Genomic DNA, 72,089 nt, shown 5'->3' on the forward strand with positions numbered 1-72,089 from the left:
GGACAGTACCCAGAAGATGCACTCTGACCATAGAAGCGACTGCTAAGAACAAGTACCCTTTCCTCGGAATTAGGATATGGCTTACTAAATCCTCAAGGATAAAAAGGTCCATCAAGGTCAATCAACAAATGAGACGATTATTAAAAAAATAATAAAGAAAACTTATCAGGAGTGTTAAAGCTACAGAATTCCTAGGGATCAGAAAGCACTAAGATGTATCATGATCTCAAGGATTGTTATCGGTAGTATGGAAATAAGAGTGGTGTAGCAAAGTATATGGTCTTATGTGACACATGTCAAAAAAGTTAGAACAGTACATCAGAGACAACTACAACCGTTGAAGATACCAGGAATAGAATATTCGAGAAAATCCAACATACTTAGGGTAATCAATCAAGATTTATCGAGACAGTTGCAAAAGTCCTCAAAAGCAAAGTGAGCAAAGTATGTCACTGAGAAGAAAAGGCAATTTGGAAAGCAAGAAGAAATTTTTGAAGACCAAGTTCTTTGTCTCTTTTCCAATTTGCCCAAATCTCGAGGGCGAGATTCCTTTAAGGGGGGTAGATTTGTAACACCCTAATTTTTAGATTTCTCAAATTTCTACAATTTTCCAAGATTATTGAATAGCTTCACCAGTAGAATATGTTTAAAACCTATTTTCTTAATCAATCAATCAATATAGGGTATTATTTTGTATGCATTGCATGCTGAGTTTTGCTAGGAGCCACGTAAATGCATTAGAGTTCTTTTTTTTCACTTTGGTGTTTTGAGTGAAAAAGATTTTGAAATGGTTTTTACAAAATTCAGTAGTGAATAAGTTAAGGATCTTAATGGATGGAATTCAAAATCTTTGAATTCATCATCTATTCAATCCTTGATCATACCTGATCCTTTTCTAGCTCAATTCAAATCTTATGCAAATCCTTGTTTAAAGCCAATCTCTCCTCCTTCTCAAATTCTACCCAAATCCAATTTCAAATTCCTTATCTATTCCTATTCTTGTTCAACCTCATTTTTCGTTTCTCTTAAATTCACTCCAAACTCAATTCAAATTCAAGCCCTATTCAAATTTCTCTGCCAAAGTTTCTTTTCTAAACCCTGGATCTACCAAAAGTGTATTTGGGCTCAATCTTGCTCAAGTCCAAACCCTTAGCCAAGTCTTCTAGATGGCCCACAAAGGATCCACGAAATCTGTAAATTTTCGTGTAGATAGGAGTTGAACTCACGTAAAGCCTGGCGGTGAAACCTAGTGGGCAGACACATACTGGGTTAGTCACTGGTTAGTGGAAAGTGTCATACAGTGATTCTTCATGGCACACCATTAGCTTGTGTTAAGTGTTTGCGCAACACGGCAATATGGAATTCACTGACTCGTGGGGAAAGCTGGACAACCTCTGTAGAGTGTAAAACTGTTATAACAGTCGTGCTCACGGTTATGAGAGACTTGGATCCTCACATGATTAGTGGGTTGTGATTATTGGTTGTGGTTATGGTTCTGGTACAGGGAGTACTAAGTTGTTGTGGTTATGGTTCTGGTACAGGGAATACTAGATTGTTGTGATTATGATTCTGGTACAGGGAGTACTAGATGGTTGTGGTTTTGGTTATAGTACAGGGAGTACGAGACGGTTATGGTATGCAAGGTGGGGAGTCTTGTATGCTGCGTGTAGGAATATATGGGTCATATTCACTTAATAATTGTTTAATGCTTTTTGAGCCCAAATATGTTTTCATTACTCGTATTTACGCAAATATACCATGTGTTAGTCTATTCTTAATATAAGCATGCATATCATTATTTTTCCCCCACTTTCTAAGCGCATCATGTGCTCACACTTGCTATTTTCCCTATACCATGCGACATGTGTGCTGCTGCTCAGTGAGTGAAGATGTTGAAGACTATCGAGACGAGGTTGCGACGTTCTAGGTGCGTGTCTCCCAATCGGTTGCCTACGGTGTTGTTGGGCACCAGTGCTTCTGTTCCATTACAGATATCTTCATAGAAGACAATATATGTCAATTGATGTAAGAGTTTAACGTTATTTAATAAAAGTATTGCTTTTGTTACTTCACCTGTGACGTCCTTATGTGTGTTGAACATCCTGGGTATATATAAGCCGCATCTGGTTTTGTCCGTTAAAACCGGGTGTGACATTGGTCGACTGCCCTCCAGGATGCTTCCGAGCTGGTTAAAAAGTGTGAAGGCTGCCAAATTTTTGGAAGGTGGACCACTCGACCAGCTCAAGCTCTACAAACAATTCCTCTTTCTTGGCCTTTCTTCGTCTGGGGCTTGGATATCTTGGGACCATTCCTGAGAGCCCAAGGCGGTTACAAGTTCCTATTTATGGCTATCGACACATTCACCAAGTAGATAAAGGCCGAACCCGTAGGAAAAATAATCGCAGAAGCAGCCAAGAAGTTCATGAGGAGCATAATTACTTGATTTGGCATTCCACATCGGATAATTATGGATAACGGTAGGCAGTTCAGAAGTGGGACCTTTATTTTGTTCTGCAAAGAATTTGGTATCAAAACACATTTCGCCTTAGTAGTTCACCCGCAGAGTAACGATCAAGTTGAGCGTGCTAATGGAATAGTTTTACATGGCATCAAAACTCGGGTCTTCAACAGGCTAAAAGCCTACTCGAAACGCTAGGTAAAAGAACTTCCCTCAGTACTATGGGTCGTTCGTACTTCGACCAATAGAGCCACTGGTGAAACTTTGTTCTTCTTCATTTATGGAGTGGAAGCGATGCTCCCAACTGAGTTGAAGTTCAGATCACCTCGAGTGGAAGGTTACTCGAAAGAAAGGTAGGAGCAATTACGAGCAGGCAACATAAATTTACTCGAGGAGTTCCAAGATCGAGCATCTATTTGAGTGGCTAAGTATCAATAGGCATTGCGTAGATATCAAAGCCAAAGAATTCAGCCCAGGAAACTCGCTGCTAGGGACCTCATTGTAATACCGAATTTTTGAGAGAGAAAAAAAAAATAAAGAGTTTTGACAAAAAGTTGACTTTTGATCCGTTGCTCGTATGGCCGATCGGAGACCGTGGTTGCGTTCATCTCGTCGAGACGAACCCATTTTGCTATTCATATGTCCGTTCCGGGCACTTTCTGACCCGTAGCAAGCCCAATAAATTTAGACCGTTCGTTGTTTACAAAAATAAAATAAAAAAAAGGGATAAGTATCGGATGGATCGGTCCTCAACCCGATCCATCCAGATACATCGAGCTCTCGCGTTTCTCTCTCTCTCTCGCGTCTCTCTCTCTCTCCTGTTGCTTGCCGCCGGCCGCCGCTGCTTGCCTGTGCAGTACTGCGCCGCCGGCCGCCGTCTCCTCCACCGGACCAGCTGCACGCCGCCGCCGGCCACCGCGCCCCTGCTGCCGTCGTGCTGCTGCTGCGCTGCGCCGCGCCGCCGGTCGCCGCCGTCGGCCGCCGTGGTCGCTCTCCCTCTCTCTGTCCTATCCGAGCTAGCCAGCAGCAGCTGAACCGAGCAAGCCAAAGGAGCCAGCCGAAGCAACGCCGAGCAGGAAGAAGAAGCCAGGAAGAAAAGAAAAGAAAAGAGAAAAGGAAAAAAAAAGGGAAAAGTTGGAATTTTCGGATTTTCGTCGGATTCGTCGTCAATCTTTCAAAGGCAATTTCTCGGTAATTTCTGGACATTTGTGGTTGAATTAAATCAAATCAATCAATTCCTGTCGTATCATTTCATGTGATCAATAGTCTGATTCGTTTCGATAATCATTATTGATTCGAAGATACGACATCCGAGTTGAAATATTCATTTCGATCATCAGAGCGAAGTCTAATTAGTGAGATTTTAGTTCGGCTTTGAATTGGAAATAGTGTATCATTTCATGTGATACAGTTTCTGTTTAGTTTTCCGAAATATAGGCGTACTGATGGCGTGGACGTTATTCTTTTTCGGTAATTGGTTTAGGTGCCTTTGGCGTATTAACGTGCATCCTCTTTTATTTCGTCGTTGCGGCGTCGTTGTGCTAATGGTGTGTTTGTTCAGGTGGTGTGACCTCACGTCACGACTAGCGCCCAGCTTCATCGTCGGTAAAGGCAAGTGAATGTATTGTATGACTACGCTTTAATCTATTATTGGGTTGCCTACATTCTTTAATTACAATGCATTCATCTGATCTGAATAACTGATTATGAGTTGGTTACTATGTTGTTTACTTTTCCAGAAGTTTACTCGATGATTGATTTATGAAGCGCAGTAAGTACGATATGCCATTCTGCAGTTGTTCATTATTATTTTATGCAATGTTTTTTTTAAGTCTCAAGCATTTTCCGGGAGTTATGTTGGTTATGCTTGAAGCACGTCATACATATGCATCTCATGCATTGGAAGTTTGTCGTCGTCTTCTGGCCGCGACCGTACCGGTACAGTACCGTATGTCACCCGAGGAGGGGTACGGTGCACACCCTTACGTTACCCGAGGAGGGGTAAGGGTGAGGAGAGCATGTCATGTGCATGGTTATATCTTCTTATGAAATTCAATGAATCACTCGCATCAAATCTTATTTCCTTTAATTAGCTTGTATATAGATATATGTGCGGTTCTGAAGGCTTATACCAACCGAATGTTAAAATGTTTAATGTTATCGTTGGACTTGCTTAGTCATAATTGTTTCTCCTAGTGTTGGCGGTCTGTTTCATTACTAGTTTCTATTTAGAATTGTTAGCACATTCAGCGGTGGCTAAATAGCTTTTGTTAAAGTACCTTTCACTTGCTGAGATTTTCGAATCTCACCCGTGCTTTCTTTCCAGGTTCTTTTTGAGGTGTCAATCGCTTGCGGGATGGGTAGCTACACGTCGCCTGCACGTTCACCTTTTTTTTGGGCTAAACTGGATGCCCTGTCAGATATTGTATTTTGCCCTGTAATGTTTATATAGTAAGTTTGATGGTGGTTCAGTGGTTTGGTCGAGGCTTGTACCTCGTTTGCTAGGATCTGATTTTTGCTAGTGTGATATTCTATATCTGTTCTGTCTGGTTTTGTACCTCCACTTTCAGGGGAGGTGCTGCTGAAATTTTTTCTCAGCTTTCGGCAAATTTTGTAGGTTGGCCTAAGTGACCTTCCGGGCTTGTTTTGGTCCCCGGGGTGTTACACTCATCCTACGAAAGGTGTAGAAACAGGCCCAGTGTCACAAGTTATCGCCTAAGTAGGAAGGACCTTACATAGTAGTTGAAGTCACTCGACCTGGATCACTACGGCTATCTACTCCAAATGACGAGATACTCGAGCACTCGTGGAACATCGACAAACTCCAAAAGTTTTATTCATAGAAAAGGTAGGTTATAGGTAAGTCGATTACATTCGATTTGGTTATCTACTTGATTACATAATCTTTCACTTTTCCTCTAATTCGTGTGGCTAGTGCAAAATTAATAGAAAGGATTCGCCTAGATCTAGCAGATAGTGAAGATCCACCACCTCCGAAAGTTTGGAAGCATATGGACTCTCATTCACCCTTGAACGAGTCGAGGAACCTTTTATACTCCTCCCTCGAGTAGAAACTGATCACTCCAGGAATTGGCCACTGATCAGCATAAGGGCCAGGAAAAGTGACCGCGGTGAAGGCCCTACTGGAGCTGCTGACTGGCGCCGGTGATGCTGAGTGATCTTCTGCCTGGCACGAAGATGATCTGGAGATTGTCGCCAGAGAAGGCGACCACGCCTCCTTCGCCGGTGATGACTTGGGGGCCCCACCACCTAATACCTCGATGGTGGCTTGGTCGAGATCACCACCATCCTCATTCATCTCCGGTGCAGAGTGTTGTGCCGAGGCATAGGTCTTGATGTAACGACGAATGCGCTGAGTGAGGGAATGGCGACGATCTACGGTGGATGCTTCTTCCCTCTCCTTCTGAGGTCCGCTACTCGAGTCCTCATCATCGGAGGAAGTGATGATGATGACCTTAGGAAGTACCATGGCGAGAGGCCTAGAGGAGAGGACTTCTTGGATTGGCTCAAGAGGCGGAGATGCAATGGATACCATGGCTTCAAGCTCTAGGAGGCAATGGTAAAACAAAACAAAGGAGACAACGGACAAACAGCTTCAAGTTCCCTCTATTTATAGCGGAGGAAACGGGTCGTACTGTGTAAACGTAGCCATCAAGATCTGAAATGATGGCATTGCCTCGGGCTCGTAGCGCATTTGGTGGAAGTCGTGACGGTGTTATATCTTGTCTCATCTCTGCAAAGAGGGATGGACGGCCATTATGACGCGTCAGATCAATATTGCAGTGAAAACGAGTACAAATGGGAGTGGCATGTTTTAATTCCCACCTACCCAACGGTTCAAGTTTACTTGATAACCACATTGCAGTTATAACCATAACGCTAGGGGGCTTGCATTCTTGAGTACTCAGTCGAGAACGAGACTTATTCTTCGACCAACTCCATTATCGAGTATATGGTCGAGAACGAGTTTTACTCTTCGTCCAACTCCATTATCGAGTACATAGTTGAGAGCTATAATGCTGCTCTCCGATCAATGGTACAGGTATGTCCTCTTCTACTCTATGATCATGTAATTTCTTCCTCGACCATAGAGTCGAGGCTACATCGTAATACCATATTTTCTTTTATACATTTTTTACAAAATTTTATCTGGCTCTATGTCGATCACATTAAATAGAATCAACGGAGGCATGTGTTGGGTCGATGACGGACAACTACACCTCAGGAGGCATAACGGCACAGAGATTGTCAGACATCTCACGCCTAACGGCCAAAAGGGTTCTGAAGTCCTAGTTTGCATCGCGTGTGCTCTCTATTGAGTTCATGTTTGTATGCTGATTGAATGCACAAATTGATACAAGTTCACAAAAAAATCGATATGCTCTTTCTTTTTCTAGCTCTGTATTAGTCTTTTCCTCACTATTAAGGTCTTCTCGAGTACTCAAGGGCCACACATCTAATGGTTTATCTAGTTAAGATTTTAGGTGTCGACAAATGTGTAATCATATGGTCTTGAGAACGATGACAACATATCAGTTATTGCATCTATTTATGTTAATCCTATTTCATCGATAAGGAAATAGCTGACAAAAGTATAATAGACTGGCAAAGTGTAGTCTTGTTGCGTGCATTCTCATATCATAAAATGTGTTTTACAAGTGCCAAAACAGGATGGGCCATCAGTTTGAGGGACTCCCCTCACTATCGTCACTAGGCAGACTAAGCCTTAATGACTCGACAAAAGCTGGAACTACTAGCTGGATGCTCACTACAAGTTTTGCGGCCTCCTCGCTATTGCAATTATACCCGACTGTCACCAATGAGGTATCGAGCGCGGGTTATAACTCTTGAGGATACCTAGCAACGTGGCAGCGCTTGCAGAGGCTACTTGGGACATAAGGTTGAGGGTCTGCCCCTTCGGCTCTTAAAGAGCCAGAATAGCAGCATCCCTCTGAGCGATGTTAGCATCCCTTTCAGTCATCATTGCCTTCTTTTCAGCTCAAGCGGTGTTCACTTGATTCATGAGTCTCTCTCGATACTTGACGTCGTCGTCAATCTCCTTCATTGCGTCAGCAAGAAGTTTTTCCTTGTTTCTATAGGAGGACTCAAGGCCTGAAGAAGGTAAATCAGAAAGTAATTTTTGTTAGTCACCCAATAATCAAATCATGCACTTGTGATCAGGCATAGACTTACATTCAATTTTCTCCCTCTTGGCTTCGAGCTTCTTGTGGTGGTTGGCCTCGGCAACAGCTACCTGAGCGCTTGTAACCTGGAGAAGATTCTTTATCACCGCCCACGGATCATTGGTCGGTTTTGTTTCTCCTAAGCTGCAGATCTTCTTCAGGCGCGCTCGAGGCAGCATCTCTAATTGGAGCCGAGGCCGAGTCAACCGGGGAAGTCAGCCCCAAATGATTGGTCAAGACGCTGGCAGCCTTGGTTTGGACCTCAGTTGAGAGTCTGCAATCTACAGAATAAGGGAAGAGGAAAAGAAAAGACTGTCAGTAGACCAGTCGAGATCAAGATCCAGGACAAACCTTTTTGAAATCGGAAAGTGCGAAATGATGCTTGACTTTAGCCTTTTTGTGGTCACCTTCTTCGTTCTTAGTCCAGCAGGCGAAGCCGATGCAGAAGTTACACATAGACCAGGCAAAGCTAAGGCATCAGTAGCCTGCAAAGAACCAGATGATAAGAATTCATTATCGAGTGAAAATATGACCAACTAAACAGCGATAATTCGACTAAAATTATCTCTCTAGTCGAGTCATCAGGCATAAAGGTACCTCGAGTTGGCGATTGTGAGGACGCGCTAGATGTCCCTAAAAAAGCCACCCATGCAAATTCATCATTAGTAGAATGACTAAAAGAAAATCAATAACTCGAGAAGAGTTACCTTTTCAGTCGGGTCATCGAGAGTGGCGGTTGCTCAAGGAGGCGATTGGGCTGGTACACTCGCCGTTCCCTAACAAAAGGCCACTCATCCAAACCGAATGCATTCAAGTATCCACTTAATAGTTTGAAAGGAAATAAGAAGATAATAAGAACTTTGATCAGCATACCCGAGGGCTCCTTCGCTTGTGCTTGAGAGGGCTCGGATTAGGCAGCAGGTGAGAAGACGGGGTCACTCTCTTCGATCGAAGAGACCCCTCGGTCTCCTCATTGGTTGATCCTTTCCCCTTGTTGATGGCATCGGCAGAACAAGCATCATCGAGATCAAAGACCTCGCTCGACTGGATATGTTCTTGACGGAAGACTAGAGCCTGCAATCATACAGACAAGTTAGACCAAATAGACAATAATTGGTCCTACTTTTCCATCAAGAAATTCCTTACGTCTAGTCGAGGATTTGCTAAGAAGTAAGGCGGAATGCCACACTCCGGTGTGCTGGAAGAAAAAAGCTTGTTCAACCGGGTGGTGACATCCTGTGCAGGCAGGGCTAAAAAAGAGAAGAAAGGTTTACTCGACAAAGCTCAAAGATCATAGCAAAAAGAAATGGGTGAAGTGCTAACTAAGCCTTACATACGGCCGCATCCTTGGAAACATCCTCATTCCCACTGTATTCCCAAGCCAGGCGTGTTCGCGCCTTCAAGGGGCTCAATCTCTTACTAATAAAGTCTCTGGCCACGTGCCACCCAGTTAGACCAAATTGTCTCAGCATGCCAATCCTATTGGGGAAGTAGTTGGTGTGGTCGGACTCTCGATGCTCTTGTGTCCAAGAAAGATTTTGGACAGGAAAAAGACCTCTATACAATAAAGGAAAACCAATCGGATCGGGATTGGAGACGTAAAACCAAAGTTTCTTCTAATCCTTCGACCAAGAGGAGGTTAGGGGAACCAAGATATGGGAGTTTTTCATTCCAATCCTCAACTGGAAACCACACCCCCCGACACATTTATTTTCAATAATCCTCTTCAGTTTATAAAAATAAAAAAAGATTCAAACTTGGCTCGATGTCAAGGAAAGCCTTACAAAGATGAACAAAAACACTCAACATGGTGACGAAATTGGGGTTCACGTGGTGAAGTTCAATTTGGTATCGATCGAGCACATTGAGAAGAAACTTGAAAGGATGGATGTTAAAACCACAACAGAAGAAAGACTCGAAAACTATAAACTCATGCTCGATCTTGTAAGAGGGGAATCTCTCACCGGATGTCATCATCCATTCGACCAGGCTACGCAGTGGCACCACTCCTTCCGCTTCAAGTTCCGCCAGCCAAGATTCTTGCATAGCCGAGGGTATCCAGGCCTCGATCATGAACCTCGCCTCATCATACTGATCAGGCGAGGCGCCGGTGGCGCTGTGTCTGACCACTTCTCTGGCGAGGAGGAAGCCGAGATCTTCGAGGAAGAGCTGGGATCCATGGATCTAAAATTCTTTGTGGCGGTGGTGCGTGCTGGGGTGGAGAAAGCTGAGAGGCTTGTGTAGGAAGACTGGTGGTAATGATGAGGAATGGCCGTTGCAAGTTCGGGTCTTACGGGTAAATAACCAAAAAGTTACCACCTCTTCAACCACTCCCACCTTTACAACGCTTCGACTGGCGCGAAAGAGGAACGATGACAACGTGCGAATCTCTGCACGCCCTTCTGCCCGCATTAAATGTGCCTATACCCACTATTTCAAATTTTGAAAGGTTTTTTAACTCTACTTGAAGTCGGGTGTTGATCAGTTGAGTTCTTTAATCTTTTTCTTCAAGTCTCGAGTGCGGTTAGCCGCAGGGCGCTCGACCCGACTAAACTTCCACTTGATACTCGAGGAACGATCCGTCCATACTCAATTATTTTGACTATGAGCATGATCCACTTTACTCGACCAAGCTTAAACTTGGCAGCACTCGAGTTGGTGCTTATAGAAACCGCTCCTCCAGGGTAGAGTTAGGAGGCTACTGTCGAATATCTAACTATAGGGTATATACGCATAAGGAATACATCATACACAAACAGGGTATATACAACGCATATTCAGCAACTCTAGATATCACTGAACCGAATCAGCGGTACCTGATACACCCAGAATCAAGGAAGTATATACTAGAAAGGTTTAGATTGGTTACCCAACCCAATACGACTAGTATTCAAAACAGATCTAACTACTTGGACGTCAAGAAAGATAACTTCCTATGGACTACGGCTGTATAGAGGTCGGTACCTTACTCCTATATAAGGTGGAAAGGCTGAGGGGGAGGGTACAAGATGAAAGACACGACGAAACATATGAGAGAACAAGAGAGAGAGGAAAGCATCAACAAAGAATTTACTCGACAACTGTAGCTATAGGATAGATTAGAGCCAATCAACTCCTTGTAATGGTCTTAGTCATATTACTTGTACTCGAGATCATCAATATACAGAAGCAATACAATCGCAAGACATAGGGCATATAGTCGGAAACTAATATTCGACAAGTACAGAACACTTTCTTCTCGGAGTTCTCAATTAATTGTACAGTGTGATCTGGTTCTTTTTTTCGTCTTCTTTAATAAAGTTAACCGTTTGCAAACAATATTCCTGAAGGTATTAGGTCAAGTCTATACTAATGTAAACACACTTAGCTCCCAATATTAGAATGCAAGTTCAGTAGTGTATATAGGTATATACTGTATCTGTGTATGGCATCCAAATATCCAATCTTAAGTGTGCAGCACAGTAAGCAATGCCTTGGGGAAGATCTTGCGTCACTACGGTCCGTAACTGTCCAACAATAATTGCATTCATGACGTACTAATGTTTTTCTTTACTCCTCTCCAGTATTTTTTTTTTTTTGACTTAAGATTATTTTATTTTATTTTTTGCGCCGAGAGAACTCAGAATTGTTTGTGCGTACTAATGTGAACATATTCCGTCACTAATGACGGATAAAACTAATGTGGTATGGCCCTTTACTGCATCTGTGCCTATTGTCGTCCGCCGCTCCTTTTGTCCCTGCACTCTGTAGCTATATATCTTTAGAAAGCTATATTTACTATAACAAAAGTGAAGGATAATAATTGTTATTAGTAACGGTTACCGGATCATCACTCTTATTACATTACTAATGATGAATATAGCTTCTGAATATGTAAAGGACCATACCATTACAGTGTAAATTATTAATTCTTGAAATTGTACTGTAATTTGAAACAACTGTCTACTAGTTAGAGAAAATCAGCATGAAATACTAATCTAATTTGGTCAAGGGTGCAGAGTTTATCACAAATGGCTATAGTAACATAATAAAGAGAAAAAGGTTCTGTGTAGATATAAAGCATAGAATGATCCAGAAAAAAATTTCCCCCAAGATATTTAAAATTAATGGATGACTATTCCAACAAAATGTTAATCAGTTTCCATCACATTCAACTGCCACTCAGCTAAGAAATGCTCCCCGCTGAACTTGCATTTTGGACCTAGAAGGTTGAGATTTTGGTACTAAACTCAATAATTAGTGTTGCCAATGCCGTTTTTGAACAACAAGTAGTAAGTTGCGCTTCATTTTCTGCCAATCTAAACCATTGAGCCAGAACCTGAGCCTGCATGTTATGCCTCCTGTGAAATTGCATTATTGCAACATTGTCTGATGTCAATATGTAATAATCAATACTGACTACGGCTCTATTTAGCACAATTAAAATTTATAGGCTTATTCTAAAAGGCTGCACCAACTTTTCAGAAAAACGATTAGTTTTATAGGCTTAATTTTTAGGCTCTCAACACATCAATTTTTTACAAAAAAATTGATTTTAACTATCTTATCAGCTTTTAGTTTATTTTACTAGAAACTAACTTATTAGAAAAGTCAGAAGCCAGTAATAAGTTTGACTTTGTTTCAACTTATCAGTTTTTTTAAGAAGCAAAAGCTGTTGATAAGTAGAAACAAATATGACCTACTTTTTCATTCATTTCTAATTTCAATTGCATGATTAGAAGCTGTTGTTCAACATTTGTTTGAGCATCCATCTCATGTCCTATGAGCATTAGTTTCACTCTTGCCAATTAACACATCCAGTGCAACAGGACGAACTACGATAGTTGACTAAAACTATATGTCATTATATAAAGTTAACGATTCTCACCAGCAGCTCACCAGGCTTGAAGAAGACAGTCCGAAATTGATGGCCTTGAGCGAGAGCTCATCATCCTTGTTGGCGAGCAGGATGTTCTTGGGCTTAGGTTCCAGTGCAAGACCCAGAGCGAGTGACAGGCCTCGACCACCCCGACGATGATCCGTGTAAGCTGTGCGGCTTTGCGATCGCTGTAGTGGCTGCGCTGTATGATGCGGTCGAAGAGCTCGTTACCGGCGCAGAGCTCCATAACGATGTGCACGTAGAGCTGGTCCTCGTACGCGCCCTTGATTGGGGCAACGTTTTTGTGGCCGGAGAGGTAGTGCATGATGTGGATCTTACAGCGCACGTCCTTGATGTCCTCCCTGGCGATGAGCTTGCGCTTGGAGATGGACTTGCAGACGTATTCGATCCCCGTGGCTAGCTCGGTGCAGAGGTAGGTGGTGCCAAACTGCCCCTGCCTGAGCTTCCAGTCCAGCGCGTAGAGGTCGCATAGGTTGGAGGTGGGGTGGGCGAGCACTAAACCGAGGTCCGGGGACGTGCCCGCCTCGTCGTGCCTCATGGCGGCAGCGAGCGGTGCCGATATGTGGTTCCTGCAGGCGTTCGTGGTGGCAGGCAGCGTGGGCGGGAGGGAGGGCTTCTTTAGCGAGTCATCAGCGGCCCTATAGCCAGAGTCGTGGCGCTGCGACACGGTGTGCTTGAGGCTTGCAGGTACTTGGATCTAAGGGAACCACCGCATGCGTTGTCCATCAAGCAACGGGAGGCGCCCCTGACGCATCAAGCTCCGCGCGAGGGAATCTCTGATCTGGTCACACGAAAACGCCAGCGCCCCAAGCAGAATCTCTGATCTGGTTGGGGAAGTGACCGAGCGAGGAAAGAAAAGGTGGGTGGGATCCATGGGGGAGCAGGAATTTTAACGGGTTGGGCAAGCCGAAGGAAGCTACTACTGCTGCTACTTCATAGCTGCTTCTCTTCTCTCTGCAACCAAGGTGGCCAGTGCTACTAGGGTTGGAGAGAGATGGAGGGAGAGGGTGGGCTGGAGGATGCGGAGGCCGCCGTCACTAGTGGAGAAGGTGTCGATCGGGAGCCAACCGAGGAGAGGTGGAGGCGGCAATGTGGCGGTGGGAGGGGAACGGGGAGCGGAGTGCGAAGGGAAAGACTTTGGAACATGTAGAATCGTGACGTGCGAGAGAAACAGTGCATTCTAGACGTTTGATACGTATCAATGGCTCATGTTGTTTTTGCCCGTGCCGAGAATGCGACGGGATTCAGACTAGGAAGACATTACACAAAAGGGTAAAAACGTAAAATACGCTCCCGTGCTACAGCCTACATTCATTGCATCCAAGGGATGAAACGAAAACCCAAAGAAAAGAACGGTAACAATAGCATAATTACGGGGGGAAATAATAGATAACTCCGGCACCATTCCGACGTACTCACGCGCCGATCTTATCGAGGCTGTCGGACACGGCCTTCATCCGCGGCCGGCGCTCCGGATCCGCCTCCACGCACCCGAGCGCGACATGGAACGCTGCGACCACCTCCTTCCGCGCGCCGGTGTCCCGCAGCACGGCGGCGTCGGCTAGCTCCGACAGCGGCCGCGCGTCCTCGAACCCCTGCCTCACCCACCTCACGATCTCCGGCGCCTGCTGCTGCTTCTGCTCGTTGGGCCCCGGGAACGACGACGACGAGGAGGACGCGGACGGCGAACCGTGCTCCGGCGGCTTCCCCGTGAGCAGCTCGAGCAGCACGATGCCGAAGGAGTACACGTCGGACTTCTGGCTCGGCGGCCGCGCCCCCGGCGCGCGGGCCTCGGGGGCGCGGTACGCGCTGGGGCGGTCCAGCGCCGCGGCTGGCGGCCTCGCGTAAGGGAGCGCGCCGCCCATGACCCCGCCGGCTCCGGCAACGCAGTAGACGTCGGTGCAGCCGGCGATGGTGAGGAGGCGAGCGAGGCCGAAGTCGGCGACGAGCGCGTTGTAGTCGGCGTCGAGCAGGATGTTGGAGGGCTTGACCTCGCCGTGCACGAACCGGCGCGGGCTGCACTCATGGAGGTGTGCGAGCCCGCGCGCCGCGCCCTTGGCGATCCGCAGGCGCAGCGACCACGACAGGCTCGGCTGCCCGGACCGACCTGCACATACATCACGTAGATTTGCTGGTTCAAGTGCTTGTGGGAAACCAAAGATCGATCATGCTCAGAAAAAGAAATTATCCATTTTCTTTTTGAAAAAGGAAATGATCCCATGCCATTTTCTTCCGAGCTAAGCAGCTATGCCATTTCTCAGGCCCTATAAAATATAATTAAAAAGGATCATTTTGGAATAAAGAGTCTACAATTCCACTTCTCGGTGGTAATTGATCGGTCAATTCTAGTACGAAGAAGATGACCCTCAGTAATTATGCTCGTTTGAGGATTTTTATTGTGCTGGATTCTATGTGCAATTGTTATAAGATGTTAGAAACTGAAAGTGACGAATATTTAGGAGGAACAACAAGAAAGAAAACGAAATGCGACCCAAATTGGACCACTACTGTCCTGTTCGCAAAAAAAGAAAGTTGGTTATTTTTTTAATTTTAAAAAGAAAGTTGGTTTTTTGAAACCCTGGTCGCAACCCTGCATTAACTAGCATACTAACTATTGCTATCGTTTTATAGCACCGGTGCACATGATTGGGGAGGCTCGAAAGTTAGTAAACGTGCCGACGAAGCTGTGGTGGCCAGCGTGTTTTTACAGTTCATATTCATGCAAGGGTACTTTTACATGGACATGATCACTCTGACCCCAAAGGGGAGCACATAACTGATGACTCCGATCTACCATGACTAATGTTTTCCTATCAAAAATCGGCATATACTGACTGAACAGTGTAAAAAGTAGGGACGACTTTGTTTTCTTTTCTTTTCTCTGCTTTGCTTTTTGTTAAGCAGGCGATTTGGAGCGTACATTGCTCGACCGGACGAACAGCGTGCAGTTTGGTTGAACAGTCTTGTATAGTTCTTAAACTTTTGTGGTCTGTCTACCACAACCACAAATTCTAAGCTCCTTTTTCTTCCCTGGCTAATCTGCTCTGCCTTTTCTCGGAACCTTTCCCTACCCATCAACAACTTTTTCCGCCTCTAGACGCCGCAAGATGGTAGCTGCCAGGCCATGACCCTACACATGCATGGTTTTATGCCAAAAAGAATAAGGCGAGAGAGCCTTTTGGCTTCCCCTGTTTCTGGGTCAGTCAGAGAATGGACCGAACCACCTTTACCCCTGTTTATTTGCCCGTGGAGCCCTTGTTTTCGGCGTTTTGTCAAGAAAGTAACTGCAGTTAACCATAGCTTGCTAATGGCCATTTTCACTTCACCTCATCGACCGACCAAAGCCAGTACGCACGACACAGACAAGAACGGAAAGGCGATGCTGACATTAACTGATAAGGCAGGGCAGAGCGCCAGAGAGGGGAGCAATGGAATGGACCATCGACCGTCGAGTAGAGTAGACAGCGCCCAAACTTTTGCAGCGGCAGGCTCATCGGGCGTGGTCCACGCATGGATCGATGGCACGCGATATGCACCGACAACCACGCATTGCGCGTACCCTCCCCGGCTGGCCATTTTGGAAGCTTTGAACATTTCTTCCGTGTGCCAGCAGGCTGAATCGAGCCCGCATCACGGCAAAAACTCTTCCCTGACTCACTCATGCTCATCTCTAGTTTCCTACTTGGCTGGCACCAACGCAATATTTGGTACCTGTTCTAGCTTACCACAGCTCTCAATTTCTGCTGCCATGTACCCAACGGATGCTACATATAGAGCCGGTGCCATGTGTTTTCTCTCTCCTCATGGCAACCAGTCGCTCTTCAAAGTTCAAACAACATCCTATGGAAAATTTCTAATTCAATCCCTTGTTCGAATGCCTATATGCCCTAAAACTTCTATACAAATGGAACACTACGAAATTCCTTCGGTCCGAAGAGGCTCCATTGTAGAGACAACACATGATTGCATCATATAAATTACCGAATATCACTCCACACATTGCAACTTTGGTATGGTTTTTATGCCAAGGTTACTCGATGACAAAGCAAGAGGGTTCTCTCTACGTGACGAACTCAAAACAAAAATAACTAGATATTTGATTTGTTAGATTAAAATTCTGAATAGCCTATTTGTTAGATTAGAATATGTTATACAGATAACTACATATGATAGATAATTAGAAAATAAAAAATTAATAGGTGTTATATACACTAATATGGTAATGTTGGTCCGTCCCTTTTCTCTCCTAAATTCTCGCTCCAACTAAAAGTCCAACGTGGCAAAGCTACGGCTAACGTCGAAAAATTGGTAGTCCCAGTGTCGTGTGTTCTTCCTGTTCGTACCATCCTCATTTGTTACGGAGGTGGGATGTTACTTCTCAATGATCTATTTGGTCCCTACAGGAGATGATCACTATCCCAATCCAACAGAATACAGCCTTGCGCCGACCTGTTCATTTGTGCTCGAGCAAGAGACATAATCACCATTCCTTCAAAAAATTAAATATTGCCGTGATAGATCAACTCACTGGCAAGTGGACCCAAGGTGTCACTGACAAGTGGACCCGACGCTATAACTAGCTGATGCATATTCCAACCGAATAATTGACAGGTGGACCTGACAATATGAAATGCGCACGAAAAACAGAGTAACCGCGAGGACAGGGCAGGGGCACTCACCGCGCAGCGCCGTGGCGAGGTTGCCGTTGTTGACGAAGTCCGTGACGACCAGCTTCTCGTCGGCGGACCAGTAGTAGGCGCGCAGCCTCACCACGTTGGTGTGCCGCACCCGCCCGATGGCGCCGGCCTCCGCCGCGAACTCCCTGTACCGCTCTGGCGCTGCAGCGCCACCGCCGAGCCGCCGCACCGCCACGGGCGTCGTGCCGTTGCCCACCACCACCTTGTAAACTATCCCCTTCCCGCCCTTGCCCAGCACGTACGCCGACGACCGCAGCAGCTCGTCCAGCTCCATCCGGAACCCTTTGTCGATCGCCACCAGCTCGCCTTCTGCCCCTCCTCCGCCGCCGCTGGTGCCGCCGTTGCACTTGCCGTCGTCCGAGCATTCCGACGACGAGTCCGCGCACGCGTCGGCGCGCATGCAGGGGCACGGGAACAGCCCGCGCCCTTCCTCCTCCTCGTCGCTGATGCTGTTGATGGCCCCGCACCTGTTGCGGACCTTCCAGTAGACGTACACCACGATGACGCCGATGAGCGCGACGCCGGCCGCGTCGGCGACCGAGATGAGCACGATGAGGGTGGCCTTTATCGGCGGCCGGGGGTCCTGCGTGGCGCCGCGTGCAGCGGCTGAGGACGACGGAGGCGGTGGGGACGAGGAGGATGGAGACGCGGCGCGGCAGGGGACCTGGAGCGGGAAGCCGCAGAGTCCCGGGTTGTTGAGGAACGCGGTGGGGCCCTGGCTGGCGAGGGACCCCGATTGCGGGATCTCGCCGGAGAGATTGTTGAAGCGGAGGTCGAGCGTGACGGTGACCGGGAGGCGGCCGAGCTCCGGCGGCACCTCGCCGGAGAGGTGGTTGCGGGAGAGGTTCAGAGTGCCGGCGATCGCCGGGAGCCTGCCGAGGTCTGGCGGGATAGCGCCGCCGAGGTTGTTTGACGACAGGTCGAGCATTTGCAGGTTCGCCATCTCCAGCCACACGCCCCGCGGCACCTCACCGGAGAACGCGTTCTCCGCGAGGAGCAGCCGTTGCAGCTGCCTGCACCGCCCAAGCTCCGCCGGCAGGGCGCCGGACAGCGCGTTCCGTGACAGGTCGAGGTTCTGGAGCCGCGGGAGCGCGCACAGTGCCGCCGGGAAGCTTCCCGTGAGGTTGTTGTCGTAGAGGAACAGCGAGTGGAGAGAGGTGGCGTTGGCGAGCGCGGGAGGGACGGTACCCGAGAGGCGGTTCCCGTGGAGGTTGAGCCGGCGGAGGAAAGTCAGCGAGCCGAGCTCGGAGGGGACGTACCCGGACAGGTTCTTGCCCGCGACGGTGACCCCGACGACGCGGGGGCCGGCCGAGGAGGAGGTGTTGACGCAGGTGACCCCCTGCCAGCGGCACGGGTCCGCGTCGGCGTCCGACCACGCCGACAGCGCCGAAGACGGGTCGTCCGTCACCGCTGACTTGAAGGCCAGCAGCGCGAGCCCGTCCGCCGACAGCGCCGCCGACGGCGACGGAAGCACAAGAAGCAGCAGGAGTAGAGTTCCGAGTGAGTACAGTAGACTCCTCATTTAATGTCACCAATGTTGGCTCGCCTTGGCCCTCTGCAACTGTCGTTTGAGCTGCGAGGTAGCAGCTGAAGTGTGTCTAGAGAGAGGAGAGAGGAGGAAGATGGAGATGTGCAATAGTAAGCGTGTCACGATGTATGTAGTGAGAGGCGAGGCAGGGGAAGAAGCGTATTTAAGGGGCTGATGACATTGACAAGCATGTGGGGTGATTAATTAACGTACTGTTTGGTAAAATAGAATGATTATAACATGATTTTATTTATATATAGATATTTGTTTGGTGAGTAGTATGAAACGAGTCCATTTTAGTACCTTAGGTTGCCGTCAGTGTCACGTTTAAAATGGGATGGCTACGTTCTACTGTTTGTCTACTATTTTTTTAAATAGCTTCATCCTAAATCTTTGAAGAATATTTCCTCATTTTGAACTATTCAATCACACTGCTCTCTATACAAACAGCTCAAAAACAGTATACATCAACTCCGTCTCATCCCGTCCCACGAACCAAACACTATCTAAGCAATCGCTCTATCACTCCGTGCCATGCATCAGTACGAGCAACACCATGGTCGACAAGTGTCTTGTTTCCTTTTCCTCACATCAGCTAGCGATCTGACAAAGCGGGTCCCACCACACAATGCCTAGAGAGGTTGGTGACTGGCCAAACCGGTGTGGCCGATGCATAGTGCTCGTCACCGATCCAGTCCAAAATATGAGCATGGGCATAATTGTTGGGAAATGGATAGGCTGTGCTAGTCTTATACAAATTTTTTATTGTATTCACCTAGAAAATCATGCTAGTAGGAGATTATAGATCGTTATCGCTCGACGTATAGTAGAGCAGAAGGAGAGTAGGAGTAGACCGATCCAATGTCGTGCGTGCCAAACTTCTCGAGCAGCTTCTTGATCAAATCCGCGACCAGCCCCACGTAGGTGGTCATGCCCCTCAACCCACTCCGAGCAGGTGACCATGCTCCTCGACCAACTCCGAGCAGGTGCATCGACCAGTTCGTCACGGTTGGCGACCAGTTCTAAACACGTCACGTTTAACTCGCCAAGAATATGAGCGCCACAATAGCAACAACGCCTCTATGGTATCCACACGTACTGGGTAGAAACGTCGAGCGCCGATGTGCTAGCACCGCACGCGCGGCTAGGGTTTTGGAAGATCGTATGGAAAGCTGTGGCTAAGGTTTCGGAGTGGTTCAACCTCTGCACGCCCTACCTACGGCTCTCCTTATATAGAGCTCGCTAATGAGTTCTCACATTGAAAACCCTTTAAGACTCTAACTTCTCATTAATTATAACCCAATCAAAACCAATATACGAATCCAATTCGTATGTTTTGTTCCAACCCATTAAATGTGTGACCTGTTAGGTTCATATACAAATAGCTACAACTCAGAATCCTTTTCAAACCGAAATCAATAGCGGTGCCTAGCAAGATATATTGACTCCCGAGTATACGGAATAACGTTTGAGAGTATCAAAGTATGCCATTACATATTCTGGGACCCAATGACGATCTTAGGTCTAAGGGTTATTTAGATACACCATTTAAGATAATAACTAATGGCATATCATAAATAACAATTCTAACAATATCTCAAGGTGAGTCTGTCTAACATCATGTTCTCTAACATAAATATTCACATTATTGATTTTGTATTTTTATACATATGATTTATGAAATGTGATCATCAACCATCACAATAATATGCGACCATGGATCGACTAAGAATAACATCATGATATAAACAAAGAGTTTTATAAATAAGTCACATACTGGTCAATCAATGTAAACGATAATCATTCTTGAAATAACACATTATTCGATAGTATATGAACATAGACGTGTAATACAATCATCTCTATGATTATAATTTTTTACAATTTCATGAAAAAAATATCTACTAAAATTTATTGAAAAACAAGAATTTGAACAGTCAGGTCTAGCTTTATGCTGGGTCCCCTGCGCACACCTGCATTGCAAGCGTTTCGTTTTCGAGCGCGCGGTAGTGAGGAGGTGGTTATGATTGGCGGGACCGGAGGTGGTTAACGGCCGGGTAGCATGGGTGGAGGAAAGAAAGGCCGAAAGGGGGAGAGCAGCGGTGGAGGGGAGTAGAAGGGAAGCAAAGCCGAGGTGGTGCGTGAGCTGTGCCGCTTGTGCGTCTGCGCGCGGGGAAAGGGAGCCGGTGTGTGTGCTCGAGAGGGTGGCGGAATGATGAGGGAGAGGCGTTGCGGGGAGGCGAAGGAGAGGTGGACTAATCCTGCGCGCGCTTGAGTGGCCTGTTTGGTGGGTAGTGATCTGATGATCAGGATGTTGCGTGCTGAGATCAATTAGAATCGTCGTTGATTGGCTTCCTTCGACCAGATCGCAGGGCTGCAAAGGATCCTGCTTTGGCGACACACCACAAAACGATGCCCTTTTAGCCCGCCTTCGAGTGTCACTCCTTTGTCATGTATCAAATTCATGCAGAGTTTCAGGTTACTGCAGCGATCTTGTATTTCACCGGTAGTTCTGCCCATTGGTATCAGATTTTCAAGGATACAAACTGGGTCATCAGTTGGGAACAACTTAAGGCCGCACTTATTCAACAATGACAAAGCATTAACTATGACCATGTTGATTTATCAGTTCATATTAGGGCTGAAGGAAGAATTGCATCATGCTGTAGAGTAGAATTGCAGTTAGTACAGGAAAGGTGTGGGAGGGGGGAAGGGAATTGGGCACCAGGAGAACTATGGAAGGCAAAACAGTTAAATGAGTATAGGAAAGCTCATGGTCTTTGTTTCAAATGTGGAGAGAAATACTCACCAACTCATAAGTGTGCTATTACTGCACGTGCTCAGCTAAACTCCATTGCTATTGAATCTGGTGATGGTGGTGACATTCTGTCTGATGAAATTCTTGATGCATTGGAAAATTATGATTTCAGCATAATGGAGGACTACTATATCTGAGATCATGCTGTGGCTGGTACTGAACAGCCAAGATCTATTTGGCTGAGTCCTTGGTTAACAATCAAGTGATGGTCAGACTCATGGATTCAGGCAGTAGCAACACTTCCATCAGTTCTCAGTTTGTGGAGAGAACCAAATGTTCTGTCCAAAAGATCTCCCCACTCGGAGTTAAAGTTGATAATGGTGACTCATTCTGACGCGCCAAGGAAGTGAAGGACTTGAACTGGTAGATACAAGAGCACACTTTCATCAATGACGCCTAGGTGTTGGATCTGGGAGGTTATGACATGGTGCTTGGGATGTATTGGTTGGAGCAATTCAGGCCCATGAACTATGATTGGTTAGAATTTCAATGTCAGGGCAAGTTGATTCGGTTACAGGGTGTCAATTTGAGTGTGTTGCCAAATGGCATCACTGTAATTGTGGCGAAATAAGGGTCACGTGGGCCCGAGCTGTAATTGAGAGATGAGAGGGGATAAAAGGAGAGGCTGACTGTAACAGAAGACTATCGAAAGATAAGTGGAATTTTCCCTCCTCAATCTATCTCTGTCACCTGCCTAACTCTGTTCTTCTCCTACCCTGGATTCTGCTTGTCCCCCACCCCCAACTTATCTACCTATTTGTTCGTGATTCCGACGCAGACGAACCTCTCGACGGCGATTGTCATCACACGATCCTACTTAATAGGTGTGGAGGATACAGAGTAACGGTTTCGCGTGCCATATTGTTTAGGCAGGAGAGTGTACGTCATAACATCCACGTCAAGAGTAGGCTATGGTAACAAACAAAGGATGGAGGCTAGAATGAGAGAGCTGGAAATTCTGAGCAAGCGTTGATTGCATCTCAAGCCAATAACCATTCAGGAAAGGCATGAAAAGAGGGGGAAATATCCACAAAAGTCTCCGAACAGCAGCTGCATGCTCGGTGGCGGCCACCCATCTTTAAGATTTTGGTGAAGGAGTCTTAATTTTGGGGTTTTTGTTGATCTAAGGCAAGTAGGCTAGTTCTAGCTAGCTATGATTTCATATATTGACCTAGATTTGTTAATTAATTGGGCTTTAGGTGTACTAGGAGATGCTTATGGGTCTATCCTTTTGGAGCTCTAATGTTAGATCAAAATCTTGGTTCATGGTGGGGATGAATATAATTAATTTCAGGTTTAGATCTAATTTAATCTTTGTTTCATGGTGAATGTGTTCATGAAGGGAGAATTTTGTATTTAGCTAGGTAAATATGGCTAGCTAGCTATTACATGAGGAATTTTCATCTTCTTTGGATGAAATTAGCTACACTGTTGTTTTAGGTATATTTTTATCTAGCTTATTAATTTTCAATTGTATAATTAATTAATATTTTTTGTTAAATTTGTAGATGGATCAAAGATAGATGTATGATGATCCTAGTTTTGGCAAACTGTACATCGATAGCGTGCATACTTTTCTCAGAGTCGCTTAGGACAAGTTGAAGAAGAAGTGACGGCATATACATTGCCCATGCATTGATTGTGATAATAAAAGCACATTTGATTCTAATGGGTTTTACCGAGGGTATAAATGTTAGATCAAGCACGGTAAAGAGGGGGATAACACCACCCGACAGATGTTTAATGCTGTTAGATCGCAGGCTGGACGATGGTGCTTTGGTGACACGACAGAGTGATGCCTTTTTAACCGAAGCTGGTTAGGTGCCGCAACAATTTTCTAACGAGACGTGACTTGGTCCAAGGAGTGAGACTGGCCAAGCAAGTGTTTTTCTAGCATTGATGTGAGTACGACACTCCGTCGTCATTCCCTGATGAAGAGTGACTAGCAAGCACGTCGCCTGATGATTTTGGGTCGTGTCGACGCTATCCTACTTACTAGGTGTGGACGAACGGTTTTGCGCGTGATGCTGTTTGGGCAGGAGAGTGTTATAGCATCCACGGGAAGAGTAGGCGATCATAGCAAACAGAGGATGGAGGCTTGAGAGAGAGGTGAAAATTCTGAGCGCGTCAGTGGTATCGAGACATTTTGAATACCTTCAGATGCAATTTCTTTACAAACTTGTCAAAGCCATCATTTCTTTCATCTACCGAAATTCTCGAGAAGATCTGCCTGGCTACCCATGCACACCTAGCTACCTAGGACTCAACTATATGAGAACTGACACATGCGTCATTTGAACTCCAACCACCGTAAAGAGTAAACTGACAGCAACTCAAGTGTAAACAAACAGCAATCCGTCTCATCAAGACGCACAGAACAAAAGTAATGTTCTACAGCAATAGACTTACATAAAGAATGTCCATGGAGAGGAAGGGAAAGTGGACGAAATAAGGGCAAAATTTAGCTGTATTTGTGCCTCCAACTAATCTTAGCTTTGTCGAGCCGACAAAGACTATGCTTAACCCAGCTTGTCATATCAATACATTTGTCTGGATTTGAATCCTCACAAAATTTACAAAAACTGGATATGCGCATTCATATAGTGCAGGATTTGAGCATATTCTCGTAAACCCATGTTTGTTTAAGGGTCCCTTTGTTTAATCAGCTTATCTGCTCTGAGCTTCTAAAGCTCTGAATTTAAATTTAAAAAATTCCTTTGCCATCGCTGAGGTGAGGGTAAAGTTTCTTCTGATTAGTTTCGTATTAAAATAGACAACTAATCATACTTCATAATAAACACAGCTCAAAATCGATGTCGTTTCATCTTGAATCGAGTGTTAGCAAAAGTTTTTTTGATTGAGATTTGACACCCTATCTTTGCAATGAACATTTTTTCCATCTCTGCTCAATAGCAACAAGAAAGCTATTCATCGCTGAGAGAATACGCACTATTAACAGAATGTGAAAATTACAAACGTGACATGCAGAGCCTATTAATTTATTGACAGCTCACGAAGAAAAAGGTTCATATATATATGCACATTTGAATTGTATTTGTTTTTAGCATAAGACTAGGTAGGACGCAACCTTATTCTGCTTGCGCTTCACCTTCATGAACAAGGAGATAATTCAACTCCTAGAGAGCTCAAGTCCTTCCTTAGAACCTCAGCATTTTTAAAATGCAACCCAACCATTCCTACACTAAGAGCTGCTTCAATGTTGGACATCCTGTAGCGGTAAAAATTCAGAACAAGTGACGAAAGCCATTCTCTGGACAACCAATACTAGAGTTACATCAATAACCACTAACCTGTCATCAATGAAAATACAGCTTGCTGGATCCACATTGAGATGATCCACGGCATGAAGATAAAAATCAGGCGAAGGCTTGCGTTTTCCTGCATGATGTAATGATATTATGATATAGCAATTCCGCAAGATTAGAGCCAGCATTTTCATTTCATATCTCTATATTAAGCAGCCATTACACACAATTATAATGGTCTAGAATGAAAACACAACAAATAACTAGTACCCTACTGCCCCATTGCTTAACGGTTAAGTTGGCAAGAACCATATCATCCCCAGATTTAAATGTTAAGCAACATTCCACACTCAGTTCAAAGTAATCAGGTATAGGCATATAAAAACAGAACAATTTCATTTTCCTGACCGGCAAGACGCCATAGAAAGAAACATCAGCAAAGCTACTTCAGCTTTGCGATGAGGAAAATTATAGGATCAATGCTTAGCCTATTGCTTACCATTAAATTGGCTATGTTATGGACTCTCTGTGGGCCACACCTAACAGCAACGCCATGTCCGTGCTAGCAGCGGCAGCAGACAGGCCATGCACATCAAGAAGGCAATATAAGGAGGTTACGGATCTGTTAGCTAGTTTGTTTACTATAATCAGATCAGAGGGACATAAGATTTTGCTAGGTGGTTTGTTAGCTTAATACTTTAAAGGGTGCCACCTGTAACAGAGTAAGGAAGCAATGGATTAGTCTTCCTCAAGTTAAGATGGCTCAGAGCCTCTTTGCTGCGGCTGGGATGTTTCATTGCTGCACCAGAAAAGGCAACCAGGACTCCCCTCTACGCCATCCATACTCAACCTAAGACTCATTCTCTTTCATCCTCCACTCACCTTCCACACACCACAAGCCTAAACATGCTAACTGAAAGCATAAGTCCAGAGCCTGCACAGAAATGCCAGTGGGTTTCTATTTATTTTGAGAGGAATGCAAAAGATTCTTATAAAGAGCATTGGAGCAAAAAGGTCACTATGAGTAAATGTAAGCTCGGGCCAATGTAGGATTATATCCAAACTTTCAGAAACTCCCAGACGAACTGGACCTCTAATAGCATTGGGCCAATACCATTAAGGTGCCTTAATCCCTTCTTCTATTTATTATTCAATTTGTTTCCCCTCCAATCTTTTCTGTGGTACCCCTATCACTTCATCCAGAAAGAGAGGATGTAATTCTCTTCCGTGCTCCACCTTCCATCCTTGGGATGCCAATGTCACTTGTCTAATTTGGAACTTGCATCTTGCACTAATATACTTGAGCAATCAAATTCTTGTGGTAGCATGCATGACCTGCTCCACCTCCACCCCTTCCACAGTTTCACTCCACCCAGTGATAAAGGACCACACTCCCTGCTGCGTACTTCATCCTCCATCCTTGCCATGTGAATGTCTCTCGTCTACTTTGGGGCCTGCATCTTGCACTGATACTCAGAAATCAAACTACTACGTGATAGCATGCACAAAGGTTGCTGCTCAGCAGACAGATTGCTGCGAAAGTGGCAGCGTTTTGTCTTCCACACAATGTTCACGGATGCGGCCTGCTGTTGTTGAATCGAGGTTACCTTAACCATCCAGCCAAAAGGTACTTTTTACTTCCAGCCACCCATTGACATGTCACTGAACATTAATTCTATTGTCATAGTATGTTATGTATTGTATTGTGTATTCCTACGAAATTCAAGGCCTGATCGTATGCCTTTGTGTACATTCATGGTGATAAAGGCAGTCATGTATATTCATACAACCCAATCATGCATTGTGCTCTTGCTTACAATTTTTTTGAGTGATTATTTCCCTAAATTTATATCATAACATGGTGACATGATAATTGCACCACATTGCTGTTTGCTCATTGAGAATTTGTTCTCACCCTCATCTTCTTTTGCAGCAACCAGCAAGAAAGTAGGCACATTTAGCTCGTAAAATTCCATCATAAGGTCTTGAAATTGAACATATTACATCTACCATGAGTTTAGTTTAATTCTTACATCTGATTCCAGAAAACCACCTCCTTGGAAATTTGGGGTTCGTTTATGCTGAATTGCGGATAAAGAATAATTTATCTACATACTCTGATAATTTATGTTATATTAGGTTATGGAGTTATTTTATTAAATAGTATAATGTCATACGGCTTGGGCTATTGTGCCTACATGAGACTCTGTATGGCAGAAATCCGAAGTTGACAGGGTAAACAAATGGGCATACCTTACATTTCTAAGGACTTGCTTTGAGATGTAAAACTGAAACTCTTAAATTAGACGATTAAGTTCAGCTCATTCTACATTCTAGTATTACTCACTAAAGAAGTTTGTCCCTGAAACAATTGATTCTACAAACATGCATCTCAAGAAATTTGTACTTCATAGAGGAAAAGAAAATAAATTTGACAGATTATTACCAACTAGACAAGAACAGAATGACCAGGACAAATACTTCGAGAGCTTTAACTTGTCCTCAATTAACTGGTACCTACAAAACACATCTCAGGAACAAGTATGATCAACAAACGTGCCAAAATAAGCTAAAACTCACCAGACTGGATAATTTGTAAAAGCATGAATTTCATAGTTATTTTGCTTCAAACAGCAAAGAATGTCTTCAACTCCATCAATATACTCGTATGCTCTCACCATGCTCTCTTTGAGACCTGCAAGACATTAAAAAGGATTAAAACCACAGACTACTTTAGGTGAGAGAAAAAAGATATTAATTAACCACAGTTTGAGAAAAGACCTATATATCATAGTAGGTTTTGGAAATTAGACATGCACCAGTATCAAGAGGTACCATTGTTAGTTAATATTTTTACTATTGCAAGCAGGCTACAGAAAATTGCGCAACAACGCACAAAATCAAGACATTAAATTCTGTCTCTTATATGCAGTACGGTCAAAAGCGAAAAGCACACTTTGAAGAATGTGATTTATCACTGCAGTCATAACGGAACAATCTGTACCCTCAGTGGCACATCTATTTTAATCTTCTCACCTTCCAAATCAAAAGATCTACCATCATTGAAGAACTTTTTGGCCAGCTCAGTCTGAAAGCATCAAACAAAATGACAAAACTGTGATCTCCATGTTCTATGGTGAGGGGAAACTGGTGTAAAATGCCAGGTGGTAGAACATGTAAAGAAAGTATGGATTATGTTCATGCCAACAGTAAATTTGCATCATGTAGAATCAATCACATTTTTAACTGGTTCTTTTCTCGTTCCCTAATTAACATACTTTTATTTCCTTAGTACAGAATGTAGTTCAAAACTTCAATTCTGTAAATTTTACCTTTTCTTATGCAAACTCTATGCTCGAGTACCATTTATAGACTATGTATCTAATGGTAGAACAATAATTCAAGCTTCCATAGCTCGTACCTCATTAATTAATCCCATCTCGAATTCCAACCATGCTGTTGGATGCTTGCTTTCTAGGAGCTCCTTCATGGACATTCTAAAAATAAATAAAAATTGGGATAACTATCAGAAAGCATGTAAAACAATAAGGCTGAAAATTTTAAAAAGAAACATTAACACCAGCACTACGACATACACGAACTGAGCCAGTAATTTTACAACAATTATTGAGGATTTGAGGTACTACTAACGCACAAGGAGGTACCAAAAGTAATCAAAAGAATAGTTGTTGGCACCTAATTAATTAGACTTTAGAAGCTCCATTACATGAAACATAGTTACATTCTGCAATGTTGCACTAGTTAATCCTTTCATGGATCACATGGATCATTGTCAAATTCTGAGATTTTACCCCTAATGAATCATTTCACCAGTCACTTTGAAAGTTTGTAAATCCCGACTAAAGAATCCTTTAGGAAACAAATCCACGAGCTATAAGAATCAGCCACAACACAACCTAAGTCCAATTCCTACAAAATTGACGACTAACCTCTCACTCTAAAACGAAACACAATCAACGACTACCACTACAACATCCTACAAGTAAGACCGTAACAGGCATTCCGTCGAGCATGTAAGAGTCCTGCCTAAAGCACAACTATTCGCAGAAACAGATAACAACAACGGAGGGGGCAAGGGGGGAGGGGGGTACGGAACTGGAAGAAGGCAGGGGTGTGGTGGTAGAAGGGGTCCCGGACGACGGTGTCCATGACGTCGAACAGCAGCACCGGCAACTTCCTCGGCCGGGACGCCGCCTCCGCCCCAGCCGCCGCCGGATTGATGGCGGAGGACAACGACATGGAGGATAGAGGCGGCGGCAGCGAGGAGGAAGAGCCAGCGCCGGGCTTGGGTAGGGAGGCGCGGTACGGGGCGCGGGGGAGCAAGGAGACCATGAAGCCAAGCAAGGGGTGGGCGAACGGAGGAAGAGAGGACGAAGGCGAAAGTATCTGGCAGCACCTCACAGGCTAGTGGAAAAGGCGGACGTCAGAAAAATCCGGATTCGGCCGGGGCTTTGTCCGGGCGGGTAAAGAAAGGGACTTTTTTTTATTTTAGTCTTTTTAAAATTAATATTTTAATAACAGCCTGTCGATATCTAAATTTTCAGAACTGATCTCTTTTATCATATCAAAGTGTCTAACGTGACTCTCTAACGTACCAATATAGTCATGCCATATTTATCGATGTGATCAAAGTGGTCACGCTAACAAAAACCCTTACGTCTTTACATGTGGGTTTGGCATGGCAGCCTGAGTCACACCAAATTGGTTGGCGTGACTCGGATGAACAGTATTTTCACGAATAAATAGTATTTTCAGCGGTTTCAATGGTTTGCTTTCTGCTTTCTCTATTTGAGTAGTGAGGTTGCTGTATTTTAAAATTTATGAAACTTTTTTTTATGTCCTATAATTCATGATAAATTCATTTTAAAAAGATTCACCTCAATACCCTATCTAGGTTTCAAAATAAAAAAACTCCAAAAATAATTACTATTAATTTTTAAGGCCTCAAATAAATTCCAAAAATCTGAAAAAAATCACTAATATTTCTCTCATGTAGCATAATAATTTCTAAAATTATTTTTAATCTTAAATTATTTGATGAAAAAGTAAGTTTTTTTTTACAGCCCCCTCTAGTCTGGGTGGATTTTGTTGGCTGGGCTGGATCTAGGTCGAGATTTGTACTAGCAAACTTGTTCCTCTAAAACGAAGCACTGCTCCTCTAAAAAAAAACCTGAAGCACTGCTAGTGACCGGACTAGCTTCTGATAGTTTAGCAGCCGTTAGATAATCGTTCAAGCAATCTCTCAGCCATTCAATTTAATAAACTTCGAAATACGAAAAATTCACGCTACAACATTGTCGTATCTGATTTTAACGTATAAAATTAAGTACGGCTTATATATGTCTAAAAAATTTAACACATATAAAGACATCACAGGTGAAACAATAAAAGTAATACTTTAACTTACGACCATTTAAATCTTACAAAATGACTTCACCTAACCAACTCTACTAACCAAACTACTAAACTAAACGACAGCAACGATATGAAAGCATCGACCAAGAGAGACACTCCAGTACATTAGATCATCATCTTAAAAATCTTTAAAGTCCCCAACTTAGCAGATTATATGATAATAATGATATGTAGGGTTACAGTAAGAATAGCTAACTCATGGTATATTTACGTAAATACAAATAAAGAAAACAGTAATAAAATTTAAAAGCATTAAATAGTTACTAAGTAAATGTAACCTAACAACCCAACAACTAGGCATTATCCAAAGCTGACCATCCTGCAAACCATAACCATCCAACCATCATCAATATCACCAACCTATAGCCAAAGTATTACCATAATCAATTAATCATATAAAATCCAAGTCTTCCATAAACGAGGGCACAGTTGTTGTAATAATTTTTACACTCTGCAGAGGTTGTCTAACTTTTAGCCACAAGTCGTGATATCCATGTTGTCGTATTTACAAAATATTTAACACACGCCAGTGATGTGCTACCAGGAGATCACTATGAATGCATATAAACAAATATAACCTATGTAAAAATTAGATTTAATATATAAAATAGGTTTTAACCTACTCTATTTGTTTAAACCTTAATTAAATTCTAATTTTTTTTAGGAAATTGCAAAACTGAAAATCAGGGTGTTACAAGTCTACCTCCATTGGAATGAATCTCGCCCTCGAGATTCAGACATATCAGAGAAGAGATAAGAAACTCCATCTTTAGATCTTCTTCTCTTTCCCATGTCGCTTCATCTTCAGAGTGATGACTCCATTGCACTTTGCATATTGGTATTACTTTGGTTCTAGTCACTCTTTCTGGTCTTTTAATGATCTTCACCGGATACTCCATATATGATAGATCTTCTTGAACTTCTAACTCTTCCATTGATAATTGTTCTTCCGGCACTTGAAGATACTTCTTCAACTGAGAAACATGAAACATATCATGCACATCTGATAGTTGAGGTGGTAACTCCAACTGATAAGCTACTTCTCCTCTTTTATTCAGTATCTTGAAAGGTCCAATAAATCTTGATGATAACTTCCCCTTGACCTTGAATCTTTGAAGAAATCTGATGGGTGAAACCTTCAGATAAACAAAATCTCCAATTTCAAATATCAATTCTCTACGTCTATTATCCGCATAACTTTTCTGTCTCGATTGAGCAATCCTTAATTTTCTCAAATTATCTGAACTTGCTTTTTTTGCGTCTCGTAGAACTTCTGGACCAAAAAATTGTATTTCTCCGGTCTCATTCCAGAACAATGGTGTTCACACTTCCTTCCATACAAAGCTTCAAACAGCGACATTTGAAGACTTGCTTGATAACTATTATTGTACTAGAACTCTGCATATGATATACTCTTATCCCAACTTTTGCCATACTTTAGAGCACAAGGTCTTAACATATCCTCGAGTATCTAATTTACTCTCTCTGTTTGACCATTTATTTGAGAGTAATATGCAGAACTAAAATTCAACTTTGTATCCATAGACTCATGTAGCTTCTACCAAAACTTGAAAGTAAACTAAGTTCCTCTATCCAAGACAATTTTCTTCGGCTTATTCTCGATATATACAACTCCGCTAATCTTGCTCCACTATATGTAGCCTTAACCAGGATGAAATGGGCGATTTTACTCAGGCGATCAACTATAACCCATATTGAATCACATCCTCCTTGCGTACGGGCTAATCCAACAATGAAATCCATACCGATTTCGTCTCATTTCCATTTAGGTATCTTCAAAGGTTGTAACAATCCTGTCGGTCTCTGATGTTCTGCTTTGACCTTCTGGGTAGGTATCACACAAAGCTACATACATGCCTACACGATGTAGGAGGAGATGATGTGTCTGGTTGGCAATATTTACCACTTGCTTTCACTGGCCGGCATGATGCACGAGCAACTTAATCACACAATGGCAGACACATATGCCGATTAATTAGCTTATTATAGCAACACATCTGACAAAAAAGGTATTTTACCGATATTTCTGAAGCCATGAACCTAACAGACCAGCCACATTGGAAGTAATTAGAGCACTCCATGGTCGTCTAGCAAAGCTGTTGTGGTTAGAGTCCCAAAATGGCCAACTTCACATCACATTGCCACATAGTCCTATTTCTAAATCATCATTATTCATCTCTGCTTCTACTAATTTAGATTTAATTGCAAACAAAGTGACAATAGATTTAGACTCCTCTTCACTAGTTTTCTTGCCTTTTATCTCTAAATCACATTGAACAATTTCAGAAGGAGTCATGGGCAGCAATGTCATTTTTCTTTCCATTGTGCATGAACATGTCCTTATTACTCCTACCATGATGTTCAGCATTCGTATCAAACTGTCGAGGTCGGTCCAATAAAACAGGACATGCTTGCATTGGTATGACATCAAATCAACAAAGTCATTTTAAGCATCAATAGAAAAATGCACTTTAGCAGTTTGTGTTACCTGCACCTTACCGCTATTGTTAAATTGCTAAACATGGTACGCATGTGGATGGCGTCATGTGGTCAAGCTAAACTTCTTGACCAGATGTGAACTCACCAAATTATTGTAGCTTCCGACATCAATTATCACATGAACACGATGATCTTGGACGATGAGGTACATCTAAAAAATTATGGCTTTGCAACTTCTCTGCTTGCTCTATTTGAGTGCTTAACACTCGTTGAACAAAAATGGTCTTCTATTTCTTTGTGGCTACAAGTCACAATATCTCATCTCCATCGCAATCTATAGCGTGATCTTTTGCAAAGCTAGCTGCAATAGCACATTCATTCTCAATGTCACTAGTACTAAGGCACCCACCGTCTTTAATTGCTATGTAGGCTTGCTAAGTTAGGCAATCCTTCATGATGTGACCCAATCCATGGCAATGGCAGTCCACAATCCCTGTCGTACGACCCATAGAGGCTACAGATGAAGCACTCTTCTCTGGTGCCTGCACACTAGTAGATTTTATTACCTCATGTACACACGATGGTGTTGCTGAAGGCGCCCTAAAAGTGGAGGGGGCAACAGACCGGAACAAGGTGGTGGAGGACGTCTTGTCTTACCCTAGTATTGACCATGGTGTAGAAGCACTACCAAAATTATTTTTTACCATTTGTTACCTTCCCTATACTTTTCTTTTAGCTTTACAAGCAAGAAGAAATAAGCAATTAGTAGTATTGAACTGTTTATAGTCAATAATGTATTGGATTCCACGTCTTACTCATCCAAAGAAACTAGCAATTTTATCATGTCAACCTCTACTATCCCAGCGTGTGCTAAACCCATTTGCAATTCATGATAATATTCTTCACTCCTATTTCCTTTGTTCAAACGTCATAGTTTTAACCTTACTTTGCACTTATAGTAAGGAGGAACAAACCTAGAGTGCACATTTCAAAGCTTCCCATGTGTCAAGCACTTCATTAGTTTTACAAACATCATTCCACCAGAATAGAGCAAAGTTTGTAACTCATTAGTAGCCAGCCTAACTCTATGTTTTCGGGGATTATATAAGAATTAAACTTCGGTTCAACAGGTAGCTCCAAATCTAAGTACGCATCAAGATCATAGTGACCAGCAAAAGGAATAATGGTAAATTTCATTTTAGCAAAAGAGTCATTATTACCACAATCATTGCGATGATTATCATTATTACCTCCCATACCATGGCGATTCCGATTTAGCCGGTGTCATAGATTTTCATTTCGTGCAGCACACTATGCATCCTACGTGTCGTTGGTGCCTTCTTCTCCATCATCTTCCTCTTCAACATCAGCAACGGACTCTTCATTATCATGAATTGCATCATGTTCGTCCCCAGGGTGACGGCTGTGGCCTCTCAAGATGTGTCATCCTCGTGACAATGTTGATGACAGTACGCATTATTTCATCCAACTTTTCATTAGCATCGCTGTGTTGTTCTTCAAAAAGCCTCATGAGCTCTCCCTTTGAGACACAATCTTGAAAATTAGTCAACTTACCTGACATAGTTAGTAGTAAACAAAGGCAATATAAAAGTATTATCCTTATTAACTACGAGGTGATGGAAATGTGGAATCACACACCCGTCGCCTCTCTGCCCCACCCCACGCTTGCTACAACCGCTGATCGACCTGCTACCTCAAACATCTCTCTAAGTCCGGGGAGCACTCCAGCGAACCCCACTTTGAATCAACCTTAAACCCTAACCCTAACCTCGTCAGAGAACCTTCTCATCGCTGGAGAAGAACCAGCCAAAGTTGGAGCAAGCATCAACAGGCGAGATCACACGGTGCAAAAATCAGGTGAGATCAGGCCCCAAAACACTCAAGCAAGATATAGTTTTTTCGTTCTCTAAACTATTCTTATTTTTAACGTTAAAAATAGAGGTAGGACCGAGAGATTCAAAGGCAATAAAAGATCTGATTTTCTTTCCTCTCCCATTACGAATTGCTCAACTGATCCATGGCAATCTAGCAATATGAACTCGTGACAGACCTAGGTTCTTGGGGTTAAAATATTCAGGCTGGCTGGGTGCATTCAGCATCGAAGCCAGACTGGCTTCGATAAGAGAATTGTCAAAACATGGTTGTGATAGCTATGCCATTGCCTTCCTCGTTACGTAGGTACATGTATTATCAGAACTAATTTAAGATGCAGCAGAAGCGACAATCCAGGAGGTCCTCGCTCTGATTAAGCAGCGCGACGTGTTCCCCGTCACCAGGAGGTCCTCGCACTGATTAATCAGCCGTGCTACAACTAAGTTGCCCCTGATCGATCCATCTAGGAAACCGGCATAATAAGTTACAAGTCTGTACAACAAGCTAATCACCATATTCCAGACGAGCTTACAGCACTTGGCATGCTATTTAATCTGCTGTAATATACAAATGCCGCTGAGGAGATATATAGCAAATGCAGGATTACTCCCAAGACACTCGGCTCAGTCATTCTTGAATTTCCATGCTGCTATTTCCAGTTATGCTAACAAGCTTGCGAGGAAACCTCCGATCTCTGATCACCGTCGGCTGTCGCCTGGACCTGCGCGGCATATTGCAGGTTCCAGAGAACCTCTTCGATGGAAGGTCGGGTTGAGGATTCGGGGGATAGGCATTTGATCATAATGGAAACCACCATGGATAAGGAATCATGTGAAGAAGTGCCAATAACAACCGGATCGAGAACTTGCTCCCGCTCGTCCTGGCTTGATATTGACACAACCTGCAGATACAAATAAAAGTTTCTTAGATAGTTTCGTTCTTCTTTGGTTTTTTTTTCCCACAGGAAGTAACTGTACTGGTATTATCAGATCAATCATCATGTTGGAATTCACACAGATATGAAAAGTCAAACTTAGATCACAGACCCAATTTTTGGAATTGGGTCCTCTTCGTTTGGGGCACTTGGAAGAAGGAATTCAAAGAAGAATTTGCCCTGTTAATTGCTCAAAGCCTCAAACCTCAACTCCAGGATTGGCTAAATAGTTTCTTCAAACTTGTGTGCCCTCTTTTCTTGTTTCTGGACCTGTGGTCCTTTGTAAATATTTTTTCCGGCCTGTACATACTTCTTTATAAATACAAATCACATAACACTCTAGGTGCCTCACCTCCTGTCTATGCTAAACTTTTTTGGAAAACATCCTAAATCATGATACAGCTTGCCTGAACCTAAACCAATGCCAACATCCATATATTGTGAAAGCATAACTGAAACCGATAGCACTACAAAAATGGTCTGATTGTTCTAAATGCCCACAAACTGCAATGATAAAAGATCTCAAAATGGGTCAATGACACAACAGTTTAATCATTTGTGCATCGAGTCATATGCCTCATCCTTTTTCGGAAAATGGTGAAATCAAACTCGAGATGATTACAGGTATTTTACATATGTGCTACTTCAAATCATAAGGGGAAAAGGATAACGATACAGAATAAAGTCAAATCCCAACAAGGAGAATAGGTATTTCAAGTAGTTAAATAGCTTAAAGTCATTTTGTCAATAAGCGACCTACTCAGCATCACCCAAATCTCGATCAGGTATCACTAGTATTAACCTTATAGTACAAATATGAAAGGGAACATACCAGCTCATTTAGAACGAAAGGACCGCCATCTTCGTGTAATTTTGGACCCATAAGTACTTCTAATAGAATACAACCAAACGAGTGTACATCATCCTCCAAACTTTCCCTACAAAAACACAGATATATGTTACATTTTTTGAATTGGCTCAGCATTAATAATGACACGTTTGAACTTTATAAGCAGATTTGCTTTTCCCCCTATTTCAATGCACACAAAATACACTTGGCGTGCTGATGTCACGCCCGTTTTTCCACCCTTTGATCTCTCTCTGTCTTGTGGGACCTGTGTGTCAACTCCTCTCCCTCGAATTCCCTCCTTTCCTTCTCTGCCGCATCACCCGCCTGCATTGACTCCCGTCATCCACGCGCTCGAGTTAAGGAAGGGGAGCACCCATGCAAGGTAACCGACGCCCGCGTTCAAGACCATCAAGACAAGATCAATTCGTGAAGAAACGACGATGGGAGAAAGTAAACCACACCCTAATTTCTTGCCGCTGCGTTAAAACTCCGCCGGTCTCGTCGATTCACCCTCCTCCCTCTATAAAACCCGAATCAAACCTTCGGTCGAGCCTCCCTTTGCTCCACCGCACTCGAAGCCCCTTTCCCCATCGAGTTCCCCTCACCAGAGAGCTCTCGTGGCGTCGTCGAAGCTCTGCTGCACCCTGCCATCATCGCTGGACCTCTCTAAGCCTCCCCTAAGCCGCTTGAGCCTTCAACATCGTTCTCCCTCCGCATCTCGTCATCGTCGACCACTCGCTGTTGAGTTCCACCACCGTCATCGAGCTCCCGAGGCCGCCAAATCTTCGCTGTTAAAGCACGACACCGCCAAACTGTTCCGGTCTTCCTTGACTCCGTCCCGGTCTCCTGGCCACGCTCCGCCGCTCGTCATCGAGTTCTAGCCGTTGTGACAACCTATATGCCCGTCTCCAGCCGTCCTCTGTCGTCCCGAACTCGTCGCCGTCGCCATCCAAGCCGGAGCCGAGGTAGCCCTCTTCTCAGTCATCCGATCTTAGATGCATGGCTAGGATTAGAAGTTAGATACCTCGATGTTAGTTAGATCTCAGCCGTCCAATCCGTAGTGTACGATATAGATTTAATGAAGTGCCCAGTCAGCCCTTTTGGCCACATCAGCGTGCCTTGTCATCATTTTTGTCCTACGTAGCGGTCCAGTCAGCACATCAGAGCCACGTCAACATGCCTAGTCAGTCGCTGACATCAGAGTTGCGCAATAATCCAATTTCCTTTAGAAAAATAATTCCCAATAATCCAAATATTCTAAAAATAAGTTTTTATGTTTAGAAAAATTCCAGAAAATAGAAATGGTTTATATAAATATTTATAAATGTTTTTGCTTTGTTTTTTATTTATGTAAACGTTATTTAATGTTTTTTCTAGTGTAAAATATAATTTTTAATTTTGGAAAATGGTTTAGAAAATATAGATTAATTCTGATAAGGTTTTAAATATGTTTTATTTAGTAAAATAAATCATTTTAACATGTTTTGTTGCTTATAAATTAGTTTTATTTCCAGCAAAATGTAAATAAATTCTATAAAATTGTTTTAATCAATTTATATTATAAAATAATTCTAGAAAATTTTGAATTAATATTTTAAGCTTTTAACAATTAGGTTTAATTCCAAAAAATAGTTTTTGTCATTTTTAGTCAATCAAAAATTCGTTTAGCCATAGTTTTCGTATCGTTGCTCCGATTTGGGCGGTTCTTGCGCCTAAATCTTTCTAAAATCGTGCTCTAGCTTGTTATAGTATTTGTTTTATGTGTTTTTTTTTTTGTTTAGTGTTTATTCTTAGTATTGCTTGTTTGCTCACTTATAGAGGATTTTGTCCCAAAGGCGTTCGAGAATATCCAAGATTAAGACTTCGGGGATTTCGAGCAACTCAACGGAGAAGGCAACTGTCTTTGAACATTTTGCGCTTATTTTTATAAATTTTTGTTTTACAAATTGCATGCTCATCAAATATGATATCCCATTGTTAGGGTTTACTAGTTTTCTATAGCCTTCCTTGTAGCCGTAGTCTGGTTGTCATGTTCTAGGTAGAAAATGCATAGTTGTGCTTACTCATAGCATAGGAAAAATGAGTTTTGGTTAATAATGTTGAACTTTGGTAAAAGTTCTTAGACATGGAAGTTAGGGTCTGAGCAAGTGTGGCATGATGGTTAGCTTGTGGATGTGTTTCAAGCAGATTGTAGGTTCGTCGGATATTGGTTATTACCCTGTTGTTAGGATGATAGTGGTCTTGTCCAGACCATGTTAAGGACCGATTTGTAGAGCGACCATCTATGAAAATAGTACAACCACAAGCCTAGTATAGGACGGACCTAACCGAGTAATTCGCTATCCTCTCGGTATTGTGGAGGTCATTTGGTGGTACGGGAATGGAATGGAATGGTATACTTCCTAGAACTGTAAGGCATAAGAGGGGGCTTCTGGAGTGGAGGATGTACTCCACTTATGTATGATGGTGAAACCTCAGCGAATCGACACGTGCTGAGAGAGACGTTGGAAAGGCTTTACAGTAGAATTCTGATCGCACACCTCGAAAGCGTGTAAATGTTTGATCGACACGGGCAAGAAGGAGGACACGTCTTGTGGGTAAAGTGTACGACCTCTGTAGAGTAAAAACTGATATATCAGCCGTGCTCATAGTCATGAGCAGCATAGACTCCTCACATGATTAGTCGGGTGGTTTTCGGGTTGGTTTTGAGTTGAATCTGATGGATCACAGTGGTGGGAACTGTGATTCAAGTCAACTTTGTTTAGAGGTGGTTGAAACCTCGGTTGTGGAGCAAGGTGGTCGGAACCTTAACTCATGTCTTAAAGAAATATTCACATAGAAATAGATTACTTTTATAACTGTTTTATTACTAATATGATATTTATGCAAACAAACCCATGAGTTAAGCCTATCTTGACTTTTGGCCTCTATGTCATATTTTTCCTACACTTGCTGAGTATTCCATATACTCACGCTTGCTCTCTCTCCCATAATCTTGTTGTTGCTCAGAAGGTGAAGACTACGAGGATTTCCTATAAGATGGAGCCGAGTTCTAGGTGGGCAAGTTTTCAAAAAATTGCCTGTGGAGTTAGGCGTTGTGCTAAATTTATTTTCCATTGCTTTGTAATCTTCTTTTAGACCCTTAGGTCATTGATGTAATAAAGTAACGTTGTAATAATGAATATGGTATCTGCTACTCACTTATGACGTCAATACGCGTATATAACTTGATCTTAGCATATATTTCATTTACATTCGGTTTGATCTTAAAACCGGGTGTGACAGCCGATATAAGTGAATGGAAGTGCTGAACTCCTCATTAAATATTATATCTAACTGTGCATTTGAAATCAAACTTAGCTACAATTTTGTTCAGTAGGGACTTACATTTCTGCAGCATTATTTTGCAAGTATCTTTTCCCTTCTCCTATTACCTGTAAACAGCGGGTGTTAAGTAATTTATGTTAAAATAAAACATTTTACCCTTGAAGTTGCTTTATTAAAATTTAATAAATAGGTGAAGAGAGGAGAGGAGGATCATTCTTTCAGAATGACAAGCCCACCTCATGTTTGTATATCTCCTCTGTGATTATGGATAACCCATAGTCGCTCAACTTTGACATAAGGTGTTCGTCAAGCAAAATACTAGAAGATTTTAGCCGATTATATAAGGAACCAGGAATTATTCCTGTATGTAGGAAATGAACAGCCTTAGCTATGGCAATCAGCACTTGCAGCCTATCACACCACTTCAGAGTCTTTTCTGGACTTGAGCCTGCCGATTAGAAAGGGCAAACATCAATAACAAATGGGAAAGAAGTTACATTGTTTCATATAAACTTACTTCTCCATATTTAAATTTATATCATTACCAGAGAGATAAGAAGAGAGAGTTCCACTAGGCACATATTCATATACAAGAAAAACCCTCCTCACACTTGATTCCTCAACCGCGCTGTCAATGCAGTGCCCCAAGAGGCAAACCAAATTTGGGTGGCGAAGCTTTGCAAGGAGATCTAAACGAAGCTTTAGATTCCTGATTGAATATCGCTGGTGCAGTGCTAAACATCTTATGGCAATCAGGGTCCCATTCTCTACTTTTCCCTTGTATAGCTGAAATTAAGAAATGTTGTGACAAATGGAAGTAAGCTAGAAGAAATGCTAATGATATTAGTGTGATCTAGAATAACTTAAATATTTGATAAAAATGGATTAACCATACTCAATATGGAAGAAATAGCACATATATTTATTAACTGTATCACATTTTGGGTAAATCAAAATGTGAATCTTACAAATACACAAACAAACCTTTCCAATTGCTCCCTCGCCTAAAAATGCTGACCGTTCAAAGCATTTTGTCGCTTCCTTGAGTTCTTCTAAAGAAAATACGCGATATGATGGCTCTATTTGTTTTCCTAACTTGATAGCTTGAGATATGCACCCTGCAACAAAGAAGGGGAATATTATTCGAATTGACAACAAAAAAGGACATAAATCATCTGATACAAATATTTCTAATTAAGTAAGCAAAATTAGTATTCATGCATGCAAAAAGAGTGTCAGGATTTCTTGCCAATTTAGAGTACCATCATACGTTATTCACTTGAAGCACATTTAAATACACATTATTACAATGTAGACCATTGGTACGCAATGGCAAGTCTGATGGTCAACATGTAACAATATGAACTTCTCATTTGCTCATTCAGACATAATTTAACTCATGAGAAATGGACTATCTAATTCCACAATCTTTTGTAAAGAGATAAATAGTCACCGTCATAAAGTTTAATAACTGATGAAAGGGGGTTTCTAAAGAAGGTAAAGAAGCTGCCACCCATATATACTGCACAAAATACTTGAGAATAACTCTTACTTGCATTCACTAGCAGTTCTGAGGACATTCCTGAAGTTGAATTATCTTGTGTATGCTTTTGCAGGAACTGTTGTTCTGCCAGAACTTTCTGACAGCTTCTTTTGTTTGAAGCCATTAACACCAGAGAAAGCACAAGCACAATAAACAATACGCCAACAACAGTGACTACAAGTCCAACATCCTTGCTTGATCCTCTCCCCTTATGTGATTGTTGGCAGTATTTAGCTTCATGCTGGTGGGCAGGGTCAGCACTAAAGCAATTCCCCCCAAACTTAACAACCTTGTTATTCAAATTACCATTCAGACAAGCAGGTAGATCACCTGTGAGTCGGTTAGTGGACAAATCCACAAAGCCCAGGGTGTTGCTGCATATTAAGCTATTCGAGAGTGATCCACTGAGCATATTTGCCGCCAAGTTCAGATAACTGATGTTGGGGAGAGCAAAGAGCTCTTCAGGAGGACTCCCCACAAGAAAGTTGAACGACAGATCAAGGTGCTGAAGCCGATTCAATTGACCAAACTGCTCAGGAATTTCACCCTTCAGTGAGTTCTTGCTGAGTAAGATTGTTACCAATGCTGTAGGCATCTCCGGAAGCTCTCCATCCAACTCATTGTCCCTTAAATCCAACATCTCAAGTTTATTTAAGTTGCTTAAATTCGGAACATCCCCTGAGATTCTATTGCCAGCAAGCGCGAACTCCGTAAGCATGGCAGCTTTGCCAATTGATGTTGGTATGGACCCCTTCAGCCGGTTACTCTGCACCCGAAGAACAGTGAGGTTCGAGAAAGAATCAAGCCAGTCTGGTACACTTCCATTGAAGTAGTTACCATCCAGCGTCACAGTGTGGAGCTTCGACATGACTGACAGCTTGGGAGGGATCGATCCATACAGAAAGTTGGAGCTCAAATCAAGCACTTCAAGCGAAGACAAGCGGTGAATCTTGTCGGGGAGAGGACCCCATAGGCCTAAAGACACCAGGATGACAACCCGCAAGGTAGTCAGCCTTGCCAGCGTAGTAACAAACGAGTCAAGAACGAAGGCTTCTGAGAGGGTGACATTGGGAACAGGATAGCCGCTGAACTTTGGTGGCTTGGTGATCATGTCACCTACAATTTTAAGCTCTGTGATGGCATTTCCCTCGCACGTTATGGCAAGCACCGCAGTGGGTTGAGTGTAGCAGGGGTCGCTGCTTGGGCTGCTCCATGCATCCAGCTGCCTGGGGTACTCCAGCTGCTTCCTGAGCTGCAGCAGCAGCTCACTCTGTGAAGACTGTTCGCTTCTTGGGAATAACATCAAATAGGTTGTGGCCATGACTAGGATGCTAATTTGCCAAGCCATTGGAGCACAACTTATCCTTTTCTTGGTATCCTGGTAAATTGTATCACTTCCAAACAGGAACAATCAGAATCAGAACCAGGATTTGCGCAACGACCTTGCTTGCTCTCGCACGACCTTGTTTGCGCAACGATCTCGCACGTCAGAATCAGTCACAGAAAACTTTTGCCTTGCTTACTGTCAAACTTCAGTTTCCTGAAAAAGATTAGAATGTTTAGCCCAAATTGAAAGTAATAAAAAAAGTACGAGGCAAATCTGGCACTAAACTGACTCATATTCCCTGTCTTATCATAAAAAATTCCAGTTTGGGACCGGACGGGAGAACTTGTACTCCAGATTGAAGGAAAAAAACATGGCAACAATTCTAGTTTTCTTTTGTTTAAATAAAAAGCATTTGGGTTGTAGCCCAAATCTGCTGGGACACGACCCGACAAAGAAAATGACAGACAGGGCAGCTGAGCAGAGCATTGATATGCGATAAGAGCACAGCAACAGTAAATTGATCAGATTGTACTACAAATGCAAATTCCCCACCATAAGAGCTTGTTGGCACAAATACAAAATTCAAGTTTGAGACCTATGGTCTGCAAGAATCTTAAGGGAAACTTCATAAAATACTAGTGTAGCAAACAAGAAACAAATCTGAGCTTGCAAGCAAAAAAAATGCCGGGAAACCTACCATGAAACGCAGCAAGCTTGAAGGCAAAAAAAAAAAAACCGCTGTAAGTGAAGAGAAAAACAATGCATCGAACTTGGAGGGGTAAACAAGGGCTTCTGACCAAACAAGAACTGCTCACACACACACACACACAGACAGAGGCAAGAAGGTGTCAGGAACCAAATTAGCAAAGAGTACAAACGGCATTCGGAGTCCCATCGCCGCAGCAAGAATCTCTAACCTCGATGCAGCAATCCGAGTAGCCAAAGAACACCACCGCAGCTAGCTCAAATGCACCCAAGTTCGGCGGGTCAGCTCACAGCCTCCGCCAAAATGCATCCATCCAAGAACCCCCAGCATTCTCTCCCCATTCCTCCTCACCACCCAGCAGCAGCGTCAGCAGCAGGCAAGAATTAAGGAGGGAGAGGTGGAGCAGGCCAGTGAGAGAGACGCTGCCGTCCAGAGCCAGCAGAGGTGGGAGGCGGAGGGCACCCCGGTGCACATGGGACCGATCCTGCGCGACATTAATTGGCCCCTGGACGGTGACCGGTGCGCCCCACCTTGGGACGAGTGAATCACGGTGGTTAGTAGGAGTAAAACTCAAAACACTAGCAAGAGAGCCGGCAGTGGTGCAGGGAGTAGTTGGCTGGCTGGCTGGCACGGCTGGACGGTAGCAGCCAGAGCGGGTGAGGACGAAGCCAAAGCGCCCCAAAGCGAAAGCAAGGGGAGAGAGAGGAGGAGGTGGAAGTGAAAATATTTTTAGTTCCCAGCGCTTTTAACGTTTTGACTGGTGGCAGTTGGTGAAGCCGTGCGTATAGGGTAGTTGGATGGATCCCAGATTCCCAACCCATCGAGCGGGAGGGGTAAGGAGTTTGGGATTTTGTGCCCGGTAGGGAATGGGGCTCGCTGGAGCGGACTGAGATCCTCTGCATTCAAGAAGCTAATACAGAGAGGCTATAGTTCTCTACATTAAGTGAATGTGCGGAGAGCTACAGTATTCTACAGTATCTACTACAGTGGCTACCGACTCATTACACTGTTTTCACAGTGATTCTCTGCATTAATCGTGATTAAGCAGAGGATCCGGGTCCCGCTGGAGCGATGGAGTTCACATACTGCCATACTGGCAGAGCTCTCCTACTAATTTTAGTGAAAGTTTTATCGTAAATGTTGTTTAATCTTCTTAATTATTCTTTAAATATAAGTTATTCTTAAATTTCTAGATATTTTTTCTCTTTTATTCTTTTTCTTATTCTTTTTTAATAAATGTTAGCACTTTCATAAATAAATGAGCTATCTTTTTCAATGCAGAATAAGTAAAAGACAATAACATCATTTGATCTACTTTGTTAGTCCTTATGCACAAATTTAAAATGACATATATTTGCAATCGGATGGAGCAATTTGCAGCTTTTAGTTTCAAAATAATTTTTAAAATAAACTAAATACTAAGAATTGAGAAAATAGCTTCTCTTGATTTATTTTCATCACGGAACCATTTTTTCATAGAGTTTATATTAAAAATTATTCTCAACCATATAATTACTTTTAAAAAAATTACTTCTCTAAAGAATTTAGATAGAGTAAGCTATACCAAACATACTCTTACCCGTGCGAGATCCGGAACGGCTAGTCACGTGCGCATACGTTAAAACCTGACAAGGGATTATTTTGTCCTTGCATCTCTCGAGCATGGACGATGGCACCAAGATGCAGAACGACTGCCCTGCACGCGTTCGGTGCCTTGCTCTCTACGATTTACTTTGCATGTACATAGGTGGTAAGGAACGCCGTTGCCTCGACGTACTTCACCTCTGATCAGCGTTTATCACCGTTAAACATGGGCTCCAATCTGGCGGCCACAGATATGAAGTGAAGAGGAGAGGAAGTGTCTGAGTTTGACTACTGTTTTTGGAGTTTTTTTTTAACAATAAGATCTATTTCTACTTATCTTCATTGAGCAGAGTCAAGCGAGATCGTTTCATACGTGTACGTTTTATATATATCTCGAGCTGACTCGAGCACTCGTATCGTGCGAGTGCCATCCTTACCAATCGGGCTACCGCTCGGATGCTGTGGTCTTTGGAGTTCAACACTTACTCCCATCCCCAGGACCTCCAAGTCGAATTCTGTGAAAACCTTTTTCCTTTTCTGATTCCAAAGGCACAAGTGCTACCAGCGCATGTGTCTCGAATCCAGCGGTAGGAGCTTTCTATCAATCACCTTGCACTTCGAGTTCGAGGTTTCATTTTTCTACTGTGTTGTTTTCCCAAGTTCTAGGGTACGTGTTTGCGAGTTTTTTTTTTATATTTTCTAACTTAAAAATTAAATAAATAGATTTTTGATGAAAAAATTTAAAAAATAAATATTTATCATCCTTTCAAAAGGCTACAGCTCTTTCAGACGGTGGTAAGGATGCTAGGGTGGTAAGGACAGGCTTTACCATCCTTGCAGCCACATGAGAGGGCGATTAGACTACTGTTCCCGCATTGAAGAGTATTCAGTCGCTAAATTTTCTCTTTCTTTCTCCTCTGTTTAAAACAGTGATCTTCTGTTACTTCAAAAATCCTAAAAAAATTTATACATATTTTATAATCCATGTGCAACCTGGATTCAGTAGAAAGAATTTTTTAAAAAAGGTACTTTTATAACTTATAGAAAATGTTAGGGTATCAAATAAATTCTCAAAAATCTAAAAAAAAATCATTAATATTCTTCTTATATGATGGACTAATTTCTAAAATTATTTCCAGTCTGGCTGCAAGGGCTTACTGCGGTAAGGCCTGCTCTTTCCACCCTGGCATCTTTACCCTTTCTGAAAAGGTTGCAACCCTTTAAGAGAGCGGTCGACGTCTATTTTTGTAAATTTTTTATCTAAAATCTATTTATTTAATTTTTTAAGTTAGAAAATGTAAAAAAAAAACTCCGTGTTTGCAAGGGATGATTAGGGATCGAATTGTATGGGAGTTTCTGCTTGGTCTATTGAACAAATGAGGTTCAACGGATTGGGTCAATCGAAGAAGGCGAAATATACAATGAGGTGTAGGCCCATAAATTTGGTTGGTACACGAGGTAACTCAACATGGTATCATAAGATAAAGCATTTTGGTGTAAAATCGGCTGCGTGAGTAAGCAAAGAGCTTTTTATCCGTGCAGTCGACCGGCGTCTTTTATCCTCGAAGCACGACCATGTGATGTGATCATGTGAGTGACCGCCTTTTGAGCAAAGTGTGCTCCGTCTCTTTTTGCCCTTTTTGACGAAATCATGTGATAGTACTAGCTAGCAAGTCTCTTTTTTCTGAAAATCCTGAAGGGCAATGATGCAAATCCAATCATTTGCTCCTTAAAAGGGGCAGTTCAGTCATTATATACATGGTGTTGTACTACCAGGTACTTGTAATGAAACAATTACCACCCACTGAGTTTTTTTTTTATGTTTTTGTCGTTTAGGGCTCGATTATAACACAAGAATTGCTCTGTTCCGGTAGAGCAGGAATTTTTGCGGGGATGTTCTTGCATACTACTATCTCTAATCGCAAAAATAACTCTGTTGGGAGAATAGACCAACAACATGTTTAGAGAGGTCCATAGATGAAAACGTTCTAAGGCCAACTCCCATAGCTTCAGTATTCACCCCACAAAATACTGTACTAATTGGATTTATGAATGGGGTGGCCGCATCGTCCCTCCAACAGAGTCCGTTTCTAGCACTACAATGATGAGGGTGCGTCACTGTAGCACCTAAAGAACAGCAAATTTGCCGATCGAATAGAGGTCTCGTATTACGGTTTACAATGTATGAATGTGGGTCCGGAGAGAGGAGAGTAATACAAGGTAGGAAATATGGTAACTACTGGAGATAAAAAAAATGGAGGATGTTGTAATAGTGTTAGAGGATGAATTTTTAGAGTCCAACAATTCTATAGGCTATGACAAAATTGTCTTTCGCGAACAGCCTCCGTGGTCACCCCTTTGCGCGCAGGGGCATCCCTTCGTGAAAAAGGCCACCACCGATGTGCCATCCTTCATGGAGAAGGTATCGCTACGACAAGCTCCTTCACGGTAAAAGCCTCCACTATGAACAAGCATGTAGCTCGGTAGTGTGCTCGCTAGCTACGAGCGTCCGGGTCGGGAGCTCGACTTTCGACTCTCGCACTCGCGCCCGGGCTTAGTCTGAGCCTAAGCTAAGGTACGCACACACGTGCGTATTTAGTAGGATGTGTGTGCTCATACACTGAGAGTCTGATGCCTTCCAATCTATAGTTAGCGTGTGGTTAGGACGTGCCACGTGTGTGTGCGTAGGGCATGAGTGTGGTGTGTGTGAGTTGTGTGCGTTCTCGTTGTACCCTATCAAAAAAACCTCCACTGACAGACTGTCCCCTCGCAGAGAAGGCCTCCGCTTTGATGGCTCCCTTCGCAGAAATGGCATCCATAGATGGGTTGTCCCTTAGCAAAGAAGGAGCACGCTACGATGACCCCCCAGCCTCCAACCACGGGCCATCCCTTCACAGAGAAAGCCTTGGCTGCAATATCGCCCCCCCCCCTATGAAAAAGGCCTCCACCGACAGGTTGTCCCTTCATGAAGAAGGCCTCCACTGTGACAACCCCCCTTCACAGGCCATGCATTCGAGGTAACCACCTAGGCGATCTTTACTTACCTACGCTTGCATAGCATGAATGTGCCGAAGCATCTGCATCACATACACATACATAGCATAAGTGCGTCAAAGCATCCGCATCACATACGCATGCAAGAAGTAAGGAAAGATAGGGCCTAACCTTTGGAGTGTCCTAAAGGAAAGATGGGTCAACCTTTGGGCACCAGCAGGAAAGACGGGTTGCAGCCTTCGGGCACCCTGTAGGAAAGATTGGTCTTAACCTTTGGGTATTCCAGAAGAAAGCCGGTGCAGACTTTGGGCTCCATGCAGGAAAGATAGGTTGCTACGTTTGGGCACCCCATAGGAAAGACAAGTTTTAACCTTTGGGTATTCCACAGGAAAGCGGGTGCGAACTTTGGGCGCTGTGCAGGAAAGACATGTTGCTACATTTTGCCATCCCTTTGGGTATTTAGAGTGTCCCACAGGAAAGACAAATATGACCTTTTGGCACCTCGTAGGAAAGCTGGGCCGCAGTCTTCGGGCGCCCTGTAGGAATGACAGGGCTTAACCTTTGGTTGCCCCATAGGAAACATGGGTGCGACCTTTGGGTGCCCTGCATAAAAGATAGACTAGTGCCTTTAGGGGCCCCCACATGAAAGTCAGGGCTTAACATTCGGGTGTCCCACAGGAAAGACGGGTATGATCTTTGAGCGCCCCATAGGAAAGATAGGGATTAACCTTCGGGTGTCCCACAAGAAAGACGGGTGTGACCTTTGGGCACCCCATAGGAAAGACGGATTGTTGCCTTCAGCCGCCCAAAAGATAGGGCTTAAGCTTGGGTGTCCCACATGAAAGATGGGTACAACCTTATGGCGCCTCACAAAGAAAAGATGCCACAGCCTTCAGGAGCCTCGCAAAAAATACAAGGCCTAGCCTTCGGTTGTCCTACCGGAAAGATGGGTGCAACCTTCGGGTGCTCTACTAGAAAGATGGGTCACAACTTTCAAGCACCCCTCATGAAAAAGACAAGGCCTAGCCTTCTGGTGTCCCATAGGAAAGATGATTGCGACCTTCGAGCGCCCTGCGGGAAGGACAGGCCACAACCTTCAGGTGCCCCGTAGGAAAGATAGGGTTAAGTCTTCAGGCACACCACAAGAAAGATTGGTGTGACCTTCAAGCGCTCTATTGGAAAGATGGGTCACAACTTTCACGCACCCCTCATGAAAAGACAAGTCCTAGCCTTCAGGTGTCCCATAGGATCATAGGAAAGATGGGTGCAACCTTCGAGCGCCCCGCAGGAAGGACGAGGCACAGCCTTCAGGTGCCCTGTAGGAAAGATAGGGTCAAGTCTTAGTGCACACCACAAGAAAGATTGGTGAGACCTTCAGGCGCCCACGGGTCATAGCCTTCAGCGCCCCACTAGATAAAAATGAGGCCCGAAGTCTAAGGATTTGCCTCTGAAGTCAGGTTGACACGATAAAATTATGTTCATACATGTGTTATAAGACTTGATGTAAGCTAGACTCTCCACGCTGAGGGACGCCTCCATGGTTTGGGCTACATGATTTGGCTCTAGTTCACACTTCGGTGCCTGTGCTTGGGCACTCCTTTGCACATTGGTGCTATGTGCTTCGGCCCTCCCTGGCACTTTGGTGCTACTTGCTACGACACAAGAATTCCTCTATTCCGCTAGAGCAGGAATAGTTGCCATGATGTTCTTGTATACTATTGCCTCTAATCCCAAATATAAGTCCATTAGAACATCAACACAGTTTCTAATATAATATTTTGACTAATAATATCTATAAAAATATTATTTCAAATAGGAAGAGTTATATAATATGAAAGTATTTTTCATGATGAATCTAGAAACGTCAATCTTATGTTGTCTCAATCTTTATGATTTTGTACCTATTGATAGTCAAAGCTAAAAAGATTTGACTTAGGACAAATCTAAATAGACTTATATTTGGATCGGATATAGTGTATTGCAAGTCGGGCCTAATTAAAATTGAAAATTTTCTCTCCATTTTTATTTTTACGAGGTGCATGATCCAAATTTCAAGTTGCAAACTTTATGGTTTTTTACCACCGATTAATAATTTTGTGGTACAAAATTGTTACCATTAGATTCATATTAGAATGTACTTTTGCTTGATCTCATTTCTATTGTCATGAGCTGTGAGAAACCGTACGGAGTAAAACCGTGCCTTGCATTTTAAACGGAGGGAGTGGTATATAGAACCATAGACATGTACGATCAATCTTGCAACTCAAACTAATAACACGTGATTGATCTGTTTAATTACAATAGTGATTGGAACCGATGTATTCATGCAGTACCAAATGTCAATGCGTGCAACAGGTGGCGGGGCTAGGTATGAAAACGGATATAAATGGTTAGGAAAAGCCCCTAACTATTTTCACTTTCACATTTCCTCTCGAAAATGAAAAAGTGGAAAATAAAAATGGACTCAAAACTGTTAGACATTAAAAAAAACATACCAATCAGAGCATAGCAGTCCAATCGGAGCGAAAATATACTATTATTGGTCAAGAACCGATAATTCAAATCGAGAATACCAAACCATAAAACCATGACTTCAAATATTTGACTTGGCACAAGCATTTATAACTACACATGTTAATAATATCATACAAACCCACAAGCATATACGAATTATGGTGAAAATGCATCATCCACGCATGACAAAGACATGTATAAGTTTAGCGGCTCAACCGAAAGAGAGTGTCTCACACTCTCACTCAAACGGCAAGTGTCCATACAACGATACAACCACATTAGTCTTTAGTCTTAATTCATGCCATACAAACACATAATAACATAAGTCTTAACTCGATACTCGACCATACAACCACTGAACCACATAAGTTTCAACTGAAATACATAAGTGACCGATAGATGACAATACAAGTGTCCATACAATCACTAAACCACACAAGTCCACCATGACATCGACATATTACAATAACAGAATAGCAAAACGCCAAGACAAACATTATTCATTCACTATCGGCCTACACTACGTGAAAAAAGTCATTAGTGACTGGTGATAAATGTCATTAGTGACGGGTCCCATACCCGTCATTCTTATCGCATCACTAATGAGGTCATTAGTGATGGGTCACAACCATGACCCATGATTATTGACTGAACATTAGTGACGAGTTCTAATCTTGACCCGTCACTAATGACTGATGAACATTTTTTGCATGTTTTAACACGAAAAAACTCAATTTTTTTCACCCGAGCCATCCCAACACAGCCCCATCTCATATGCCTCACAAGCCACGCTATTTTTCACATTGTTTTCAAGTTTACGTTCCATGAAAATCGAACATGAGACCTCCTCCTCATGCATGTAGCCACCTTACCACCTCTGCTATCATATAGTTGTGATATGAACCTGATATTTTATCCTTTTAACCTTCTTCGCTGAAGGTTATTAGTGACACGTTATAACCATGAGCCGTCACTAATGACTACTTTTGCCAAATTTCATCGAGGGTTATAATTTGATTGACCATGTCGGTTTCAATGAATTTTTGAGGCAAAATTCGGCCTAGAAGATTGAGTTCTCGCCCCCCCTGAAGTTTCTGCACCATTTTTGGAACACGCGATTGTGTTCATAACCGCTACACCTTACATCAAACTTGAGCAGAAATATACAATAGTTCATATTCTAGTGCTACTGAGGTGAGAAAAAAATAAGAGAAAAATAAAAGAAAAATAAAAAATATCATCAATAGTGACTGGAGTTGGTCATTAGTGACGGATTACGAGTTGACCTGTCAATAATGGCTGGTATAGGATAACTCGTTACTAATGAGTAGATCATTAGTGATGGGTCAAGTTGTGATGACCCATCACTCATGACCTAATCATTAGTGACGGGTCACAAGTTGACCCGTCACTAGTGACTGGACTAGGACGACCGGTCATTGATGATCTAGTCATTAGTGATGGGTCACAACTTGACCTATCACTAATGATTGGCTTAGGATGACCTTATCATTAGTGACGGGTCAAGATGATTGGCCTAGGATGAACCGTCACTGATGACCTAGTTATTAGTGACGGGTCACAATTTGACCCGTCACTATTATCATCAGTGACGGATCTATATCTGGTCCCGATCAGAAGACACATTAGTGACGCGTCCTTATTGGACCCGTCACTAATAGAACATTAGTGATGCGTGTTGAACAGTTATCACTAATGTGGTGTCTCCTTTGTGGCTTCTTACATAGTGCTACAACTCATCTTCATCATTCATCACATCTAGATCACTTTCTATTTCTTTCTCCTCCTCCTATAATTTTGCAATGCATGAAAAGAAGACAATTTAGGTAGTAGATTATGGTTGTACATGAAGAAATACTTGAACTGTTGTACTAGCTATAAACAAACACATATTTTAGATTGTGCATTGAATTGAATTCAGGTTGCTATCTACAGGTAGCAAGCATATACGACAAGGCATAAATGGTAAACTTGATATTTGATTCACATACACATACTATACACCATTTCAGTTTCAGAGTTGCAGTCACTACAACAAAAATGATCATCAGTGCCGGCTCAAAAGCACCATCAATGACGGTTTTTTAACCGGCACTGATTACTCGGCACTAACAGTCATGGACTCTCAGTGCCAATTTTTGAGTCGGTACTGATAATGATTATCAGTGCCAGCTGAAGAATAAAAATCGGCACTGATACATAGAATATCAGTGAACCGGCACTGATATTATACATATCAATGCTGGTTTTTTATGTTGAGCCGGCACTGATAGACCATCCCCCCCCCCCCAAATGTAGCCATTGCAAATGTCACATAAAGCACATGCACATATAATAATCTCAACACATAATATATCACACACATACATAATTCATTCTCATGTCATCTCATTCATGCATACGTAACCATGTTATTTCACATGTCATTGATTACAGATCATAACTAATAATAGTTTGCAACAATAGTTCATAATTAACAGAAGTATACAAGAATAGGGTAAGCAACGATATCATTCAATTGTTCTTGTTGACTGAGGACCCTGAACTACAATTTTTGCCTTTTGAAGAATCAGGTAACGAACTCCACGGGTCTTTTGAAGGGCCAGATTCGTCAATACACCATTTGGGAACATGGTACCACCCCAACTCTGGAATGATTTGGTCATTGATGAACCCGCAGAGTTGTTCTTGAATTGCGTTGATTCTCCGGGGTGTGAGGATACCTGTTTCTAGCTGGAGGTCCTGCAAGTACCAGAATTGAAGAAATCAATCTATTTGAACACTAGTAGAAACTGAAAATTAAACATCAATATCTATACCACTTACCTCAGCTTTTTCTATTTGACTATAATTGCTTTCGGTCCATCCATGCATGAAATCACATACATAGTAGCCACATAAATTGTTGCCCTAGATCTGAAGCCTACAAGGAAAGTTTGTTATGATTCTCCATTCCTTCCGGAACGGAAAGTGACGTCCTTTCCTCTTGACGTAGCGCATGTACACCCTGTACGAGTGTGATTATTGACCGTAACTAGACTTAGATTCAATCAATTCCAAGTTTACTAGAGCGTTAATGAATAATTAATTTACCGTTGTAGCAAGTCTATGACGGGTTGTTATTCGGTGGCTGGATTTCTTTTCCCGTCGAGGACAACGATACAGCTGTAGTCAGTTTGGATGACAAAGAGGGCCTACTGAAATATACACATATGTCACCGTAGGTAATTAGTCGTAAGTCCTAATGTCATGATGGTCAAAAAGAGTAGTACAAACATGGAGGAAAACACGTACCCAAAGTTGTAAGGTAGAAATATGTATCGCTTTAATTGGTGCGTTTGAATAGCTTCAAGTGCATAATCCTCGGTTGCCTATGGATCTGGTTTATCTTCATTGGGTCGAGGAATGCTACATGAGCGATTCCCTTTTGACCGCATGTATGTATCTCCATTCTACATACACAAGAAGTTAAGACATTCAGTCTATTGGCACAAGAATATATACTGTGTGTAAGACACTTACAGAGTCCACAAACTCATGATTTGAACACCGAGGGCATCTTGGTGGTATAATTGATACATTTCGTCGAAATGAATCTAGTCTTCGCCGTCCCCATGGAGGAAATCACAATGTCTGTATTTGTACGCGAACATACATCTACCGGCCTTCGACTGTTCCAAGTACCAAGCATGGAATCTCCACATTTGGGTTGTTAGCTCCGAGAGGTGCTTGACCATTGGTTCGCCAAGCATAAATTTCCATACAATTTTTCCCGTTTCAGCCTTGGACTCGTCATAAAGCGCTTCTTTTGTCAATCCAGATGACAGTAGGAAGTTTCTTTCTAATTCTTCCTATTGTTTTTTACCTTATCAATTGATGTCTTCTTTAACTGCCTTTTACCCATGATGCGTGCGTAGTTAGATTTTTTCGGTGGAGGCCCAAGTCTTCTCATCAAAGAGTCAAGAAACTTCCCGACCATTGCTGGATCCATAGGAATCTTCTCTGGCTCCTTACGTTTGAAGTATGCAGTGACTTCACCGTGCACTATTCTTTTGGTTTCCTCCTTAGTTCTTTCATAAGGCAGAGGAGATGTCGTCTTCTTAGATGGTGATTGCTGCTTCTTGGCTGCTTCTCGTTGCTGTGATGAAGTTGATTTCTGAGATGACATCAACTTCTAAGGTTTTGCAGGTGCTACTAGCTTCTGCAGCGGGAAAGGCGATGGCGATGAAGGGGTTGGAGATGTTCTTGGTTGTTGTGGAGGAGAAGGCGGAGGAGGCGGAGGAGGCGGAGGTCCTCTGAGTGGTTGGGGAGGCGAAAGCGCCGGAGGCGTAGATCCTCTGAGTGGCTGTGGAGGTGAAGGCAGAGGCGTAAATCCTCTGAGTGGCTATGGAGGTGAAGGCGAAGGCGTAGTTCCTCTAGGTGCATCTGACGGCTCCGAACTAGACCCAGAGTCATATGTGTCTTCGCCAAACAGAATGTCGCGCTTGCGCCACATGACTTAATGGCCTACGTTTTTCGAGAGCCTCATTTCCCCCGCCTCTCCAGGGTAATCCAGCTTGCTTTTACGGTACTTCTGTATTACAGTGTCCACATGTACCCTGGCATATCCCTGTGGTATCGGACTACCATTGAAGAGGATCCCTTCCACCCATTGCTCAGCCAGACCCATAGCCACCGTAGTGGGAACACCCAAGACTAGCACGACAAGCTTGCATGGTGTGCTTTCTGTGATGTCGTCCACGGGGTGATGGATTGAGGCTTCTCCTGGAAGCCCCGTGGACGTGCAGCTGCTCCGGGGACCACCAGGGCTCAGCATCAAAGCGTTCTCTGTGATGGCTAACATCTCCTGCCTTATTTGATGCTTGGCTTGCTGCATAGCTGCTTCTATTTTTGCGTCAGTCGTCCATCTCTCCTCTGCAAGTTGTTCTTTTAGCATGGTCATAATTTCTGAAACATTTTGTTTTCTTCACTTCTTGTAAGTGTCGGCATTTTCCTCGAATCTGACCTTCCAAGGCCTCAAACCCTTGCCACGTGTACGACCGGTGTGCTCCTTATTTTCCAGTGCCAGTGTTAGCTTGTCGTTCTCCCTGTCTGCTCGGAAGGAGGCCTGGGAACACTGGGCGTGGACTTCTCTAATCTTTTGCGTAACTCCAGTTCTCGTTCGCTTTTGAAGCATAAGGTTCCATCAGGTGCAAGAGTCACCCCTCTCCCATACAGGTAGTTCTTCGCTCGAGGAATCAACTCAGACATGGCAGGCATGACACTGCTTTTGGTTACGTCTTGTTCCATCTTCTCCCACTGGTCAAGTTTCCTAACATACCCACATGAGTCAGTTCTGTGGGGTATATGTTCTTCTGGGAGTTAGTCTTGTTTGCTTCACTTATCTTTTTTGCTTCCTCCGAATCCCTGTACCCCACGAAATCATTCCAAAAATCTTTCACTATCGAATAATCATCCCAGTCCGGCGTTCGATCCTTCAAGTGATAATCTCTATACAATTTACCCTTAAAATTCTTCAAAATTCTTCGCATTATGACTAGGGCCTGATGCATCGCTATGGCCATGTTGCATCCTTCAGGGTACTTGAACTTCTATGACAACTTGCCCCATATGAAATCCTTGATCGTATCAGGAACCGCCCACTTGTCACCTCGTTAGCCTCTCCAAGTTTTGCAAGTGATTGCGACGTGGTCCCTTACGAGACACCCGCACTCTGTCTTGAATGGCCCGAGTACTTGTAGAGGTTTTATGGGCTCTCCGGCTGAATCGACCTCCGTGATGACAAACTAGCCTTCAGGCATCTTGCTGGGACCTTGGCCACGCCTCGGTCCTTCGGATGACTGACCATCCAGTGCAGAATCAATGGTCCAACCCTCCGGAGCATCAGTGGTCGGACCATCCTCACCAGCATCAGTGATCGGAACCTCTGGGGCATCAGTGATCGGAACCTCTGGGGCATCATCGTCATGTTGATTCAGATTGAAGTATGCACTTAGGCTTCCCTCATGAGCATCAGTCGCGACTGGATCCTGGTCAGAGGAGGGGCCTTGTATCGAGGGGCACGTCTGTGGGCGATGAGTTGATTTTGTACGAGCCATTCCTACATAAAAATTCCATCTATTCAGATTTCTTGCAACATCGACAAGTCATATCAATTTAAACTGGGCATATAATACTAGATTGATACTGGGCATATAATACTAGATCGATACTGGAACCAGAGAATGAGGACATGGAATGATTGTATCATGCAAAAGTGGCATGACTAAAGTTGCATACAACAATCATAAAATAGTTTAACATGGTACTAGCAGCTCAGTAATCACCAAAACTAAGTATCCATGTCCATTCAGTACTAGCAGCTTAGTAGCACTTAATATCACAAGTTTTGACGACAAGCAACCCGATACAACATACTTTACAAACAGTTTGGGAACCACCAGTACTAGAAGTAATATAGACACACACACACACATTCAAATTACTAATTAGATTCACTTGGCAACCACCAGTACTCATCACTATCGTCACATGGCGTCACACTCTCAGAACTAGTGTAGTCATAGGGAACAACGTCGTTCGGGTCTACGCTAGGATGTGCATCCTCGTCCTCAAGGTGGCCAACATCTTGACGGTCCAGGAGCTCGGCCGATTGAATTGCCAACTTCAGAAGGCTTCTCACTACCTCCTCAAATTGGAGTACAAGCCGGTTCGCATCCATGGAGCACTTGCACGAACATGGATTGAAGCTTTCGTTAGCTATCTTTCCTAGGTCTACAGCTATATCAATCGATCTTTTCGATAGTCCACGCCCATCCCTCAGTCATTGTGATAGAAAGAAAAGATATTCAGCAGAATATCTTTTAAATTACCTATCCTATCAGCCTTCCAAATGAAACCACAGAACCTGCAAAAAAGAAATAGGTACGATGATTAGTGAAATGTATGTCTGAATTCACAAGTATAGCTTACTCATTCACTGGTGTACTTGATGTTATATATAATCATATGATTAGTCTGTAAAGAAAATCAGTAGCACTATCTACAAGCAAACCTTAATAGAATCACACTATCACAGCATATGTACTTGATGCTATATACAATCATATGATTTGGTTCTAGGCATTCTTGTCCAAGTACTGTCTCATTCATTGGTGGGAATATTTATTTTAAAACATACAAATACAAGGCAACATTGTTGATCTCAAGTACTGTCTCATTCACTGGATGATAGAAATAAAACTGTAATGACACATTTTGGATCAACTGTAAACCGAATTGATCATTATTCATTCACATTTGTTTTGTCAAAGACTAACACTGAAAAAGGCTTCCCACCATAAGAGACACACCAACCAGAATACATGTTGTGTTTAGTTAGAACCCACTGTTAAGAAATCAAATTTTTAGTGTCCTGAAAATGGCAAAACTATTAGTTTAAATATAGTGAAGCCGTTTGTTGATGCAATTATGCAAAGGTTAACTACTATTATCATAAGAAAAATTCAGCATGCTTAAACAATAACAAGTGAGGGGACTTGTATCCTTCAAATCATGCCTACACCTTCATCAAAATCCTATAGAGATCAACTCATATCAGCTATCGGTTCTTGTCTATAGCCATAAGGAACACCTGGACTTCTCAGATACTTCTAAATTCTAACTCAGGGAGTCACTCAAAGCAACGCTCTCATAGTCAAAAGTCACTGCAACCCTAACCCTAAATTCCCACTGCCGTCGGAGGCTCACCTACGGGGTGACGTTGGGAGGAGGTAGCGGTCTGCTGCGGCGAGGCACGTCGGGGACGAATCGGCGGGGTGGCGCGTCGGGAGGACGGGCAGCACGTCGGGGCTCGCCGCAGTGGCGCATCTGGAGGAGGCCGCTGGCGTGGCGACGGGAGGAGGCGGCGGCCGACTACGGGGCGGCGCGTCGGGGACGAAGCGGCGGGGCGGCGCGTCGGGATGATGGGTGGTGCGTCAAGGCTCGGCGGGGCGACGCGTCGGCACAGCACAGAGGAGCGGCGGCGGGCTGAACTGGTGAATGGTGCGAATGAGGATAGCGCACAGCTAAGTGTTCGGCGTATATATGGTGGAGGAGTATCAGTGCTGGTTGTAGTTTCTAACCGGCACTGATACTAGTATCAGTGCGTATCAGTGCTGGTTATATACCACAGCCGGCACTGATAAGCCCCATATCAGTGCCAGTTTCTTGTTCCAGCTGGCTCTGAAACTTGGAGTATCAGTGCCGGTTGTAAACCTAAGTCGGCACTGATAGTAGAAGTATCAGTGCCGATTCCTTCATACAATCAGCACTAATACTTATTTTTCCCCTTGCAGTCCAATAAATAGTTTCAAGCGTATAAAATAAATGTTGTAATCTGGAAAATAGTTTTAGAAAATGCAAATTAATTTTGAAAATTATTTATTCTAGAAAATGCAAATAAATTTTATAAAACCGTTTTAACATGTTTTATGTTAAAAAAAATCATCTTTCTAATTAGCTTTCTGATAATTATTTTAATAGTCAAAGCATACACTTTCTGATATTTAATTAGCTATCTAATGATGTTTGAGGCGGTCGTTGATTGTAGATCGATTTCGAGTGAAATAACACAAAACATCAACTTGTTACAAAATATCGGCCTCACTTTTTTACATCCCCTGATACAAATTACAGCGAATCCTAAATTAAGTATTACATCAAAGCTGCTTTTATTTAATGATTATAGCTTCGTTATGATCACGGCGTATGTATGTAGGTTCCTCAGTGTCATCAATGAGAGGCAGGTTGACATTCTCTCCGAAAGGAGGTAGGTCGTTAAATTGATTGTAGTCTTCCTCGTCGACGACATCCTCAACACCGACAATCTTTCTTTTTGCTTGTAGAACCACATGGCGTTCCTCCTTGTTAACTGGGCATGTGTCCTTTACATAGAAGACTTGAGCAATATCATTGGCAAGCACAAATGGTTGTTCTCTGTATCTGACGAGTTTGAGGTTGACGGTAGTCATACCGAACTTATCGGTATTCACTTCACCTGAGAGACTGACCCATTGACACCAGAACAGGGGGACCTTCAACTGTTCTCCATATTGAAGCTCCCAAATCTCCACTATGAATCCATAGTAGGTCTCCCTGTTGTCACCGCGGTTGTATGGATCAATACGGACATTGCTATTTTGGTTAGTGCTCCTGTTGTCTTGTGCTCTCGTATAAAATGTATAGTCGTTAATGTCGTATGATTTATATGTATGAATCATAGTTGACGGCCCATTAGCCAGCATTTCCAACAGTGCATCATCTGTATCTTTATCCATCATGTGTCTACGTAACCAACTGCCGAAATTATCTATGTGCGCTCTTGCAATCCAATCGTCTGACCTTGTTGGATTTGTGGACCGTAGCATTTGCACGTGCGCTGGAACATACAGGTCCACTATATTTGCTTGTTGCAAAACTGTGAAATGTGATTGGGTGAATGAAACATAATCGTCGGAATGGACTAAATTGTGACCTAGCATCCCTTTCCCCTTAAGCCTTCCCTCATGGTGAGATACAGGCTTACCAATTGCTTTCAAATCCATGTAGTTGACGGCGAACTCAACGACCTCCTCCGTTCCCCAGCCTTGGGCCATGCAACCTTCCGGCCAACCTCGGTTACGAACATATTTCGTCAGAACTGACATGAACCTTTTGAAAGGATACATCTGATGTAGAAACATGGGGCCAAGGTACATTATCTCATGCACGATGTGAACAATGAGATGGGGCATTATGTCAAAAAATGATGGAGGGAAAATACTCTCAAGCTGGCATATAGTATGGACCACGTCTTCCTGCAGCTTTGTTAGTTTGGTCGGATCGATGACCTTCTGTGAAATTGCATTGAAAAACGAACACAACTTTATGATTGGGTCTTGAACCTTATCCGGCAGAATACCTCTAATTGCAACAGCAAGCAACTGTATCATCATCATGTGACAATCATGGGACTTCATGCCAACTAACTTTAAAGTTTTCATGTTCACTAATCTCTTTACATTGGAGGAGTAACCGGTCGGAACTTTGATTTCATGCAAGCAACTGCACAGGCTCATCTTCTCTTCCTTGCTCAGGGTGTAGCAAGCCGTGGGAAGTTCGTTTGCCCCGTTGCCTAGGATTTTAGGATGCAGAATTTTCCTTAGCTTCATATCTTCCAGGTCCAACCGTGCATTGAGTGTATCTTTTGTTTTGCCAGGTATGTCCAGTAAGGTACTAATCAAGCTGTCAAACACATTCTTCTCCACATGCATGACGTCGATCGCGTGTTGGACCATCAAGTGCTTCCAATAAGGTAGGTTCCAAAAAATTGATCTCTTCTTAAACATAGGAGCGGGTTTTCCAGCTGGGAATTTTTTACCGCCTTTCCCCTTTCCAAGGACAACTTTAAGATTCTTTACCATCTTATATACATGTTGCCCAGTGTGAAGCTTCGGAGCGCGACGAGTCTCCACTGTCCCGTTAAAAGCTCTTTTATTCCTGCGGTACGGGTGATCCGGGCGCAGAAACCTACGATGACCCATGTATACCATTTTCTTACAATTCTTCAGCCATAGCCCCTTTGTTTGATCCAAACACCAGACACATCCATTGTAGCCTTTTAAAGTCTTTCCCGATAGGTTTGCAAGAGCAGGCCAATCCTGAATCGTTACGAACAACATTGCGCGTAGGTTGAAATGCTCGCGTTTTTATTCATCCCACACCCGTATGCTATCTGTCCATAGTACAAGGAGATCATTAAGCAATGATTGGAGATACACATTGATATCGTTATCAGGTTGATTCGGGCCACTGATCAGCAAAGGCATCATAAGGAACGCCCGCTTCATACACAGCCAAGATGGAAGGTTACAGATACAGAGAGTCACGGGCCAAGTGCTATGACTATTGCTCATGTTGGCGAAAGGATTCATCCCATCTGTACTCAACCCGAACCTTATATTCCTCACTTCAGCTTTGAATTCCTTGTATTCTGTATCGAAGTTCCTCCATTGCATTCCATCAGCAGGGTGTCTAAGCATTCCGTCTTTCTTGCACCCTTCGGCGTGCCATCGCATCAACTCGGCATTCGCTTTGTTGGTAAACAATTGCTTCAGACGGGAGATTATAGGGAAATACCATACCATCTTAGCGGAGGGTCTTTTATCCTTCATCTTCTCCCCTACGTCATCGCTATCGATATCGTCAACGTTGCGCTTGTACCGTGATACACCGCAAATGCGACACTCTTCCAAGTTTGCATCCCCGTTGTGAAATAACATGCAGTCGTTTCGACAAGCATGTATTTTCTCTACATCCAACCCCAACGGACAGATAATCTGCTTGGCGTGGTACGTGTTTTTAGGCAACTTGTTGCCCTCTAGAAGCAAGTCCCTCATGAATCGTAACAACTCGTTGAAGCCCTTATCAGACCAACCATTGCTAGACTTCATTTGCAGCAATGTCAGCACAACATGCAACTTGTTGTGCTCTTCCTTACAGCCCGGGAACACCGGTGTTTTAATGTCCTCCTTCATGCACTCGAACTTTTCATGTTGTCTATCACTGGTGAAGTCTCCCTCCGCATTGCACAACATTTCGTGTAGGTCGTCATCATCGTTGCCGACAAAAGTATCTTCGAACTCCGACATATCGATGTCTTCGTCAGCCGTCATATCGTTGCCTCTGTCTTCCTCGACTGTGGGCTGCTCTTCATGCACAACCTCCTCATGTTTATCGTGCACGATCCAGCGGATATAGCCAGGCTTAAAACCCCTACGAAGTAAGTGTGCACGGATCTGCTCTATGCCTGAGAACTGCTTCTCATTCTTGCAATCAACGCAGGGACAGCATATATATTGATCATCACTCTTTTTTTTTGGCTTTCTGTATGCCGCGGCAGCCCTCAAAAAAGCATCCACGCCATGAAAGAACTCTTGGCCACAACGGTCAGAGTTGTACATCCATGTCCAGTCCATCTGCAAATTTATGATTATCATTAGTTTTACCAATCAAGAAAAAACCAAAGAAATGATAACCATGCAATATTTCAAAATGCAAATCTAATTTATTGAATTACCTCGCATCTTGATTGCTCCATGTCAGATGACCCATCACCTTCCGACACTTGGTCTCGGTCGGAGGACCCACCTTCTAAATATTGCCGCATTCGCTTGCAACTAGCGGGTGGATTTGCCATCCCTACAGCACAATATTCATATTCAATATGTTAATTTTTTTTTTACTAATTCACTACTAGAAAATTTGAGCTAGGTTTTAATCTATTTAGAGGTGATTTAAATATTCTTTTTATTAAATCACTACTAGAAAATTAGAGCTAGGTTTTAATCTATCTAGAGAAGTTTGAAGAATAATGTTTTTCCATTTTATGTGTTTTTAAATTAATGAAACGTAAATGGTTAGTAAAACATTAACCAAGAAATTATGTTAATCAGCTGTTTCATGATTTGATGGTGTTTTTTTGTACAGAGGATGATAAAAGAAGCTTAACAAATTTGGTGTCATCATTTTTGGATTTCTCCTTAATTCGTTATGGAATTAATAATTTACAGCAAAATTAATGGAATAAAGGAATTTCAGTACACTTTTCAAATGTGCTTGTATTTTTAACATGTATATTACATCAATGTGAACACAACAAAATTAGTTTCACCCTTTTCTGAGCTCTAATTATTTTTCTACGTATTTTATAATCTTAACAATTTTAGTTTCACTCTTTTCCAAACACAACAAAATTAGTTTCACTCATTTTATTACAATCTAGGTGAACCGGCGACGAATAGAGAGAAGTGAGGAGAGCATGAGCTACTTAAAAAGGAGGGGGATGTCACCATACCTTCGGCCTGGTCGGAGAGTGGCCGGAGGTGGCTGCAGTTGGCGTGGAGGCAGAGGAGGGCGTGGAGGCAGAGGAGAGCTCGTGAGGTGCCCGGCCAGCTGGAGAAGAAGGATGAAGAGGGCGCGGCCGAGCTCCTTGTCAGCCTTCCGCCTAAGGGAGGGGTCCAGGGTGACGTCCAGCCGCAGCTCCTCGTCTGGCTGACCCCAAGCGCAAGGTAGAGCTCCAACAAATGGCGGGAGAGCTTTCTGCTGGCGGGAGAAGAAGGCGCGAGCCTTTAAAAGACGTATAATTATTAGTACCGGCTCATAGTTACAAGGCAACACTGAAGTATCAGTGCCGGTTCGTTCTAATAACCAGCACTGATACTCAGTATCAATGCCGGTTCAACCGGGCTCGACCATCGATCGAGCGCGGAAAGTTACGAGCCGGCACTGATGCTTCATCAGTGCCGGTTTGTGCCTAACCGGCACTGATGGGGCAGCACGAACGACCATTTCTATTGTAGTGAGTTAGATACATAGATCATCCTCATGCATCAATTTGTCGGAAACCTTTAGAACCTTGAGATTACCCACAATTGAAGGAACATTCCTAAAATCTGAAAAATCAAAAACATAGACAAAGACATATACATCAGTTAAAAAAACAATTCTTGCACAATTATAATTACTGGCAAACTATTTAAATTATCAGTTTTTATTGCCATAGCGACCCAATGATTCATATCCATGCTTGTACCATTTTAGGATCAAGATGACTGTGATAAGGATCAACCACACAACCACTATCACTAAAAGCAGACTCTGAAGCAAACGTTGACACTTGTATGACCATCACACCTTTTAGCAAGCAAGTCCTTTATCTCACAAAAACCTTTATTAAACATGTTTGAGTTGGGTATAAAGTAGCAGAGAGAAGTTCAATGAAATCATAGAATGTCTTCGAGCACTGAAAATTTTAAGAGCCATGTTCCATTCAAAATAACATGGAGAAAATTTCTCATACCTATGATGATCTGAGGACTTGAGTCTCACAAAAACAAGTTTGTAGTACAAGGCATCCCTTAACATCAGATAGGTTGAATTTTACCTAGTTGAAACATCAAATGGGTGACCCTTCATTGTATCCAACTCACACTCAGTAGCATGCTTCATGAGTTCCTCCCATTGCAATGGAGAGCACTTTATAGCTAGTACAAGTGCTTTAATATTCTTAATTGTTCATGAAATTACACTCAAATCATCTCTAGCAACCAAATTGAGTATGCGACAAGCACATCTCACATGAAAAAACAAACCATCACAAATTAAAGAAGCATGTCCATTCTCCTTGAGAACAGTAATTATATTTTTGACTGACACTTCATTTGCATTAGCATTGTCCAAAGTCAAGGCAAATAATTTTTTCTTAATGTATCATCTAACCATAACTTCAGTGAAGGTGTCTGACAACTTTTCACCAGTATGTCGTCCTTCTACATGGAAAAAACCAACAATTCTCTTTTGAATACGCTAGTCGCATCATCTATCCAATGAATGGTGACACACGTATATGATTTGTTCTGAGATGATGTCCACATATCCATGGTTACACTAAAGCAACAATGAACAATTTTAAAATATGCATACAACTTCGCCTTTCCTTCCAAATATATGTTCATTTTTTTCCTTCCTAACAATGACACGAGACTTGATTGAAAAGTTAGGTCGCATGAATTTAATAAACTCAACAAGGTATTCATGCTCGTCGATATTAAAAGAGTACTCATGCATGATTATTGCTAAATACAATTTCTTGCCACTAGCTTCTTGATCATACCTGTAACGCTCAACAACAATAATGGTTTTTCATGATCATTTTCTACTTCGAGTTGCTATTGCCCTTTTACTATACTATGTGTTTGACTTCAGATGGTTCCAAAATCGAGTTGTTCCATTGTTGCTCTCAACTCTATATTTGCTCTTGAAATTTGGCAAGTTGCAATACCCCCACAACTATTCATACTTCTTCCCATTCATCTCTATTATCTCTGTTTTCTTGGTAAAGTACTGCCAAACATCAAATATGCACTTCTTATGCCTCTTTGTAGTTGTCTGAAGTTCCTTGTCAATAAGAACAACATCTTGATTTGCAGCTACATCACCCCTCCCTTGTGTCTGTGTGCCACTGCCAATAGTTCAATTTTTATCTATCTTCCACTACCTACTGCTACTACTACTTGGAGTAGAGGTGTACCTTGAGTAAAGGTGTTGTACTTGGTGATGAGAGAAGGCGGCGGTGGCGTTAGGAGCAAGAATCCCAAGGACTTGGAGTCGGAAGGTGCTATTTCGGTGGGCGGCATTGTTGGCTCATCGTGACTCCAAGGGGTGAGGGTGTCGGAGGAGGGTTGTGTCGATGATCGACCGGATGACACACAGGTGCGTCGCACACGTGTGGAAAGGGGCAGAGCCAGCATCAATTGAAGGCCTAGGCCCTAGCTCCCAGGCGGTCATGGGTGGAGGATGCAACCATGCATGTCATGGGCTCACCCTCAAGGATGGGCATGGCAGTGGTGGAGAGGGTTTATGCTGATGAGGGGGAACATCAGAGCAGTTGAGCAGGCACGTTGCTCATGCAACTTTATCTAGAGGAGAGGGGGCGATGGTGCAACTTGAGCTGTAGCCTGGAGGAGACGGAGAGCGGCCTAGAGGAGAGCTGGCAATGGTGCAGCTTGAGTGATTGAGAGGAGATTAGGGATGATTCAATCCAAAGGAGAGGAGAGTGGTATAGGCAGCGTAGAGCTAGGGTTGGGCTCTTGGGCCAAGGCAACTGAGCTTGAGGAAGGAAGAATGGGTCGACTTGATGGGGGCATGGGGCAATTGGACAATAGGCTAAAGTATGGCCATATGGGCCTAGGTGGAAACGGAAATCCCATTGGGAATATCCCGATGAGAAGCAGGATACCGACAATTCGATCGGTACCATGCTCAAATAGTTTCCGCCCCATTTTCGGATTTCACTTATTGGTTTCAAACTAATTTTAGGTAAGAACCAAAAAACAAAATCGGTCAAGAAAAATCGGATATGGCACTGGGACGAGACGAGATTTTCCAGTACTATTTTCATCCCTAGGCAGGGCCAAACGACCCATCTTTGTGCCCAAGCACAACACCGTGCATCCTGGACATGGTTCTTCAGTTAGAGATATATTTCCTTATATAGTTGTATAACTAATCATGGTAGTTTATTCCTTGTATATCTCTAGCAGTTGTAACCTAAGACGACTAGGTTGATTTCTATAAAACGGCGCCCTCGGTCATCCTTCCCTATGCGGCCTTTTTCCTAACTCCTCTCTCGATCTACTTCCTTTTATGGTATCAGGATCCTACAGAACCAATGCTTGTGTTCTGCGTTTATCTTCCACCTTCACTTCTGCAATCACCCACCATTTGTCGATCGACATCCTACATGTCGACCTCGTCTGCTAACACCTCGGCCACCTCCGGTGTCCAGGCAAGCCACACCATTCCTGCACAATCAGTGTTCATCAACCCTGTTTGCACGGTGTTAGTGAAGTCTCACATGCCCATTGTCCTTGACATTAAGCTTTGAACTTCCAAAAGTGGTCTTCCTTATTTAGATCGTTGTGGTCTTCCAAAAGTGATATCTTTATTTCCTTACTCTTGTGTGTTACTTTGATATTCATGCTTGTATGCTTATATGTATGTGCATTGAGTTAATTTTGTGATATTCAAATATGTTATTTTGAACTGACCGAATGTTCCGATGAACAATATCAGAACATACGGTGAACAGTAAAATCGAAACATCTGATGAACAGTAAAATCAAAACTTCCGATTAGAGCTTCTTCCATAGCTTGCTAAATTTGAATAATCTTTGTCACCCTAGGGTTATAAAATTCACATTTGTTTAGAGTGATTGTGCGCTAGTTGAGCCTAGCATATTTAGTTTTTTCACTTGTGAAAAATCCGTTGAAAGGATCAGTGACATCCTAGGAGGGTGAATTAAGACATTTGAAACTAATCAGCTCCAAAAACTTCACAAGATAAATCTATATTAATTTCTATTAAATATGCTTTAGATTCATCTAGTGTGTCTACTCTACCATTCAAAGGTTTGCAACCTATTGTCAATCCTAGCAAGCTACTCTATGAAGGTAAACATGCAAGGATAGATTGAAAGAGGTAAATGTGAAAACAGAAATAAAGTAGAGAGAGCAAACTCGGCATAAGAGATTTTTTATCATGTGATATCAATGGCATAAACACCACCCCTAATCCTTATTGGAGCAGCCATCTAGGCTATAGCTCTCGGACGGCACCTAAACATGACCCTTGAGCTACCAAGGCCTCAAGTGGGTAGAGCCACCAAGTCAAGTCTCACCACAAGCCTCGTTTCCAGTCACTTGTCATCGTATTCACTTCGGAGATTGGTCTACCAAGGCAAGGGTCTCTGCATCCCCGTACAAGAGTCTGGTTGCCACTCCACACCAAGTCAGAGCGTCAACAAGCTTGAGCCACAAAGGTCCAAGGTGTCGGTGAGTCATCAAGACTCTAAGGTATTGGCATACCACTTGGTACAAGATAGGATTCTTCTCAGCGTCACATCCGGGCCCGGTCTCTCGAGGTGGGGGATCTAGTTCTCCGACGCGTCCAATCGCGCGAAGGAAGGAATAAACTGTCCCCTATGTGGGAATGCCCCTTTACAGTGATCGGTGTCCCGCGAGAAAGCTCCTTCCGGTTGGCTGCAGAGGATGGGCAGTCGCTCCCCAACGCGTGGAACATCGAGCATCTGTGCAAATTCTTCCCCTAGATGGCATGTATGCGAGCTTAGGTCAACCAGGTCGGGGGCTCCCCCCCCCCCCAAGTTGACCGGGGGCTACCACTAACCGGGTAAGTCACCCAGTCATGTAAAAATCGTCAATACAATATATATATCAATGTGCAGTTCTTATGTCAAATTTTATTTTTCTGGATTCCATATGTTTAATCTGTCTGGTGAGATGCTCGATTGTGCGAGAGAAAAAAATTCGCTCTCCTATTTTCCCCGTTGATAAAGAATCCCGATCGGTATGCGCGCGGGCAGTTGCCGCTGACTTATGTCTGTCGTGGTAGGCTGTGGTGTTCGGTGTCGTGGCAGTCCCCCGGGCATCACCGAGCCCCTGGGGTTCTCGGGTAATCCTATCGCTCGAGCAAAGAGTAGTCCAGAGCCTAGGCCCTAGGGGCGGGCTGTCGGTGCACGGTCTGGTCTGTCATACCCGGGCGCCACCGAACCATAGGACCTCTGGGTTATGCCTCTGCTTGTATAGTCCGCCGGGTTGGGTATTCGAGAGGTCTCGGGTCGAAAATAAGAGCATCCTATAATGACTACCGCACTAACAGAGCGCACCAAGCAAAGAATCTTTCTATTTTTTTTTCGAATCACAGATCAACAATCAAAAGAAAAAGCAGCTCGACCGCGGGGGCCTCAGTGCCCAGGTCGCTGCTCGAGCCTAGGGGCCCTCAGGTGGTCCTACCACTCCGGCATGAGTGGTCGGGATCGCCTGGTCCTGGGCTCCCCATCGCGCTCCCCAGTGCTTGGGCGCCCCAGCCGAAGGAACTAAGTTCCCAGGCACCCTGAGCTCGGAGCCCATACCTCTCCTGGATCAGTCGGCCGAAAAGCTGATAGCTGTCTGGTGAGTGGTTAAATTCATATGAATTTACATTCAGTAATATATTGTTCCCGAGTTATCCTCGGGGCCCTCGTATTCTAACCTATTCGGCGAGATGGTCTCCTCGCGCACAAAACCCTACCACGTGTCCGCTTTTCCCGGAACGACAGAACGGATAGTAGAAAGGTGTACCGTACGAACGGTGATGTTTGACCGAAGTCCTTCATGGTGGCTGTGGTGTTCAGTGTCGTGGCAGTCCCCCGGGCATCATCGAGTCCCTGGGGGTTCTCGGGTAATCCTATCACTCGAGCAAAGAGTAGTCCGGAGCCTAGGCCCCAGTGGCGGGCTGTCGGTGCTCGGTCTGGTCTGTCATACCCAGGCGCCACCAAACCATGGGGATTCTTGGTCGTATTTCCGCCCGCACGTGTCTCCAGTCTACCTGTTTGAGTGGTCGCAAAATGGGAAAGTGTTCACTGGTCGTGGCGTGCTCCGTGCTGGATCGACCTATCTCCCGAGCAAGGAAGTTCGTGCCTTTGTCTTTTGACTTAGCCGCTGCGGACTCGCGAGGGCTCGGGGGCTGAACGCGCAAAGAAGGCCTCACTGCTCGGGCGACGAGTGGTCGGGGCAACTTCATTCTCGGGGAGGGAAAGGTCAGGCTCGGTCTGACTGAGTACTCGTCGGGACATCAAGTGAAAAGAACAGAAACTTCATCAAGCACTTGGAAGAACACTGGAGTTGCGACCCCAAAGAAAGGCTTCCATTATATTCACAAGAAAGGACAGCTATTCTGAGGGATCACTCCCATATTTACATCAAGTCAAAGAAAAAGAAAATTACAAAAGCCTAACCTAAGTCGGAGCCCTCAGGCTCAGAAGATAGCGGGGCCTCCTCGCCGCTGCTCCCCGGGTCCGGAGTCGACGGCGCCTCTTGCATGAAGCAAGACACCACCTCGGCGGTGGCGCCCCGGACTACCTCCCAGGCGGCCTCCTCCTCGGCCTCGACCACCCCTTCCCGAGCTGGTTCCAGCGGGAAGTTCGGATCCCGGCTCCGGTAGCAGGCCAGAACGTGCTCGGCCACCGCTTGGGCCAAGCCTCGCCCTTCCCGGGCGGCTAGCTCCTGGACGGCCTGGGGGCGCACCTCGAGGCGCTGGCTGATGGTCTTGAAGCCAAGGGCGATGTGGCCAATGCCCGTCCCCTTCGCTCCCACATGGACTCGCCCGAGCCCGGCCACCCTCACGGACCTCCGTGCTTGCCGAAGGATGTCTTCCATCATCAGCTTCACGTTGGCCCATTTGGTCTGGGTGGCCTCGAGCTCCTCCTTCATGCTCTGCAGCCGCTCCTCGAGGCTCAGTCCCCCGGCCGTGCTGGCCGAGGCGACGCTGGGCGCCTGGGCTTCAGCCTGCTTCACCTGCTCTGCAAAGGCAGAGAGGGCCTGCTCGCGGGCGGTCAGCTCTGACTCCCACTTGGCGGCCCGCTCCTCCCGAGCAGCTGAGGCCACCAACGCCTTTGCAGCCTCCGTCTCCCGGCGGATTAGCAGCTCCTTCCGGGCGTCCAGATCCGACACCGTGATGCCGATGTCGGTCTCGCGGATCGCGACGTCCTCCTCCCGGCGCCTGAGCTCCTCCTCCCGATGAAGGAGTTCGGCGCGGATCTGATCAGCCTCGCTTTTCTGGCGGGCCAAGTCCGCCTGGGAGGCCTCCACCGTCCTCTCACGGGCCAGGACCGCCTCCTCCTGAGCCTGCACCTACCTCTCCCTGGCGAGTGCCTCGGCAGCCTGCTGCCACGATGTCTCGGCCAGGCGGGCGGCTTCTTCCTGCTCCTGCACAGCCTTCGTGCGTATTTGTTCCAAGGCATCTCGCTTCGCCTCTATCGCGCGCCGCTCACTCTCGTTGGCGGCGCACGCCGCGGCGACGCGGGCCTCAAAAAGGCGCCTGCCCTCGGCTAGCTGCTCCCTCTCCTCACAGAGGGCGGCGTCGCCCGCCTCAAGAAGCGTCCTCTCCCCCGCCACGGCCACCTCCAGCCGCCCAATCACCTCTCGGGCGCTCCCTAGTACATACGGAAGGGGTTCTGTAGGTTGGCTCGGCGACGGCCGGGCGCTAGGTCCCCTGCGAGCCCTCTCTGAGGGGCTCGGGGTCCCCGAATATTGACACGCAGGCACCGCCACCGACGAGGCCATCCGCCCCACACTCGACGTGCTCAGGGCGGGCTCAGCTGGCACCGGTTGCTCGGGCGCGGCCCCTGCCATTGGCTCGGGGCAGGGCGGCGCCTGTGGCTCTGTCTCGATCGGCGCGCTCAGCGGCTCCGGCTCCACTGGCGCGCTCGGCTCAGGCACGCTCGGCTCGGGGACTAGAGCCGGCCTTGGCGCCTCCAGCCGTCCTTGGTCTCCGGCGGCGTCCGTAGGCGGCCTGCAAAAGAAAATGAGGTCAGTCTCCGAACTCACTCCGGGCATGGCATGCTCAGGAAAAAGGGGGGGAACTTACGCAGATTTGGGTCTTCGGTATTGCCACCTTGATTCCGGGATCCTGTACTCCGGGCCCAACGGTGTTGGCCCGGAATCCTCCCTCCTCCTCTTCCGCGGGGGGCTCTGTGGGGCCACCGCGCGGTCTCAGGGTTCCAGACCAGGCCCAAGCAGATCAAGGTCTGGTTCTAGAACCGTAGATGCCGCCCCCGTTGCCGGCCTCGCGCTAGACGATTGGCCGTCCCAGCCTCCCTCCTTCTCACCAGGTGACGGCGACGGCAAGGACGTCGGCGTAGGAATGAAAGTTCGGGGGTGCTTCCCTCTGTCCCCCGGCGCTGTCACCGCCCCGCTGCCGGCGGCGCCTCCTCCTACGGCCTAGCAGCTGCTGCCTGCAACAGCCCCACCGCTGGCCTGCGGCGCGCCGCCTGCGCCGCCCGGGCCACCGGTCTGCGCCGGACCCCTGCGGCCTCCTCGCCGGTTGCCTCATCCACTCTGGGATTCTGGATAGTCCCGGGGTTCCGGCGCCCTAGCCGGTTGACCAGCACCTGGGCATCGAACTCCGGGAGCTTCGCTTGTAGCGGCACCCGGTCCGGGTCGACGCAGAGCGCTAGCTCCTTCCAGGGGAGCTCCGCTCGGCCCAGGTCATCCACCCTGATCACCACCCAGAG

The 72,089-nt window shown here is 44.2% G+C and overlaps 3 protein-coding genes and 1 pseudogene across 4 annotated transcripts; all 4 read right to left on the reverse strand.

The window, feature by feature from the left end:
- Positions 1 to 7,924: 7,924 nt before the first annotated feature.
- Positions 7,925 to 13,694, reverse strand: LOC133886345 (calcium-dependent protein kinase 13-like; annotated as a pseudogene).
- A 120-nt stretch (positions 13,695 to 13,814) lies between these two features.
- On the reverse strand, positions 13,815 to 18,901 carry LOC133887326 (receptor protein kinase-like protein ZAR1). Its single transcript, XM_062327258.1, has 2 exons — positions 17,221 to 18,901; positions 13,815 to 14,648 (listed from the first exon to the last, which is right to left on the reverse strand). The coding sequence occupies exons 1-2, from the start codon at positions 18,758 to 18,760 to the stop codon at positions 13,957 to 13,959; spliced, it is 2,232 nt and encodes a 743-aa protein (XP_062183242.1). The 5' UTR covers positions 18,761 to 18,901; the 3' UTR covers positions 13,815 to 13,956.
- A 5,618-nt stretch (positions 18,902 to 24,519) lies between these two features.
- On the reverse strand, positions 24,520 to 29,311 carry LOC133887067 (flavin mononucleotide hydrolase 1, chloroplatic). Its single transcript, XM_062326978.1, is given in 8 exon segments — positions 24,520 to 24,704; positions 24,706 to 24,813; positions 24,896 to 24,983; positions 27,297 to 27,367; positions 27,431 to 27,545; positions 27,887 to 27,938; positions 28,272 to 28,347; positions 28,968 to 29,311. Coding segments are annotated over 8 exon segments (777 nt in total). The 5' UTR covers positions 29,204 to 29,311; the 3' UTR covers positions 24,520 to 24,673.
- Positions 29,312 to 35,095: 5,784 nt separating this feature from the next.
- Positions 35,096 to 43,975, reverse strand: LOC133886736 (probable inactive leucine-rich repeat receptor-like protein kinase At3g03770). 2 transcript variants are annotated; one of them, XM_062326537.1, is made up of 8 exons: positions 43,538 to 43,971; positions 41,303 to 42,833; positions 40,735 to 40,868; positions 40,296 to 40,536; positions 39,987 to 40,198; positions 39,811 to 39,857; positions 36,406 to 36,511; positions 35,096 to 35,540 (listed from the first exon to the last, which is right to left on the reverse strand). In XM_062326537.1, the coding sequence occupies exons 2-8, from the start codon at positions 42,639 to 42,641 to the stop codon at positions 35,304 to 35,306; spliced, it is 2,316 nt and encodes a 771-aa protein (XP_062182521.1). In that variant the 5' UTR covers positions 42,642 to 42,833; positions 43,538 to 43,971; the 3' UTR covers positions 35,096 to 35,303. The 2 variants fall into 2 exon arrangements, with proteins under 2 accessions (XP_062182521.1, XP_062182522.1); XM_062326538.1 differs by lacking the exons at positions 35,096 to 35,540; positions 36,406 to 36,511 and adding an exon at positions 36,537 to 36,747 and having other exon boundaries at positions 43,538 to 43,975.
- Between the last annotated feature and the right edge of the window lie 28,114 nt (positions 43,976 to 72,089).

The sequence above is a fragment of the Phragmites australis genome, chromosome 12 (genome assembly GCF_958298935.1).
Source record: "Phragmites australis chromosome 12, lpPhrAust1.1, whole genome shotgun sequence".
NCBI classification, from domain to species: Eukaryota; Viridiplantae; Streptophyta; class Magnoliopsida; order Poales; family Poaceae; genus Phragmites; species Phragmites australis.

Coding starts and splice junctions, on each gene's coding strand:
- LOC133887326 (XM_062327258.1), bottom strand. CDS start 18,760: ATGAGGAGTCTACTGTACTCACTCGGAACTCTACTCCTGCTGCTTCTT. Junction 14,649..17,220: donor CCTCGCCACGGCGCTGCGCG/GTGAGTGCCCCT, acceptor ATGTATGTGCAG/GTCGGTCCGGGCAGCCGAGC.
- LOC133886736 (XM_062326537.1), bottom strand. CDS start 42,641: ATGGCTTGGCAAATTAGCATCCTAGTCATGGCCACAACCTATTTGATG. Junction 40,199..40,295: donor TCTCTCTTCTTATCTCTCTG/GTAATGATATAA, acceptor TCTAATCGGCAG/GCTCAAGTCCAGAAAAGACT. Junction 35,541..36,405: donor CTTTCGTTCTAAATGAGCTG/GTATGTTCCCTT, acceptor TTGTATCTGCAG/GTTGTGTCAATATCAAGCCA.